The sequence below is a fragment of the Cyphomyrmex costatus genome, unplaced genomic scaffold (genome assembly GCF_001594065.2).
Source record: "Cyphomyrmex costatus isolate MS0001 unplaced genomic scaffold, Ccosl1.0 scaffold565, whole genome shotgun sequence".
In the NCBI taxonomy this organism is placed as follows: domain Eukaryota; kingdom Metazoa; phylum Arthropoda; class Insecta; order Hymenoptera; family Formicidae; genus Cyphomyrmex; species Cyphomyrmex costatus.
Window position 1 is genome coordinate 1,011,441 of NW_017279836.1, and position 52,386 is coordinate 1,063,826.

At 34.1% G+C, this 52,386-nt stretch overlaps 1 protein-coding gene across 1 annotated transcript; it reads left to right on the forward strand.

Moving 5' to 3' along the window:
- Positions 1-45,732: 45,732 nt before the first annotated feature.
- Positions 45,733-50,895, forward strand: LOC108779200 (uncharacterized). Its single transcript, XM_018546565.1, has 3 exons — positions 45,733-46,417; positions 46,468-46,527; positions 46,634-50,895. The coding sequence occupies exons 1-3, from the start codon at positions 45,733-45,735 to the stop codon at positions 50,893-50,895; spliced, it is 5,007 nt and encodes a 1,668-aa protein (XP_018402067.1).
- The last annotated feature ends 1,491 nt before the right edge of the window (positions 50,896-52,386 follow it).

A 52,386-nucleotide genomic window follows, 5' to 3' on the forward strand; every position in this document is an offset into this window, starting at 1 on the left:
GAGAGAGAGAGAGAGAGAGAGAGAGAGAGAGAGAGAGAGAGACTTATGTTTATAATATCGAGATTAAAGATATTTTTAAGTAAATGTTTATAAGCAATATAATAAAATAAATACGTAATAAAATGATTTGTAATAATAATAGTACGCAAAACTGTTTGGCAAAACGTCGGATAGCAAAAGTTTCTTCATGAACCGTGGAATATCGCGATAAAACAAAACGGGGATATATCGATTATGATTATGGTATTCATCTCGAACAGTTCCGGCCTAATTCGCCGGAGTTGCCATATGACGACGTGTCGATAACTAACGGATATATTGACGCGTTACCTTCGGCTTACGATAGCGACCTGTCGAAACTGAACACGCTACTCAGTTCTGTGGGCCTTGCTGATTTCCGTACAGGAATTCGCTCTGTTGATTGGATCGACCGAAATAGGTACTAATGATTTTAAAGAACAGCATTGAGAGGATATTACTCTCCTATAAAATCAAAAATACGAAGAAACTCAATGATTTTGCGACAAGATAACAAAATTTTTAGAAAATTAAATGAAGAAACGAAATAAAACAATAGATTTCGCATATGTGATTGTTATCCACGTGACATTAAAAATGCGTTTCACAAATGCCGCACGATGCTCGAGCGACATTTGATCTGCGCGCGGGGCGGTGAGGTGAGGGGGACATCGGAAGGCGAAGGCGATTCGAAAATCGGCCGAAAGTTGCATATACATTTATACATACGTAATATAGTATTATCATTTAAAATTGACTCTTACAATGCCCTTTTTTTAACGTTGATTATTTTTATACATATAATAAATCTCGATACGATTACGTTTATTTTATATTCGATGCAACGAATATCGTTGTAACATGAATATACAGACGCATACATCTATTAACTAGCAAAATGACAAGACGCATAAGCAATCACGAACGCAAATACTTCGGTTGTACATATTAGAAATTAAATTATTAATTATATAAAAAATTTTTGGAATATAATTTGCATCTATTATCAACCCCGTACAAATTTATTTTACAATTAATCCTACTAACATGATTAAAATACATAGTTCTGTCTAAAGAGATATAAGAAATTCGATATTAAATATTCCATACTAATATTCTTTGAAAGTCGCGTTTTTATATTTGAGAAAACAATGCTAAAGAGGAATAAACATCTTGTTTCTTAAGACTTAACCATAAACCAAACAATTGTGTTCACGACGATGGATTAATGAAATCGGAGAGCTCCTTTAACCGTGGGCGTACTGATTTCGAACGCGGCAATCTTAATGAGCCCTTTGTCTTTAAGATCGCTGTGTAGGCAACGACGACAGCACGTTTCTCCAGAGACAACGACGTTGCCAGATGAAGTCAGAGAGGGTACCAATTCGCCGGGGATCCTCATAGTACGGAGACTCTCGGTAACGCAACGCTTAAACGGAGATTCTCGTGAATATTTAACGCAGCACTAAGAAGATGAGCTTTTCCGAAGGCTCAGTCAGCCGGTACAGAAGCGAAGTTGCTTGCGCACGCTTTCTTTTATCCCCAGTAACAACTTGCTCTGCAAAGCAAGTTGTAGTTTACTTATAAAAAGAGCGCAATTCTAGTTCTTTTTCTTTTGTGTCGAGTATAAACTATTCGTACTGTCGAGTGACGGTAGTAATTTTTATCTTTATAGCTTATTACGCTCGCGGAGATTAATAAATATTTTTATCATGTTATGCAAAATAATTTCGATAATTGATATTGCAATTATAATTTGAGCAAAAGTTATATATATTTAGTAGAAACATCTACCCCCCCTTCATGTTTCATTATTATACGTATTCATTATTTTATCGTTTTCATCATTACAACGTTCCAAGCGACAACAATAACTTTAGCGGTTCACACAAAGACTGCATAAAATTGTACTGTATACCTACGATAAAAGAGAAATTTCATGCAAAAATAACGTGCAATGGCACACCTTTGACTAGTTCCAAATTGCACTTTCTTGTCATGAAATACAAATTTATAGTGCACCCTACGGCTACGATCACACGAATAAAAAATCAAGGACGAAAGGAAAAATAAATAAACGATACAGCAAAGTACACGCCGATAAAGTGCGCGATTCTATGTTTTGTTCATGGAAGTGTAGATGGAAACATTGTGGAGGAAGGGAATACCTTGAATATTCATATAGAAGATTGCACTGATTAAATGCAAATTAAATTAATCTCCTCCTTTTCGGCTGACAGGATGGTTCGCGGGGTATTCGTTAATTTGGGCGCGGTTCGAGAGTACCTCCGTAAGTTTAAGTACACTCTTCCTCCAGAGATTTATGAGATTATCACCAATTTACTTCACTGCGAGTAAAGTAAGGTCTTCATCATTCCCGCTTTATTTATTCGTTATTAATTATTGAAAACACAAGAAAAATGTAGATTAATTTAATATTCTATGCGAGTTCGAGAAAGCTGCGATTTCTAGATTAAAAATTAGCGAAGATTTAAGTTTCATTTTCTACGGCTATTTTGTTTTCTATTAGTCAAGTAAATGAGTTTTCATTTCATACGATAATAATGTGATAAAATCCATTTGCTAAATGGACCATTAATTTTGAAAAAAGACACCAACTTTATAGTGAAGTAAATGAGTTTTCATTTCATACGATAATAATGCGATAAGATCTGTTTGCTTTTAATGGACCATTAATTTTGGAAAAAGATATTAGCTTTATGTTAAGAATGTATTATAATTCAAAGTATTAAAAATATAAAAATTCATAGATTATTCTTTACGTATTATGTACGATGTGTGCAAGATTTAAGCACAATTTTATTATTAATTTCAAGTTATTTAACTTTTTCATTCTTCTTGATTCTTACATATTGTAAAATTACGTACTTATTTACAAATTTAATGAGGAAATAGCATAATAAATTAAATCAAATTCTTTTATATATGTTATTATATATATATTATATATATGCGCAAAGTCCGCATGGACAATGTTGACACTGCCCACTTGCAAACTTTGCCCGTAACATACCTATAGACTAATAAAATATTCATGTCTAAAACGTGGCAGGACCAATTGAAGAAAAAAAGATAAAAAAGAAATAAATAGGATCAAATTTCTACTAATTTGTACCACCAAAAGAAATTCTATATTATGTGTCATTTCTAAAAAAAAAAAAAACAGTGGCGCTAGTTTAATATTTAAGCTAGCAGAATTATAAAAAAAACAACACAAGGGCAAAAATGAAAAGAACGAAATGAATTTGTACTAATTTGTACCATTAAAAATGAGTTAATATTTTACACAAAATCTATGTAAATCTGCGGCACTCGACTTGAAGAAAAAAAATTTTTTAATGAGCATTAAATTAAGGCAAGCATTTTTGTAAGTCAAATATCGGGCTTTACATATGTGACCTAATGATGGCTAGGGGATTAAAAATATTAGGTGTACAAATTAGTTCGGTCCGTTTTTTGTGTTCAAAAATGCATTTATTTCAAAACAAAATAAATGAACAGATTAATTAAAGTATTGTCCATCGCTGGCTATTACTTGTTCCCATCTCTCAGGCAATTTTTGAATTCCATCTCGAAAAAATGACTCGTCTTTGGAGGCGATCTTTTGGAAAACGAACCGAACTAATTTGTACACTTCCAATAATTATACAGTTTACATATCCGATACAAATTATATTATAAATGTTATAAAATAAAATAATTACAAGTCATATAAAGTATGACAAAATCATAAACATTCATTGTTTTTTATAATAAATTAATAACGCTGGAGTTACTTCTGTATTTTCTTTAATAATTTTTTCTTTTTTCTCCAAATTATTATACACAGTGTGACAAATAATTTTTAAAACAAAGCCTATAAAACACGATAGAAACAAAATATTCTCATGATTATTGTTTTAAAATATGTTTGTAATAAGGCTCAATAAATTTAAAAAAAAATAAATAAATAAGAAAAAGGGCTATGAGCCAAAAAATTCGTTAAAATATAAAATTGTAAATAAAAATTGTCATTTGGTTAAAATTACGTTTAATTAAAAAAACAGAAACAGACGTTTCGACCTCTATTAGGTCATTTTCAACGTTACAAAGATCGCAGTTCAAAAATTATAGAATCATAAAATTACATAAAAAAATATGAAAAAATATAAAAAATACATATAACAATGTGTGTGTAATCTCACTCGTATAGTTTGAAGTCGTATACAATTCGGCAAACCAGTAAGAATCCAAAAATAATGTAATTCGTTTAGTTTTTTAAATGTGGTTTGCGAAGGCGTGTAATAATAGTTCCTTATAAAAATGTATCAATGTACGAATTATAAAATTGTTCGTTGTTAGAACAATGCGATGAGAGCAAAGTTTAAGATGTTACACGTTTAAAAAAAGTATAAAATTGGAATAATATAACTGATTGTTTTATTTATTCAAAATAATCTCCTGTTGCTTCAATACACTTGTTACAGCGATTCAAAAGTGATTCAAATGCATGATCCAGCTCATTTTGTGGCCTCTAGTGCCCGTGTTGAAGCTGTTTGGATAGTCGAAATGTCATCGAAAAAGCATTCTTTCAATTTTAATTTCAATTTTAGGAATAAAGAGAAGTTACACAGAGCCAAATCAGGTAAATATGGCGGATGATTGAGCACACAGACTTGATTTCGGGCCAAAAATTGATGAACAATGAGTGAGATAGTGCTTCAAAATGTGTGGAACAAATTTAGCACAGACCTTTGTTTTACTCAAATCCTCGTGAAGAATGGTCCGAATCGTCTCTCGGTTGATGTTCAGTATCTCTTCCATCATTTTCAGTAAAGCATTGCGGTCATTTGCAACAAAATCACGTACTTTTTCGATCATTTCTGGTTTTCGAATTGAAATTGGCCTTCCCGTATATATGTTCGTCATCTTTTAGCGATTTTCTACCATCCAAAAATCGTTTATGCCGTACGAAAACATTTGATCAACTTAAACAAGCATCGCCATACACTTGCTGCATCAACCAGAATGTTTCTGATGCACTTTTACCAAGTTTTGCGTTCAATTTAATGACTGCTTTTTGTTCCATGTGATAAAATTTCAACATCGACTTAAAACTTGTTTAGGAAGAACTGTCATCACTTTGTCATTTGTCATTCGATTTGCATGAACTTGGGTGCGTTAGAAAGAAGAAAAATGTATCTTTCTAGTGATGCTAATGTTCAATAGATGATGCCACTAATTGCTGAGATATGACGCCAGTCTTAAAAATTATTTGTCGCACTGTGTATTCCACCTACCCATGTACCTTCTCTCCAACAAATAGCTGTGTAATGCATTGATTGTACGCTTTCTGTCACTATAGAATTTTTATACCCAACAATCCCTAGAAACTTATATATTTTTTTATTAAATGGATTTTTACAGGATTTTTTAATATAAATAAATTAGAAAAACAAAGGTCTCTTTATGTAATCATAATTAAGTATACAGAAAAAGGACGATAAGAGTCAAGTAATAAAATGAAAATAATAAAGCGGTTAAACGTTAAGTATGTAATGAATTTTAAAAAAAATACATCGAACTAAAACTTACAAATAAACGTTTATAACATAGATTTAAAATTACGCAACAGTTTCGACACTTGGTTTGAGTCATCTTCAGGCGTCTTCAAAATTCCAATATGTAGTTTAATTAAATCAAATATTGACTTCTCCATTTCTCCATTTTATAAGTACTATTGGTAATAAACGATAGGAAAATCGTATACTGACCAATATATCTGTAATTATAACGTAAAACAGACAAGCATACATCGAATGAACTTTGTCAAATTTATAAAATATTTTAACTTACCAACGAGGTAAGATCAAAAAAACTTAATTCAGAAAAATCGATTCGTCAGCAAATAACATAAAAAGAGTTTAAGTCAAGAAAAAATTACTTTCGGACGCTGTATTTCACACAAAAAATTTAATACTTATTATCAATATTTTATTAGATAATGACTATCCACTTCCTTTTAGTTTCGATACAATCAACCAACGAATAAAACATTTACAAAATAAAAAATATACAGTCAATGTAGAACAAGAAGAAAATGATACAGATAACAAAAGAACAGTATATATCTTGGCTTACGGTTCCATTCATACCTTTCCATACAGAGAAATTTAAACGCTTCAATAAGAACGACGTTAGAGTTTCTTTTCACAGTCCCAATAAGATGGGAAAATATATTAAGGTACAAAAAAGATGTTCGTACTCACACATCAAAAAATAACGTAGTATATAAAATCCAGTGCAATGACTGTGAAGCATTTTATGTCGGACAGACTGGAAGACAGTTGAAAACCAGAATTAATAAACATCGCAGTCACATTAGACACAATACGTCTACTCGATCAGTTATTACGGACCTTAGATTACAAAATGATCATGATTTTCAATAGGAAAATGTAAGAATCTTAGATGAAGAATCAAATTATAGAAAACGCTTAGTTTCTGAAATGTTAAATATTAATAAGCAAAAACATAGTCTAAACTTACAGACTGATACAGATGGTCTTCACAAAGCTTATATCCCCATTGTAAATATAGTATGATCTTTTGATACCGACAATTTCTTCTTGCTCAGTCTAGTGTGATCCGTCAGACTATTCACACAATAGTTACCTAATTTTTGAAATTTATATTATAATAAGTTTCCGTCGAATATGTACTTTAATTTCATTTTTATTTTAATTTTTGACTATTTTTTCTTGACTTAAACTCTTTTTATGTTATTTGCTGACAAATCGATTTTTCTGAATTAAGTTTTTTTGATCTTACCTCGTTGGTAAGTTAAAATATTTTATAAATTTGACAAAGTTCATTCGATGTATGCTTGTCTGTTTTACGTTATAATTACAGATATATTGGTCAGTATACGATTTTCCTATATCGTTTATTACCAATAGTACTTATAAAATGGAGAAATCGAGAAGTCAATATTTGATTTAATTAAACTACATATTGGAATTTTGAAGACGCCTGAAGATGACTCAAACCAAGAGTCGAAACTGTTGCGTAATTTTAAATCTATGTTATAAACGTTTATTTGTAAGTTTTAGTTCGATGTATTTTTTTCTAAATTTATTACATACTTAACATTTAACCGCTTTATTATTTTCATTTTATTACTTGACTCTTATCGTCCTTTTTTTATACTTAATTATTTTTTAATATTATTTAATGTAATTCAAGACTTAATTGTCATTATAAATAATACATTCCTTTATTTTACAGATTTTATTGTTTTAGAGTTATTTGGAAATGACACATAATATAGAATTTCTTTTGGTAAAACAAAGTAGTACAAATTCGATCCTATTTATTATTTTTTTTTTTTAAACTAGTCTTGTCAGTTTAACATTAAGCTGACAGCGTCACTTTTTGTTTTCAAAACGGAGTACAAAATTATTTTGACGGTACAAATTAGTACAAAATGAGTACTAAAAATTCCAATAGGTTCGATTTGATTCTGTTCATTTGGTCTTGCCAGCTCAATCGTGTGTTCAAACCCATAATCTCCTTGCAGCTCGTACGTATTGATAGGTTATGTTTATAAATTAGGTATCTATTAGCATCGAATGCGAATAATTATTAAAGGACTTATAATTCTAGAAGAATATAAGGACTCCGAAGAACAAGATTTTTTTAATATACTGATTTTTACTGGCTTTTAACAGTATTACACGCATGAATATACGCAATTTCCTAGCATTTTTCACACTTAATTCCAAGTTATAGATTATAGAACACAATGAATAATGGAATGCAGACTGTGTATGCAAAGTCTAATGACAAATTGACGTTATTTACTGTCATTTTGGCTATTCTTAATGATCACGTAAATTTCGAAATATTCAAAATATTAAACATTTTGATTTTTATTGTTTATAACTTCATTAACAATCATCGTTTTATAATTCAAAAAACAGATTCTTAAAAGTAAAAATTTACTCTATCGCAAATAATTATCAAATTTTTGTAAAAACATGTAAACATAAATGAAGTAAGAAGTAACGCTACAAACTTTTATTTTCTGTATCATCCTATATCATTACATATAGTATGATACTCTCAGTAGTCTCTTTAACGTATGTCAATGTGTAGCAAACACGTTTTATTCTACTTGCTAATGTGACATCTCGCATTCCTCAGGCTGACAGTTCTGACTTAATTTCCCGTCGACGCGAAAATAACAAAGACGAATTTCGGTCGACATTTCAGCGGACGTGCGCCCACCATAAGAGACTGTGCAAAATTTAATTCCTACCGTGAGATTTAATGCTGTTCCTCAACTACGCGAGCAAGCCCGTAATACTTGCTGATACATTTACGCCGCGCGAGCGTGACGAGATGGATTTCAATTAAGTCAACGTAGACGATGAATTATATTCCTCAGTTCCTTCAAAAACGCTGGTTATTGCACGAAGACGTCGCGTCGCCGAAGTTGATGTCCATAATTAAAATTTGGCATTCGACAAAATATTTGTATATAGGGTAACTCCGGCAAATACGCCGCGCGAGGATATATGCCGCAGAAGTCGGAAAAAATAGAAGAAGTGGGAATAATTTTCCGGCAACTACTCTGTTATGTTATATTATAGTATTATGTTATGATTTCCGATTTTTATTGTTAGTATTAATGAAATTATGAGATGTATCGATTTGTCACAGTAATAAGTATAGCGTCATCATAAATTATAAGGCTGGGTCCACAATCTCGCTTTAAGAGGCCCTAAGCCGTAAAGCCGTAAAAAATTGATCAATGACAGTCGATTATTTTTCTCGCATTCAACTATGATTGGTCAATTTCTTACGGCTGTACGGTTTAAGGCCTTTTAAAGCGAGGTTGTGAACCCAGTCTAATTTACATGAAATGATTATTGTAGAATATGTAAAAGATTTAATGGTTATTTCATGATATATAAGTGTAGAGGAATAGTAAAGCATGTTGTATAGCAAAATCAGGAGACACGGTAGTGTCTCCGGCCATGTTAAAAAAACTACTAGTTAATTTAAATTTTACAAGTATGCTTTGCTCTTGCATTCTTTGTTTAGTTTATTGTCTTGTATATCCCATCTATTTAGGATATACGACATTTTTAGCGGGCGAGATTTATGCCCAAAGCATATAAAGTGCGCAGATTGGATTCAGTGCACTAAATTTAATAAACGTATTACATGAAATACGTTAGGAAAATTGTAATAATTATTATTTATTACTTTATATATATTTTATCATTCTTATTCCTTAATAAAACATTGTAAACACATTTTATAAATTATTGTGCCATTTTACGTCTTATTTATAAGAATTCTCGTAGTAGTAGACAAAGTTTTTACTGATATAGTTCATTTATCTTAAACATAATAAACAATACTTAATAAATTAAGTTTTTGTTAGGTGCGGCGTATATACTAGAGTTACCTTAGAAAAAATTAAAAAGTAAATTTAAGATATTATAGATCAATTAAGATTCATTACGTTGAAAATATATTATTTTAAAGATTAAAAATTGTATATTAAATTATTTGTATATATTTTTAACTCATAGTATATAGAATAGCACGCGAAGACGGCTATATAGATATTTTGTGTGAGTTTATAAAAATTCGTAAAAATTTACACTAAAATATTATTTGACACTAAGACCCCTATCGTAAATATGGCAATTTTTACTCATTTATATGTTGAAAGTTTCTTGGTCCATTTTCACTTGATATTGTTTAATTATTCTTATTTTTAATCTTTGGTAATCAACTATACTGTATGACAATTTTGTTAAAAGTAGATGTATAATTATATTTAAGAAATCAAATGATATAACATTTCGTAAGCTACTCTATATCTGTACTTTAAAAGATTTCCTCAGAATTCAAAATTATAAAATTAAAATATTCCGAAATATAAATTTTAAATAATGGAAAAATTATTAACTAAATACAGTGACAAACACAAAACGAATAAATCAAAATAAAACTTGTGGTTGCCTTTTTTCGAGCCAACACAAAAATTATCTTAAAAAGGTCAATGAAAATAATTTGCGTGTGAAAAAATAAATATGCGGAAGAGGTTTTAAGCTGAATCATGATGTTTACTAGTAGAACTACTCATTACTACATCCTCGTTTTATTAGCGAGCTTGTTTCTGTGATCGCGTTCTTAAATGGAATGACTCTCGTTTCTTTGTCGAGTTGAAGGAAGAATCGCCTACAATACGTGAACATGATAAACGCGTACTCCCGTTACCCTTCGATCCCTCCCAACCAAAGATAGTTCCGTAGTGCAGTCGCCAGTAGAATAGAGGAAGATTTATGGCAAAAAAAAGAAAGTAAGTTCATTCGTACGGCTTCTTGCATCTCTGCATTCCCCATGTTCGTCATGAATGTCTGCAAATCTCTCAACCTTTGTGCAGTTTTTTAGTTGGCAAATCAGAATGGTCAACGTGAGCCAAAGTGGTCTCTTTCGGACCTTGTGATTTGTCAGTCGAAACTTTGCCGGCAAGAATACGGTGAAGTGTAATAATGGCTCTTGGCGATATTCTGACCATGTTTAACCGATTCTACTCGTCAGATTTCTTTCATTTTCATGTGCATCTAACAATACGTTATAATAAACCGACAACCAAGAGATAATAAAAAAAGCAGCAGAATGAAAATGGATGTCTTTGCATTCCAGAAAATGTACATTTTCTATCTTAAAGTTGTTTCAACAATAAAAAGAAACAAGACGAAACAAAAAGCATAATAACGCTGCAGCTACTAGACGCAATCATTTCATTTAATTCTGGTGGTTAGTTTTTTATTTAACCAAAATTTAATTAATTTTCTTACTGATATTTTATTTGAAAACTTTTTTCTGTAGTATTTAATTACTTCGTTTGTTAACGTAATATCTTTTTCTATGAAAATTTTGTATTTTATATTTTTTAGCTTTTTAACCTTCCACTGGCAATATTAGACTTTAAACACTGTCGATTTTTTTTAAATTGTAAATTTTAGTAGAGAATATTAAATCTTTAATAGAGAAGTTTTTAAATCTGTAAAAACTAAGTAAAATACAATCCAACTTCTATAAAAGTAAAAATTCGTTGTTAAACCTTTCATAAGTACGTGAGAATTTTTTTGAGATTTTCATACAGTCCAGAACAATATAAAAACGCGCATTGTTCGAAAATTCAGGTTGCGAACAAAAAGGGTAAAAATAAAAAATTTCATATTATTATACTTATAACGACTTATATTGTTGACAGAGAGTTAATCATATTGACCTAAACGAAATCATACTCGTAAGTAAATACTTACGTATAGTAAATTTGAACAGACCAGCAGAGTTAAGAGGTATAATATATATTTTTGCGTAAAAATTTTGTAGCACACACGATGTGCATCGACATGACTTCTCGCTCTTCCGCACTGCAATTTGTCAATAAAGAGATTGACATTCCATCGAGAACAATGGAACGCGATCCCATTCGCCGTCAAGATCAAGACTCGAAGCAGGTGAAATGGCATGGAAAACAAAATGCAAATTGCTTTTCTTTTCGGTTTGACCGGGTGTGCAATGTGGCGCACGATTTATCGAGGATTCGGTATGCAACTACGCTCTACGATGGCATCTGCAACTTTTCTCATACGTACTTTCCGCTCTTCGCAAAGGACACGAAAATACGTCGCCGTTTCCCGAGAAATTCATCCTGTCGGTTGAGTGACGATTTGGGAACATCGTGCGAGGAAGTCGCTGAGAAATTTGATGTATACTTTGCGTTACAAACTCTTTTTTCAACTTTTTCGTGATTTTTTAATAATTTTTATTTTTAATATTTTACGTTACATTTCGATATTATATTTTGTATTTTGTTATGGTATGTTATACGTTTAATTGGAAATATTTGAAAGTATCAAGTGAATCGACTTTCTACAAATATCACTGCCTTGCTTTAAGTGAACCAACTTAAAAAAGTGATTTTCATGTTATTAATTTATTATTATTCAATTTTGTAAACATTAGTATTGCGAAATTATAAAAACATATATTTATTAGCAATTCAAAAATTATATTACATTACTAAACGTTTCGGCTTACATCCGAGCCATCCTCAGTAGTAAATTCGCGAAAAAGTCATGGAGAAGTAGGAAAGTGGTCACTCTCATCGTCAACAATCAATACCACATGATTGGTAGGTCATGTGCAATCGACTAGAACTAGACGAAAATCCATCATTTAAATCCAATCATTTAAATCCTGACCACCACAATGTCATTTTCGGATTTTTATCTTTTGACCATATTTTATATTATTTTGTTGTTTATTTGATTCTTGTCAATTATTCTTTCTTTTTATAATTCGATCTTTTTAACCATGGATTTGTGGATTTTCGTCTAGTCGATTGCACATGACCTACCAATCATGTGGTATTGATTGTTGACGATGAGAGTGACCACTTTCCTACTTCTCCATGACTTTTTCGCGAATTTACTACTGAGGATGGCTCGGATGTAAGCCGAAACGTTTAGTAATGTAATATAATTTTTGAATTGCTAATAAATATATGTTTTTATAATTTCGCAATACTAACAGCGATTATACTCTCATTAGCCTTTGTTATCCTATTTATTTGAAATTTTCGAGAGTCTATTTTTATATATAATTTTTGTAAACATTATCTCCTATTAGTCATCAAAAGTAAACTCAGTTAAAGGTTTTGTTTCTCATTGATTGTAAACTAATTTAACTTCATAAACAAATTGTCAAAATCACCAGGACTCAAAAAGAATGATTTAAAAAAATAATCAAAATAATCTCAATTAAATATATTTTTGTTTTGTAAAATAATAGATAATGTAACATTTCATTAGGTTAAGAATTTAATCTTTGAACTACGCGTTATTTCTAAAGTACCTAAAGAGAGAATGATATATATACGCATATATGTAAAATGTACCATATTTTAATCAATTACACAATACTGCTAATAAGTCTAATATGTGTTGCAAGAACAATACCGAAGCGTTCAAATTTCTGTATAATGTAGAAATAGCGATTCCAAAGAAGAAATTATTTTCAAAGTTGTGAATGCGTATAAACATATCAATATTTTTAAATGTTCAAAATACTCATAAATTATAAATTCATAATTTTTACATTTTCCAATATACTGACTAATTAATTATTTTATCGTTCTTAATCGATATATGTTAATAAATCAGCATAATTAATACGTGACGAATGATTCTAATATTAGTTAATTCCACTTCACAAAATAACGAAATTCGATTATTCATTAAAATCCTTTATGCGACATCCGTAACATAAAGTGTTATATATGACGTGATCGATTTACTTGTTATCTCTCCCATATACAATATAATAATAATTATAGACATTTACAATTTCATGCACACAATTATCTCTGAATTATTATTCATGAGCACCGTATTTTTAATTATAAATTGTTGCTTCATTAATTTATAATTTTAATATTATATTAATATCAATTATACGCCACATAGCCAAAGCTAGTATCATTCCCGATAAAATTATTACATGAACGACGATGGCAATTTCGCGTCCGGCGAAAAGCATGGATAGTGTACTGTATGCGGATCGATCCCCTTATTATATCGTTATACAGTATAAATGGCGCGCGCATCCGTTCTACACCCGCTACATATAAAAATATATAGGCCCTATAAATGTAGGTATGACGTACGTACGATTTACTTGCGCAAGAGAATAGTTTTTTAAACGATATAAATTTTCGCTCGTTGACGCAGCGAGTCGACGAAGCGCAACGATCGCAAGCACGATTATAACTATCGATTTCACTGCTATTTATATCAGTATTCATCCGACGTCTCGTATTAAAAGATCATCTTATTTTTTTAAATCAAGTAAAGTTTACTTAACTTTCAACACACGATATAAGATGTCTATCGATCCAATAATGGAAGAAATAAGTTTGATATTTGTGACTATAATTTCATGGTAAAATAATTATTAAGAACTCCATTTTTATAGTATAAAGCTATTACTGTAATGCTTTAATTATACTTGTGTTGGCAACAATTATATTTATAGTTCTATATACTAAAAAAGATATTAGGTGAATCACCGAAGATTACCAAAGGTTATAATATCGTGATCAAATAATTATGGTTAAAAGTTTTATTTTTACAATGATTACTACTATAATGTACATTTGTGAGCAAAGTATAAGTCTGTGTATGTCAATTTGTTACGATTCCTCCTTAAACAGAATATTAACGTACAATTATTAGGCAGCATACGTATATATTGAGAGAAAAAAATAGTTGCAATTATCACAATTTAACTATAATTTATAGTCATTTTCAGTGCTAACTATATTTTTTTATATACATAACTATAAATACAATATAATTATAATATATAAAATATAAAAATAATCGTAAAAATGGAGTCCTTAATAATTATTTTACTATGCAATTATATTACACACAATACACTTTTTCTCAATATATACGATGATGCGCGTGAAAATGTCTTTATACTTGTATCTTATTTCGTCACTTAAATCTTCGCGCATCAGATCCAGTTATCTTTGCACTCACCCTGCGAGTAGATCGGGAACTCTCCATCGCTATGACTGTGGGTGAGCATGCCCGTGGAATAAAACTGCCACAAGGCGCGTTTTCTGCTCTCCTCCGACGTGCCCGCAAGGACCTCGTCGTCGTCGGCGAGGCCCAGCAAACTTACCACCTCCGAGAGTGACAGGTTGATGCAGGTGACCGCTCACCGAAGTGAGACACACACACAAGAGAAAAATGAATTAAAGAGAGTAGACGACCCACCTAACGCTTATCTCGGCTCGACCTTTCCACCCGTTAAGAAACCGAGTGAGAACACGTCGCGCGGCACACACACACACAGACTCGTAATACACACACCAAATAACGCCGCGAAGAAAAACAACTTATTTAAATTCCGCAGCCTAAACACGCAAGATTTTCAAATGACACTGACTTATCGGACCTGCAATCAATGACACTGTTCGCCACTTTCATCCTTCGAATCTTCTCAAACGTCAGAATCGTTTGTTTGTGCACTTCTCGTAAGATTTTTTCATTGCTCGAGTCTCGTTTGATCAAGCTACACTGAACTTTGACGCAAATACCGTTCTTTTCAATGTCGTCGTTTCAATGTGAAACGACCGACAATGACGATGGGACGACGATGGATCGGTATAGCACCTCGAAAAATTGAAAAGAAAAGGTCGCTTTTCATATACCGAAAGAATGTCGAAGCGTCAATAAATTTCTCTGCTTTAAACAGAAATAAAACTATAATTTACTTTAACAAGATCTCGGCAACTTCTCGACTTTCCGGGCTTCTATCTATCTTCTCTTCTCTGTTTTTCTCCGCCTTCATATTTTCTTTTCTCTACACAGATACTTGGCTGGAAATTTGCAAACTAAATAGCCTACCTTTAAAAAAATGTGACAATATGAATTGAATACAGTTCCCGTAACAAGCGGTACTCGATATGGTGATGTTTGACCTCGATACAATTATCTAACTGAACGGACATGTATTATATGGCGATTGAAAGCGTGACGGTTTTGATTTTGATGGCTGTCACTGGTCATTATTGCTAAATAGCAAATCAATTCCAATGCATATAATTAGCGCGAAATTTCGATTTCAAATTATTATTTGAAATGATATCGTTGATGAATATTCATGAAATAAAGTGTAGCTACAAATTCGGTCGCGTGTGTGTGCAAATGACATTGAAACAGAAAACAATGAGATGAAAATTATTATTTAATGACTTATTTATTATGATATCGAAGTATAAAATTCTTTTGTACGTCTAAGCAAACACACACACACACACACAATATTAATAATAGATAATTTCTTTACTCAAATCGCGGAGTAAAATCTAAATTACTTTTTACTACTTTAGATAATATTAATTACCGTTTTATTCAATAAAAATCTTATTTAATAAAAATTAGAAATAATCCAGAATAATTAATAATTTTTTATTTTTATACACTTATTATTATTAAAACAAAAATTGAACTTTATACCTTTGTCTTCACAAATTTTAAAAGCAATTTTATTATTTTGTCTTAAGTATGACAGTCTGATGTCAATATAAAATAAAATTATCTCTCTATAGAAACCGTTAATCTTTCGTAAACATGTTTGCTTTCTGCCTTTCGTATAGCGACGAAACTTTTAACAAATCGATGTGAAAAGTTCTAAGACACGACGAAAGCTGAAGAAGGAAGATGCGTTGCCGTCAAAATATCGCATTTGTTATTCCGATTTATCAAATAAAAACCAACTCCGTCGACAACGCGGTCGACGGTCGCTCGTTTCTGTATGTGTAAAATTAACACGACGCTATTTATACGTCAAAGCGCGCCAAGTTGATCGATAGTCCGCGAGCTGGAAGGGTCCAACGAGAAATTGAACCGCACCTTTGTTGGCGGAGGGAGGCTAACCTCCTTCAGACAAATCGAAAATCCAATGCTAATAGCAATGTCCAATTGTTCCCTACGTTTAATTTCAATTCGCGTTCCATCCTTTCTTGATATCTATCACTGACTATTTCAATTTATCGGCCGCTGCACCGATTGTTTCCCATTTATTTTTCAGCGATTTTGTTCGTACCAAAAGAAATTCACAGTTATGATATACTGAATTTTAATTACCACTCAATATTTTTAATTTTTTAATTTTGAAGAGAAAGAAAACCAGAAAACCAATAGATAAATTGATGGATAGCACGCGCGAAAATGAGATAAACGATGAAAAAGATCATTATCTGACATAACGATACACGTCATAAACATATAAAATATAATTTATAGAAAATCTCCAAAAAGCACCTCCAAATGTCCAAAAAGTGAACGTATATTGAGAATATATAGTTGATTTGAAACTTTGATTTTAATACGATTTTAATGAACCTTTTCACGTCTACAATAATTATAGGATCAAACATGATTATAATTTCATCTATTCCTTTTAAAGTTCATCAATCAAAGTCTGCTCCAGATACTTCATCGGTGCATTGAAATTCATAATGCTCAATCCTACCGCGCGCGGTGATGAAGTGAAAAGAATTTTTATATAATATAACTTCCTATACGAGTATTATCGACGCTTCGATTTTCGGGATTCACGACCTACGCAATCGATCACAGATTCGTGGCGGTTTGGTTAAGATGCAATCGCATATTTACCAACCACTTTCACATCCTTAGATAATAGCCAAGCACGATTGTCCTCGATCTATCATCGTTACCATCGCGCTCTCCGCCGCAGCATCCACGAAAATCATCCTGTTCCCTCGTTTCCTCCAATCGACCTTATCGATCACGAACGTTTTCCTTCCTTCGCAAACACCACCATTAAATATGCACCAAACTAATCTCCCTAAATCCACCCACGTCGTGCGATCGCTCGCGTGATCGTGATCGACGTTTTACTGCGCGACGTTCGCAAGAACCGGAAACGCGACGACCGATCGCGAGAATGATCACGAATCCGATGGAGCAAACGTCCGGAACGTCGAGCGTCGGGATGAGGAAACGTGCGTCCTATGTGCGACGGAGCGGGAAGGACTTTCGTCCAGGACGGGTTCGATGCGCGCACTGGGGATGAGAGAGAACCTACGGAGCAACCCGGCGGGAGAAAGAGGGAGGCTTTAGCGTTGAGCAAGAGCGAGAGAGAAGATCGGAAAGAGATAGCACATCGACCCACCAAGTGGAGAAAAGGAGAGCGAGGGCGGCCAAACGGCGCAAGCTTAAGCTCGGCTACCGGGGCTTCGAAATACGCATATCTGCTGTCTGCCCGCCAGCTCATGTACATTGTGTACGCAATCGTTAACCGTTAATCACGAACGCATTCTAAACAGCGTATTAAAACTGCAATTTTATCGAGAACAGATATTCTATCGTGCGCGCGTACAATTGCGCTTGGAATTCACGCGATTTGCGCTCTGATACGAGCTGAACTTAACCCCCCGGAACTAACGCTAAAATCCGTAATATAGTTACTGATGCTGGGTATATAAGACCCATTTGTGTTAATTAAAAGGCACTAATTGATTTCGAGGAATCAAACTGATATAAACAGTATATAATAAATCAGCTGCAGTATTGCTAATACTTCACCTTTTTTTGGAATCATGTGATTACACCTTTGTTCTCTTGATCATAATTTGTATTTTTCTTTTCTCTATAATTCAAAATAAAGCTATTATTATAATTCATATATAAAACAGAATGAATACTAAATATATTATTAATATGAATACTAATTGTAAGTATATTTTAATAATAATGATTTAAATTTGTTCAGATATAACATAAAAAAATTGGACACAGAAATAACGGTTTTGCTGAAGTATCTAAACATTTAAGATATATAGATCTACATATGTATATACAGATCTGAAAATAAATTTTGTTGGACTATTAAAATAATTATGTACGACGTTACTACAAACTGATTGCTACAATGTCAAATTTGTTTGCAGTATTGCTTATAATGCTTGAGTTATCTACATAATTCTCTGATCAACAAAATTATTTTTAAATCTATATCTAATTTATTCTTTCTGTAAATTGACATCTCTGACAAAGAGACCTCGTACTGTATAAGAAAATGTCTTTCTGCAGATTTGATTAATTTTTAAATATTATGTAGTTCTCTTCATTCTGAACAAATATCTCCATGGACACAACTTGATCCTATGAATTGTCCGCGCTACAAACTTTGAAAGGTTCAGATTCGGTCGAATGTACGTGCGAGTGTGTCAGTAGAAATAAGGACTATTCTTTACTTCCGTATTTAATGACTCCAAAAACCCTTTCTGATGTGTGTGTGTATGCGTGTGCGCTCGCGTGTGTATGTGTTGGTGCTGACTATATACTTGGATACTACTGTACTTGAACAAGTTAAATCTTTCAAGGCTTGTAGCGTTCAGAATAAAGAGAACTATAACATATCCAAAAATTTTAGCCAAATTCGCAGAAAGTCATTTTCCTATAAGAATGGTGCGGAGGCCTTTATGATTGAGTGAATCTATAATAATACATCCGGATTGTCAGCTTCGGAGATAAATTCAACAATGAAATTTTATCTAACAAGAATTCTCGGTAAAAGGATGTGATAAAAAAAAAAATCGTGTATCAAAAAGAAGAGCACATTCCCGAAACATGACTTGTTTCTAACTCTACGTCGACTATTTAATTTACAGTAGAGTAAGATAATAGTAATAGATACAAGCGGACTAACATGGATTATTACAAGATTAAGACATTAGGTAATATTACATTCGCGGCGCAGGACTTGGAGTGTCGAGGGATTCAATCGGCTATGCAGATTCATCTCTTCGCCACGATAGTGTCCTCTCATATGGAATATCGCACAAGCCTCCTATCGGTGTCGTATAACGAGCCCGATACTTCCTACTCAGTCGTGCAGGATCGCGTGCGACACGCGAATCTACTCTACCGCGATGCGTCGATTACAGATTGAAACGCGCCATCTCCTACACGCTAAGCTTCAGCGTGAACTTTTCGGATACCTGCGAGAGACGGATCAAGGTCAAGGTTGTCCTTTCAGAAACGGTGCAGTAATCGGTGGGCGGCGATGTAATTTACGATCGTTTCGACACCCCCGCGTTTCACCCTCGACATTACTTATCGACTGCCACCGCTCCGAAGTTACTAAAATCAGAATCACATCGTTCGCCCATCCTATTTGAAATGAGAGATAGAAAACGTGGAAGCATCTTAAATTTATGATAAAATCTGCAAACACACAGAGAGAGAGAGGGAAGGAAGTCGGCGACAGCTGGATCTTTGCCAGAATATAATTATTTATAATACATATGGATTTAAAACCCCTGATGTTTATATAATTAATATAATTATATATATATAAGGCTCTGTAAGTATAAAACAATATAGATAAAATAAGGGCAAAGAGCCAACAATATAACAACGACTTTAATTAAAAAATAATACATTCTTACAAAAACAACATTCGTTTCGACTTCGATCGGGTGTCATTTTCAACGTTACAAAAATTAAAAATTACAAAACCGTTATAATATAATATAATAATATTACAAATTCATCTTAATATATCTGATAAATTCACATCTGTTAAGCTCGACCTCCCACCATCGAAAATCAAGTTCGCAATAGGTCAAAAATTTAGTGCTTTTTAGGTGCTAATTTAGTACTCTATTTTAGTGCTCGAGCCGGGAATAAAAAAAAAGGGAAGGGTCCAGCTTAACGGCAAGCTGGACCCCCCCATAATAGAAAATTAAAGGAAATAAAAAATAATCACACAGGGATTTTAGTGCTAATTTAGTACTCCAAAATGAACAAAAAATATATCCAAATATATTAAAATATACTAAAAAAAAAACGTTATTTTAAATGCATCAACGTGTACAGAAAACTTCATCACCGATACCTACATTACAATCGTCAAGGAATTTAAAGTTCATAAATTGATGGTCCCAAAATAATCCTTAGACATTGTAGTACCAGAGAAAATACATATCCGATTTTAGTGCTCACTCTAAGTCATTAAAAACAATTAATTAATAGAAGAAAAGCGCGCGCGGTGCAATAAAACGCCTCGTCAGATCGTCAAAGAATTTGGTGCTCGCAAGTTATCGGTCCCAAAATAATCCTTAGACATTGTAGTACTAGAGAAAATACATATCCGATTTTAGTGCTTACTCTAAATCAATTAATTAATAGCGGAAAAGCGCGCGCGACGCACTCGACAAGCTGAACCCCTCCCCCCTTTTTTTTAAATTCCCGCTAAATGGCTGAGCACTAAAATAGAGTATTAAATTAGCACCTAAAAAGCACTAAATTTTTGATCTATTGCGAACTTGATTTTTGATGGTGGGAGGTCCAACTTAACAGACGTGATGAATTCGTTAGGTTTCTTCATTATGTACATGCTGTGAATCAATTAAGTCAAAGTAAGTGTTGAGCGCCAGTTAATAAAAAGTGTATCATATTACGTTATCTAATCACTTAAATCAGATGTCCGCTAATCCTTCAAATTGACTTTAATTTTCAATTTTAATGAAACTTATGTGCACTATTGCGATGGAGGATACCGTTGTTCTTCGTATTTCTCTCTTTTTATGAACTGACGCTCAACACTTAAGAATGTTTTACTTTGACTTAATTGATTCGCAGCATGTACATAATGAAGAATACTAACGAATTTATCAGATATATGTATTAAGATAAATTTGTAATATTATTACCTCATATTATAACGATTTTGTAATTTTTAATTTTTGTAACATCGAAAATGACCCGATCGGAGTCGAAACGTATGTTGTTTTTGTAAGACTGTACTATTTGAATAAAAGTCGTTGTTATATTATTGGCTCTTTGCCCTTATTTTATCTATATTGTTTTATATATAATTATATCAACATCATAATAATGTGAATTTAAAATCCATGTGATTTTTCCACATCATGTTAACACCAACACAGTGAGAATTATAGACATATATATTATGTCATCCACATCAATGTTTGTTATAGACTATAATTTCTATAATTTTCACACATTATAACAAAAGCTAAATTACAAATAATCTCTGTGCATATAGGAAGAACAATTTTATTAAAATATCTAAAATTTGACTGGATACAGATCAAAAAATAATTTATAGTCCATTAAAATAATTTTATTAAAAACTCAAACTGGTTGTTGGAAAATCGAAATTTGCAGTCTTACTCATTATTTTTAAGTTCCCAACATAGTTATTTTGATGGTCCAACAAAAAATTATTTTCAAATCTGTATTAAGTAAAATTTTAGATCTTTCAACAAAATCGTTCTTTCCGCTAGTAAAATTCATTAAAATAGCTATTTTGTCATCAGCACAGTGAACTTGTTCTCTTTTAAATTTAAAAATTTCTGACAAATTTGAAGATATTTGAAGAAATCTTCGATAAAATCATAGATTTTACTCTTTTTACTGAACTCAGTCTACCGTGAAAAGACTATTCGAATATGTGTCTCTCAGATATTTCTTTTATACTCACCTATTGAACTGTTAAGTAAAAAGCGCAGGATAAAAAATTTCATTAGAGATTTCGTTAAAAAAATCTCTTCTAGTGAGCGCGGAGTAAAAAATCTGGATTAAAACGTTTAAAATAACTCGCTTTTAAATATTCTTCTTGCAGTCTCATAAGCTGTTTCTTACGAATGCAAAATCGAGATTTAATTATACATACTTAAAGAGCTATACTATTCTACAAATATAATTCTATTGATTCGTTCAGTAAGTTAATAGAGACACGAATAAAAATAGACACAAAATTAAGAATTTAACTAAAAATATTTTCAATTTGATTTCACACATTTTTCGTATTATATATTTTTATACGGATATTTTTGTCGCAAACTGTCTGGTAATTTAACAAAAAAATTGCGAAAATACGCTTAATCGAAAATATTTTTATGTATTATTAAAAAAAAGGAAAATATATACTATAAAAAAAATATATTATTTTAATATAAAATCATCACTTACTAATATCGCCGTTAATTTGCATCTTGGCTTGTTCCGTGTTTGTAACTTCACTCGTCGCAATAGTCTTTGTACTCTCCTCCACTACAAATATATACAGATTCTGTATTAACATTATTATAATAACTAAAGACAAAAAAATCGTACAATGATGTATCATATACTAAAATTAATATTTCTTGAGCTTTAGCCATATAAAGATATACATATGGTATGTATACATTAAATATTCAAAGTAAGCAAGAATTTATACTTTTGTAATTATGGTAAAAATGTAATTTCTGATATTTTCTTTTCTGTTAAAATATATCTAAATTATAATAATACAGTCATCAAAGATAGAAAATATGTAAATTGATCTTGTAATTCTTATCGGTATAATTAAGATTATATGTAAATGTTTAGGTAACATATTTCTAACATAATATAAAAATTAATAGATAAGAAATAAGAATTCTTTATATAAAAATAAACAACAAGAAGACAAGAGCGATATAAGAGTCAAAACTTTCAAATATAAAACGTATAATTAATAAATTACCTAAAAAATACCTAATGTACTTAAAGAATATAAAATCAAGCCAGCTCTGTGAAGTTGATATACCCCTAAATGAGAATTTTGACAAAATGAACATTGCATTCGTTTGTCCACTATTTGTCTACAATTGTCTATAAAAAAAAATCGTTTGTCCACCTTCCAAAAAAAATTTATAAATTAAAAAAGGTTGTAGCACCCATATGTGAATATTTTTCCTAATTATATACGGGAATCGTTTGTCCACAATGCGTATGCGTTTGTCCACCTGTTATTTTCATTTGTCCACCCGCCAAAAAAAGTTATAAACAATTTAAAGTTACAAAATTCGTCTTCGGCCAAGTAAGTGAGTATACTTTATAATTATGCACAGGAATCGTTTGTCCACCATGCCTACGCGTTTTTCCATCCGTTATTTTCATTTGCCTACCCGCCAAAAAAAAGTTATAAACAAATTGAAAAAATAAAATTTTCTCTTTTCTTTTTCCTTGATAAAATTTTCTTTTTATTTTATAATTTCTCTACGCAAGATAGACAATAAAGAATAATTTATGAACAACGCGTATAAATGCTGAACAATCGAATGCCATACGTAATTAAAAGATAAACGCACTTAAAATTACACTACCGAATTTTTTAACTTTAATTTGTTTACAACACGATTTTGCGAGGTGGACAAACGGCATTTCTGCATGAACATATGCGTATTCATGGTGGACAATCAAATCTAGTACGTGATTTAGAGATAAACGCACTTACGATTTCACTGTTGAATTTTTTAATTTTTACTTGTTTATAATTTTTTTTTGGCGGGTGGACAAATGAAAATAATAGGTGAACAAACGCGTAGGCATGGCGGATAAACGATTCCTGTGCATAATTAGGAAAAATATTTACATGGGGGTGCTACAACTTTTTTTAGTTTATAATTTTTTTTTGGCGGGGGGACAAATGAAAATAATAGGTGAACAAACGCGTAGGCATGGTGGATAAACGATTCCTGTGCATAATTAGGAAAAATATTTACATGGGGGTGCTACAACTTTTTTTAGTTTATAATTTTTTTTTGGCGGGGGGACAAATGAAAATAATAGGTGAACAAACGCGTAGGCATGGTGGATAAACGATTCCTGTGCATAATTAGGAAAAATATTTACATGGGGGTGCTACAACTTTTTTTAGTTTATAATTTTTTTTTGGAGGGTGGATAAACGATTTTTTTAATGGACAATTGTGGACAAATAATGGACAAACGAATGCAATGTTCATTTTGTCAAAATTCTCATTTAGGGATGCCAACTTCACAGAGCTAACTAATCAAGCCATGTTTAAAAAAGGATATTCAAAAATTTAAACCTTTTTATCTAATAATAGTGTATTACCATGAAAAGTAACTGATATATTATTAATAAAGGTGCCAGTACAAAGCGAACATACATAAAGTGTATGCGACTTTCGGCCATCAAATGAAATAAATTAATATTACAATTAATATTAGTTTGGTGCGTCCACATGACTGTAGTAATATTCGTCAGACAATAAAATAAAATGTCACAAATTAAGATATACTATCAAAAGAAATGCACATTCAACATCATACAGACGTGAAATTAGGAACATTGTGTAATTATTAATATAAACTATGTGCAACGACTGACACAGTGAACAATCAAACGCAGACTGAGCAAGACAACGAATCATCGTTATCAAAAAGTCGAACTTTATTTACAATGAGTATATAAGTCTTATGAAGACCTTCAGTATCTGTTTGTAAGTTAAGACTATTTTTTTATTTTTTTATATTAAGTATTTCCGATATTAAACGCTTTCTGTAACAAGGCTCTTCATCTAAAATTTTTATGTTATCCCATTGAAAATCATGGTCATAAACGCAGGACACAGTCATATTACATTCCTTCGGTATAGTTCGTGACGCATGCGCAGGATCATTATAAGTTTTAGGGTCCACTTTATACAAGCTTGTATTAAGAGAGTTAGCAGTCTAGTAGTATATATAGAAGTCTGTGGACGCATCACAGTCGTTACACAGGATCTTATACTACATTATTCTTAGGTGTATGAGAACGAGAGTCTTTGTGAACTTTGATAAATTTCCCCATCTTATTAGGACTGTGAAAAGATACTCTGATGTCGTTGTTGTTAAAACGTTTAAATTTCTCTGTATGGAAGGGAATGAAAGGTACTGTAAGTCAAGATGTAGATTTATTGTCATTGTGATTATCTTTAAAATCTTCCTGTACTATATATTTATTTTTTGTAGATATTTTATACGTTGATTAACTGTGTCAAAGATAAAAGGTAATGGATAATTTTCTTCGTTATCTAATAATATGTTAGATAATAATAAGAGTGAAATTTTTTGTGTGAAACTGTAAATCAGATAATATAAAAACTCTGTCCACCAACGAAAAAATTGTGGCTTTTTTTTGTGAAGTTGGATGATTTGAGTGGAAATTTAAGAATTTACCAGAAAAAAGATAGGAGGTAGGTTTACGGTACCAATCAAAAACAAATCTATCATTACGTTTCAAAATCGTGGTATCTAAAAATTCTAATTTGTCTCCACCAATTTCTAATATGAATTGAATTCGTGGATGAAACGAATTGAAAGCTAGGAGCAATAAATCAATTTTTGAAGGAATGACTGCAGTACAAATGTCATCCACATATCTATAGTAAAAAAGAATGTCCATATTAAACGACATCAAGGACATCTTTTCCAATCTACTCATTACTAGATCAGCAATAATAGGTGACAAAGGGAAACCCGGGAAACCCATGGGTATACCAAAACATTGCTTATAAATTTTGTTACCGAATACACAGAAGGTAGAATCTAAAACAAACCATATAAATAATACAAATAATATAAAAATTATGTTGGTTTGTTATTATTTAAATTTATAGAATGGTAATAATCAGTGCAGTTTCTCTGAGGAATTAACTTCATATAGCGTCCTCTATGGAGAGTTGTATGTATTACAAAAGCGAAAGTTTGTTAATAACTTTATAGTAATGTATACATCTTTTTATTTTATTCATATCTGCAAATTTTTTGCTCTTTAAATATAGTCGAGATTAAAAAAAAACAACAAGAATTACGTCATAAAATATTTAATACAACATGTGTTACCATCAAATCAGAAGGTAACTGCAATCGCAATAATACCAACTGTCACATATACATATCTTTATATATAAATATAAACATAGACTTCATAGAACGATACAATTAAAATTTTAATTAGATTTCGCTCGTTCTTTGCAATGCAAAGTATAAAGAAAAACGGTCTAAATCAAACGGTAATAAGATTTTTAATTAATTTCTAGTTTACAATATTACTATAAAATAAAAATATAAAATATATAGAAATATAAAAATATCGGCTGAAAAATCCAATCTTATGGAAAGTGAAATAATTTGATAAAAAGGATAGGTATCTACCACAGAAAGTTTTTTATGGAACTAATCAATAATAATTTTGTTGTTATCACCTTCAATCAAAAATCTAAAAAATTCAAGGATATATCATTTTCAAATTCTAATATGAATTGTAATCTGTTGTAGAAACTGTTGAAAACGGTGAGAATGTTGTCTATGTGATCCCTTGGTGCAGTCATAATGATGTCATCGACGCATCGCTGATAAATTGTGGAATTTAAATTCAACGTATCTAATGCTTTTTTTTTTCTAAATCTCGCTGAACAATTTCAGCTAATATAGGGGACAAAGCGGACCCCACAGATGTCCAAAATATCTGTTTATAAACAATATTCAATACTAAAGACCGTGAATGTAAGAACACAACCAATACAAATACATCTGTTTATAAATTTTGTTGTTGAAAGAAAAGAAAGTTGAAGTAAAGATAAATTTGAAAATTTCAACAAAATCAAATAAAAAATTAAATACAGTATAAAGGCTACGAGCCAACATATATATCAAACTAAATAACAGAGAATGTAATAAATAAATACATATAAACATTATAAAAGAATATTATTATTAAAGAATTTAAAAAACAAAAATTGATAAACAAAACAAACGACGTTTCGACCTCGTTTAGGTCATCTTCAAAGTTCAAATATATAAAAATTAATTTAAAGATACGCAAATCTTATAAAATGATAACGTTATTTGTTGCACCAATTCTAATTGCATTGTGAGATGTTAATGATGTTGCTGGTTATTAACATTGCCATTAACATCTTTGACCGTAAGATTATACGATTATCTCGTTAATATCGAAACATCTTTATGAATCGCTGAAGAAGAACCTGTGAGTTCCGAAATGTTCGATATTTTTATACTTCTATATATTATATATTTTTATTAGGAGTGTGCATTAATTTTAAAGGATTTTCAAGAGATGACATAACTTATAGTCTATATCGCATCGGGCTATATTGTTATTAACTTCATATCAAAGCACCATCACGTGGCTTTAGTTTTCAGTATGTGTCATTTTGCCAAAGTGTAAACATTTTTTTTTAAGCATTAAATATGTCAAATTTTGTGCTAACAAAACGCAATTTGCAGGAAGCTTTGCTTTTTTGCTTCCATTTGAAGAAAAGTGTTGCTAAAAGTCAACGAATACTGTCAGAAGCTTATAGTGATTATACTTCATCGATTTCAATATGAGTCCTACTGGTTTCGACGCTATAAAAAAGATGATACGGAAGACAAGGAACGTCCAGGCCAGCCGAAAAAGTTTGAAGATGGGGAAGCATTATTCAATCAAGACCCGAGTTAAACGCAAGAAGAACTTGTAGAATCATTAAATGTTGATCGATCAACGATTTCCAGACGTTTGAAGGCCATTAGCCGTATTTTTACTAAAAAATCTTTTAAAATTAATGTACACTCTTAATATTTTATAATATCAAATCTTATTGAACTGTAAAAGTTTTAAACTGATTAATACCGATGAGAACATGCCGTAACGGTCAAGCTGGATCTTGGATGCTTCTAATATGTAATTTCGTGTGAATTTATATACTACGTATGTATAATAGATTCTTAAATGCGCGCCGAAATATTTTTTCAGACTTACAACGAAAATTTTTTTAGAAAAAATATTTCGGCGCGCATTTAAGAATCTACATACGTAGTACATAAATTTACACGAAATTATTTATTAGAAGCATCCAAGATCTAGCTTAACCGTTACGGCTGTTCTCATCGGTATTTTATTTTATAGTAATATTGTAAACTACAAATCTATTGATTAAAAAATTGTAACGCTTGATTTAGACCGTTTTTTTTATATTATTACTTTAACTTAAATTTTATTACATACAATACATTTACATGTGTCCAGATAAAATATTTAAAATGAGTTTTTCAAATTGTATTCAACTACTGTTTGAAATTCACATATGGAAACAAATTTTTATTTTAATTGTCCACAAAAAATTGATTTGCAATACACATGGTGAACAGTAAAAATTTTTTTAAATATAAAAATTTACAGTAAGGATATATAACATATATACGGATTATACCATGCATGAACAACTTGCAGTTTAAAAAAAAACGGGAATATATCAATGGCAAATAAAGGAAAATAATACTGCAACATGTACAATAAAATGCTGAGAAAAACTCGTTGCATTTTATCTTTCTCTAAAACTATTAGAGTGAATCTTACTTAAAGAGTGAAATCTGACTATTCAAGATTGAAAATTGAGCCATTCTTTTCAATACTGACTCAATTCTTACTCTTTAGAAAAAAAAAATCGCTCGAAAGAATTTAGAATTTTATAACATACCTATGTATCTATATTTAGCTGTAATTTGTTTGTAACAGACCAAAATATTTAGATTGTTTCGCAAACTACACAAGAAATATTTCGGTAAAGAAAGAAATATGACAAAAATCAATATTATTGAATAAACAATTTTAAAATACATATATAAATTATATAAAATATAGAATAAGCATGAAAAAAGTAAAAATTAATTTTTTTTAGTACAAAATACAAAACATTAACCGTGCTACAAAAATTAAGAATTATGGATAAAAATGAAAAATTTGATTATATACAAGTATTTCACAAACTTTTTGAGAAAAAATGCATTGATAACTTTTGATGACTTTTAAAGTATTTTATTTATTATTATGTTTAAATGCATTACACTCACTGATAATTCATAGTCTGATTGGGACAGAGGTTCTCAATCTGCTATCCATATGTTTACAAATAATATATTTCTTTCTACCAAAGAGATGTCATTAGATATTAATTATTAGCTTTTTTAAAATCGAAACTGATATAAAATTAAACGTTCTTCAATAATATATGTACAAATATATGTTACAAATAAACATTGCGCAGCAAAAATGTTGTTAATTATAATATGTCTCGATTAATACATGTTAAGTAAAAATTGAGAAAAATTGAAAGTTCAGACGAAAGTTGTTCATGCCTTCTAAATACGCTGTTCATTTACACTTATTTGAGAGACACAGTGCCAACATCAGCTTTTCATTTCATAAGAAATACAAAGTTAAAAAGTTATATATTAAATTAAAATTATATAAATATATATATATATAATATTTTAAAATATGCAAAATAACGAATATTAAATCACTGTTTCATTATACGTTTACATTTCCCGTTTACAAAATACGTAACGTGACTCAATTTTTATCATTCTTAAACATAAACAATTGTAAAATATTACCAAAAAAATTGATATGTTACCGCATAAAATATTATTTCTGTTTTTATGTGCAGTTAATGTCAATACTTAATAAATTCAGATTTATTTTATAATTAACTTCATACAGTTATTTACATTTAAAGTTATGTTACACAAAAAGTTTTTTTTTAATTTATTAAATTCAGTGTATTAGAAATAAAAATCAGTCACATCAAATTTATTTACATAATGCAATATCTACATGTACTTGTGCATAACAATTTATATAAGCGACATGTTGATAAGCGAGCTATTCGTGGCTGCTGATTATAACTAGGCAAAGCTATATATTATCATAATTCTGTCAAACCTCCTGAATCCAACTTTATGAAAAGATTGCTTCAGCATTTATTACTTCGACCGAACCTTTTCGAATCTCAAGAGAAAATGCATTGGGGAGTCGCGGCATCTCGCTACACACCTGTCCAGCATACAAGAGCGCTCCGTGCCACTTGTTGCATGGCCACGCTCGACGCACTCGCATTTAAATAAAACAGCTCGCGAAAACTGGAGCACGCCATGGAACGCCGTTTCGAAAGATTCTACATACCAGCATGACCGGATAGGTCTTCGTTCTTCTGGGTCTCCAATTCCGATAAGGTCGGTTGTTGCCCGGGCCCGGACGCGGCGCCGGCTATCGCGTCTGACACCACTGCCGAGTCGCGCATTTCGGCCATTTTCAGGTTAACTTCTGCACGCGTTGTCAAATCCGCACAGCGTGGCGCGACGCGACGACGAGGCGGCCACTTACTTGACTTACCTCATCGGCTCGCCGTGCGTTCGAATCCCGGGCCCCTTTTTCGAAACTTCCACGCATGCCAGATCCGCGATACTAGCAGCGCGCTCGCCACTTCACGCCAGATGGCGGCATCGGCCGGATATGCAGTAATTCGACATCTCGCAGGTATATTCAAACAACGAATTCGGCTTGACACATGTGGAGACAGAAACGAAGATAAGAAATTATTTGAAAAAAGAATATCGATAATAATCGTAAAAATTGTGAACATAACTGATTATACAATAAATTCCATTATTCGCGTGAAAATTTCGATCAAATGTTTCTCTATGGCCGGTATTCATAGTCGGTTCTTATATTTAAGACTGTCTTAAGTAACGTCTTAAGATGCCCTCTAGATTCATAGTTGAAAAATAAGGCGACACTTGAGTAAAATCTCAAGACATAACTTGTCGAAGACGATCTTGTTTCAAAACGACTTGATACGATTCATAAACACATCTTATTCAAAATAAGCAATGACTTAAGACTATCTCATTAGTTACGAATTCATAGTCAATTAAGACTGCCTTATTTGACGTATATGTTATCAAATGAGACGATCTTGGCCAAGTCATGTCCGAAGTCGACTTAAGATATTAAACCTAACCTAATTGTACAGTGCGATAATGTTTTTTGTAATATGGAGTTTGAAGAACCACGAAATATTAACCCTACTATACTTATTGAATAGATCGGGATTAAAGCGCAACATTTTAATATATTAATAAAATAAACAGAGCACAAACATTTTATTGCAGTAAACTATTAAGACTTAATAAAACAAATAGAATTAATAAAATAAACAGAACACAAACATTTTATTGCAGTAAACTATTAATACTTCTCCCGTCAGAAGATGTGAAAGTATCAAGGAACGCAGGAAGAAGGTAATGATGTTGTAACGGAATATAAGGTCATCAATAAAAATAAGCGAAGAAATAAACTGTAATTCGTCAATATATTAAAAATGAAATTATAAGCGCTTGAAACAGGAAATGTACTAAATTCTAATCGCTCGGTTACAATTACGTTATAATACGGTCGCGATATCACTTAGTCGACTTTTCACGGAAAGAATTATATTCTCCGAATTCGCCAGACAAGTCTCCGAAAAACGACTGTGTGTCTACGCGTCAGCTGATCGACTGTGTCAATACCCGTCAACTGAGCGACTGTGTTTCTTTTCGTACCGTTTCGCATTCGCATCTCGTCCGTTTGTCTTTCTCGCAATTTCTATTTCTCGTAAATATTATTCCGCATGTATTTAACTCGGTTATTGTCGTTGAAATTCAAATAATAAATTACATTGCATTTTTCTTGCTACAATCTTTTCTCGTAAAACAATGACATACAATATTAATAAAGCTATACATAATTTACATAAACCTAATTTATGCATCTCAAGTCTATATTTATAGTTTACCTATTCTATTCACTTGCGACGCGTATTCCCAAACAGATGGAAAAACGGTCGCAAGAAATTCATTGCTTTACCTGATTCTTTCTGTATTTACTCTCACGTCTATAACTACTTCTCGTTGTATGTATGCTAGTCCTGTGTTCGTATATTCGTGTATCTAACCGATAATGCTTTTCTAAAATCTTTATCTTTTGTGGCTATGCAATCGCCACAATGTTATTTAGAATAACATACAAAAGTAATTATTATATAAAATCATCAATACAGATTTGTTTTTGTTGTTTCTCATTTCATATCGAGATTATTTATAATATAATCAGTTTTTGAACATGGCCGGAGACGCTACCCCGTCTCCTGATATGTAACATTTGACATTAAATTATAAAATAAGTTACACATGTAAAATTATATTTACGAGATAACGGTTGAATGAAAGATAGAGATGTTATTTAAATTTTTAGCTTATTATATGTGTTTCCCATTAAAATAATTATATATTTTTCAAAATTTTCTTCATAAAAATAATTTTCTATAATATTTAGAATTCTTTAAAACTCTCGAATGAGAAAGAAGTTTAAATCATAAAATCAAAGTAATGTTGGTGTAATCAAGTTTTACTGAATATGGAATTTATAATTATACGTAAACTAAAATGCCTGGTCCACAACCTTGCTTTAATCATAGGCTTTAAGTTATATATAAGCACTAAGAAGTAAGCTATAAAACTTAACATGTTACATCAAACAGTCCACAATATGAACATTAATCTTTAAAAGGCATCAGTATTTATCAGGCAACGGAAGGTTATATGCAACATAGCAGCTAGCATTTTAAACATAAATATGAGATCAATAAATAACGCGAATGTTGTTGTTCTTATAGTGTGCGAGACTTGTCATATAAAATTGAATTTGCTTTGACATATTTGACAAGATCTTCGTCATAGACTAGTATAGATAGACCGAGCATGCGGCGGGAGACATGGCAGTCACGTGCGAGAAAGAGGGAACACAATTAGATTTTTCGTTCTCTCTCTAACAGAAGAAAGTAGGAGTACGATGCAGCCCCCACTTTCTTCTGTTAGAGAGAGAACGAAAAATCTAATTGTGTTTTCTCCTTCTCGCACGCGCCAGCCATCGATATCCTTGTCTGGCATATGGCAATGTTCGGTCTATTTATACTATGTCTATGATCTTCGTCATCAATTCTGTCAATTTTTATTTTCATGTTGTCAAATACTACAGATCTCATCACTAATGAGATCTGCAGTATCTGATAACATGGAAAGTAAAATGAGTCATCACTCGCGATACACATACATAATAGTACATTACGATACAAGTGCGCAAAGTAGGTGATTCCCGCACGAGCCGAGTTTGTCGTCTGAGCGAAGCGAGGGCGACAAAAGAGCGAGTGTGGGTACATCTACGCAGCGCACGAGTATCGTATACTATTTTTCCTATTAAGTTGCGCAAAGTTCGAACTTTGCGCACGGTAATAGGAAAAATTTCATTACGTGTTGCAACTGTCATTTCTTGTCTCTCTCATTGACTGATGCACATATCCAAGACTTAATTAATCATTAAGAAATGGGAATTGTCCATTTCTTTACAGTTTATGTTTTATGGATTAAAGTAAGTTTAAGGACGAATATGATGTCACCTAGCACTTAAAGTTTAACGCTTATATCGCTTATATCCACTTAAAGCAAGGTTGTGGACCGAGCTATACATGATAATATAAGTTTCAATTATCACCTGTATGGAAAGGAACTATTGAGAACTATTAAGAACTATTCAGATTTTTGTAGTTACTATTCAGTTTTCATAGTTACTCGAATAGTAATTATTCGTGACTGCGTTCGTGAATAGTAATTTAATAGTAACTACAACTATTGGCGAATAGAGTTGAAAACTAACTATTCACGACTACGTGCATGAATAGTAATTCAGTGGTGTTCAAAAAATCAAAAGTAACCGCTCGTCGACGCCTCGTAACGACGAGGCGGTTGCTAGGAGACGGCGTAACTCGCTTTTTTTGTTGTTCCTTCTTGTAAGTAAGAAAGAGTTTGGTGTGTGTTTCGGATTCTTCATAATTACGAGTATTAAACTCTACAAAGGATTAAAATAAAAAGAAGAATCTCGACCATAAATTATTGATTCTAGTTATCTGTTGATAACCATTCAAAAAAGGGATTTATCCAAAAGATTAATTCAATATATAGAAATTCTCGAAATTTGACTGATACGTACATATGAAAGTCAAAATACTCAATTTAAAGGAAAACTACATCTGATTCTCTTACAGAAGGTTAGCATGCATCTTATTTGTTTATTTTTCTTTTTCTTTCTCTCTTAGATTTGTAAGGTCTCAATATGTAAGAATGTGCTCAAGCTTACAAAAGATTTACCTCAAAATTCAAGTTATCTCTCTATCTCTCTCTCTCTCTCTCTCTCTCTTGTAAGGTCTCATTAATTAAGTTATCGTTCGAGCCTACAAGAGTTCTCTATAAAAGTTAATTCTCTCTTTTGTAAGGTTACATTTTTAAAAATTGTGTTCGAACCTACAAGATAATTGTTTACATTTCTCTCAGTTATAGTTTAAAACGATTTAAAATATTAAACTCACAAAATAATGATTGTTCTTTGTTTCTTCAGCTGTTGCCGTATATGTATTTACAGTTAGAAAATAAAATAACCTTTTAAAACCATAATTTTTATTATTTTATCTAAATCTATAATGTTTTGCAGACAAGTGGTAACTATGACTATTGGCAAATAGTTCTGAAAAATAGCTATTCGCGATTACGTGCGTGAATAGTAATAATTTAGTGGTAACTACGACTATTGGCGAATAGTTCTGAAAAGTAACTATTCGCGATTACGTGCATGAATTAATTTTTTTTCGTATTAAGTTAATTACTTTTTAGTTACTTTTAAGACAGTTCTAAGTTCAGATTTTGTCGACAATGAACGATCGTAGAATATCGTATAGTTCGGTAGCTATTGGACCAGCATGCGACGGCGTTTGGTGCATACGTGCGTGCGTGCGCTACTGTAGAGAATAGCCTTATGTACAGAGTCGCCCCGCTTTCCTCTATATATGTTCTGATTATTGTAGTATATTTTGATATAATATTATAGTATATATTATATATTAATATTAAATTTTGTATTTTATAGAAACGAAGAAAGCATAAATGATGTTTCAAAGGAAATGTTATTGAAACGGTTGCGAAGCTTTAAAGAAAAGCAGCAACAATTTCTTGAAGAAAAACAAAATCTGGAACAGAAAAATGAACTGTTGAACATGAAAATAACAGAGTTGCAAGCTGAAATTACAATAATATGGAACGACAATCAGAAGGAAGTCGAATTAACTAATAATGCTTTGCGTAAGGTATTTTATACATCAGGTCAAATTTCAGCATTATTTTCATTTACAATGTTACGTCCGGCGCTCATTTTCGACTCGATTTTTCTCCCCTGAGGCTTCTATCTCTTTCCCACTCATTATTATTGCGCCGTACGTTTCGCCTGTGTACCTGATTAACTCCTAGTAGCGCCGCACTTACGCGAGGGCACCACCTCCCGGGCGCCTCACGCCGATTAATTAATTGGTAGGATTCGATTTAATTGATGCCACGATATAGTTGAGAGCATGACTATGCTGACTTGCGCACCTTGCGCGAAACTACGCCGCACTATCTCGATTAAATCGGCCTTTCTTACCAAAATCATTAATACGATAGACAGGCGTAACGAAAATGTGAATTTACTGCGCATTGCGCGATACTCGCTGATCCGAGTTGACAGATAGGGCGAAAACCTATTCTAAAAAACTAAAATTCGGTATGCGGCCTTATCGTAGCGCCTCCACACTTGTTGACGAAAATCCGACTCGATACAACGTTTTCAATAAATACGAAGTAAAATTATACAAAGTATCAAAGCGATGCGCCCACCGATAATCAAGATATTAAATATTCGCAAAAGTGATTTATTGCCCTTTTTTCGTGGAAATTCGGCATTTCCACACGCCGCGGCCACCAAGCTGGCCCTATATAATTGAGCGAAACAGAGCGCTCTCGTTCATTATTGTTCTATTTCTAATAGTACTATAAGGTCCTTCACGAGCGAAATTATCGAGTCTTTCTTAAAATTGTAAATCACTTACGGTAGATCAGTATTTGAGTATATATCTTAACGGCGTAAATCGATCGCGAGATACTCTCAAGATACATTGTTAAGAGCCGGGTGTCGTAAGAATTAACGCAAGCGTAAGTGTATAAATTAACTAATTAATTGTATAATCAAAGTAGTGCGCGTTCCGCCGTATTCCACAATTTTACATTCTTGCGATTTTACGGTTGTATCGTGCGTAGTGCAAAATCGATTAACTATTCGAACTCATATCAAGCAATTATTTAATTTCTTATTTTTAAGTTTTTGTTCTTTCTTTTTCTTTTTGCCCGGATAATTAATTCGCGTATTGGCGGTCTCTTTCTCTCGTTTATTTTCAATTATTCGTGTGTTGCATTAATAAAATTATACACATATTTAAGTGAACAATGATGGACCATCGTCTTTGTTAATTCGTTCCTTTTATTTTATTTTATTTTATTTTATTTTGTGTGTATGTGCGAATGTGGGTGCGTGATCAAGTGAGTACGAATTCGTTCCCCAGTGAGTAGCACCTTCCCCTCAACGATTTGGAAGCAAGGAAATTGTGCACCTCCCTACGTGGCAGCCTTTTCCTCGCCCCCTTTTTTTTTATCGTTGCTACTCACTGGCAGTCGCGATCAGAACTCGGTCGCTATACTCGCGCGTTCACTCGCCGGAATTCTGTTCGACAAATAGTTTCGCGATTATCTCGCGTAATATTCGTGCACGTTTCACGCAACAAAGAGAACGTTCACCGCGGTACCTCTCCCCCAGTGAGTAGTATTCCCCTCAACGATTTGCAAACAAGGGAATTGTGCGCCTCCCTACGTGGCAGCCTTTTCCTCGCCCCCCTTTTTTTTTATCGTTGCTACTCACTGGCAGTCGCGATCAGAACTCGGTCGCTATATTCGGGCGTTCATTCCCGAAACATTATTTAATCTAGCACTTTTCTTTATTGACTCCCTCCTAAGTCCACGCGCCTTCCCCTTAGCCATATAAATCGTAGATATAAGCGCATTTATATTTCCACTCGTTTTCTTCCTTAACTGCAATGGCGAATGATTATCCGACAGGTTATGGGTCGCACCCGAAGAGGGTGTAGAGCGGGGTGGCAGGCCCAGAAGAGGAGACTGTGGAGCCGGTTCGCCGGGTCCGGCGAGTTCGACGGGTCCGTGTTCCCGCTGGAGCCGGATCCTCCGGGGCCTTCGCGTCCGACCGTCGCACAGTAGGGAAAATCAAGAATTTACTGTTCAAAAATCGCTACGGACCGTAATTCTTAACCGATCGAAATCATTTTTTTTTTAAATTAATCGTAAATAAATGTTAAAGAAAACTGTGGAGTTAGATTTTTAAAAAGGGTCCCTTGAAATGTGCAATATTAACAATTATCTGGAAATTACTGTTAACCAAGAGTTGAATTATTTGAATTAAAGTTATTATTGCACTAAATTACATTACATGAGGATTTTCGGACTCAGTTACTCACAGTTACTCCTATTTTAATAAATTTTTGGCTTTAGGATCAATATTTTTAATTTTTTTAATCCATAGCCTCCTATGAAAATTTATGACTGAATCGGAAGAAATTAGGAGCTTGTGCATAATATCTTCGTTTGCTAATAAAGAAGAACATTTTCTTATTGTAAAGACGGAAACGTTTGAAATCTTTATTCCGAGCATCTGCAGCTTCCTCTGATAACTGTCCAATCACAAGATGAAAATGTTGAATAACATCACTCTCATGTAAAAGTATTTTATGAACTGTAATGGGCATGTAATACCATGGATAAAAAAAAGACTCACATTTTATTATATATTATAATATATTTATTTATTTTATAAATTTATATTATAAAACTTATTCATATTATGCTCCTAACTTCTTCAGATCCAGTCATAAATTTTCATAGGAGACTATGGATAAAAAAAATTAAAAATATTGATCCTGAAACCGAAAATTTATTGAAATAGGAGTTACTGTGAGTAACTGAGTTCGAAAATCCTCATGTAATGTAATTTAGTGCAATAATAACTTTAATTCAAATAATTCAACTCCTGATTAACAGTAATTTCCAGATAATTATTAATATTGCACATTTCAAGGGACCATTTTTAAAAATCTAACTCCACAGTTTTCTATAGCATTTATTTACAATTAATTTAAAAAAAAAATGATTTTGATCGGTTAAGAATTACGGTCCGTAGCGATTTTTGAACAGTAAATTCTTGATTTTCCCCAATGTGCGTCGAGGCGGTCGTCAGGGCTCTTCCTCCTCCGCCTCCGCGTCCCCGGGTCTCGGACCCCTCCGCCGTGGCGAGGCGCCCAAAGCCTCCCGACGCGGATTCGGCCGCCCCGGTCAGGGTTCCCACGCGTCCGTTGCCGGTGGCCCGCCAAGCCCCGACCGCGGTACGTAGGCTGGCGCTTCCACCTGCGCCATCGATCCGAGCGAGCCCGCGAATTGTTTCGGTCGAGGTAATACTGCGAATCTCGCGGTATATTAAGTTGCAAGTCGTCATCGGCGATCGAGTTATTCCGGCCCTCGCTCGGGTCACCACCCTGACACGGGCCGCGTGAGCCCCTTCAGGGCGAAAGAAAGGAATTGCTCCCTCTAAGCAACGTCTTCCTTTTCTCTCTCCCTCTCTTATTCTCTTTCTTTTTCCTTTTTATTCCTTTGCTATCCTTCAACTTGAAATGATGAATCTCGATGACATCTGAGGGCATTGATAGCCCCTTCAGGGCGGTTGTTGAACATATACTAGTATACATATATCAGTAATTGCCGCCTCTATCATCACCACGATTAATGTGCTCGATTTTCTCTAGATTCAACGTCATCGCGAGGACTGACTTCCCTTTTCGCTCTTCTAGCTACTTGTTTTTCCTCTCTGGTTATAAATAGATGTAAATAATTATTTTTATATATTTTGATTAGTAGATATATATATATTTTTTTTTTCGTTCTATATACGGCTAAATTGCTGGACTATGCCCAATGAAGGCTACTCATCGAGGCGAGAGATGATCGGTGCTTCCGCTCGGCCCACTATCGCTCTTCGCGCTCTGATCGTTCCTCTCCTTTCCCCATAATCCCCTTAACTCTTGTACTTTTGGATATCTTCCCGCTTGTTATCCAACTCCGATCCCTCGCACCGCGTTCGGGACGTCGCGAATAGTTAAGCGCACGAAAACCCGGACGTAACAACTGGCGACAGCGGTGGGATAAACTTTGCATGCATGATAGGCGCAAATGGTCTCGAGATTCGAGATCAATTGATGTCACAGGTGGGATGTTGTTATCGTGGGACACTGTCACTATTATAATATTCGTTCCCCTTCCCCTTTATATTGATAACCTCCGCGTTAATCGTGCACCATTGACATACAGCAAACAATTGGCTGCACAAAGTAGGATGTTTCATTCTCTTTTTCTTTCCTTTATCGTCTAGTTGCTTTATTCAGAATCCGTCGTATTAATGCCTCTTGATTAATTTTGTGAATCTTTTATCTATGACTCTAATGGTACCGCTAATGTGTTTTTTTCTTATATATATATACTCTAAGGGAAAATTGTTAGATATAAGGTTAGCAACTGGTGACAAGTATAGGGTAAGGCTGAATAGCGATTTGTAATATATCGCTATGCGATAGAATGCTGGTTCTGGGATGTCCGCCTCGTAATCTTCTACGTAATCTAAATCGCCATCACCAACTCCATCGCGATATATATATATTGCGCTCTGTTATTACTCTGCTGCTATAGCAACTGGGTTATTATATCATCTTTTAATACTATACGCGCTCCATTATAATATATTTTTATTCTTGGGTAAAATTTCAAGCGAAAGCATTATCAATAATACAGTCAATAATTGACTGCCTTCTTTATTATTAAGTTAGCGGGTTAACGTAATAATTACTAATTAAAAATGGATAACGACGGTGATAGCTTTGACGACGCCTCTCCCCCGCTGGGCGAGGACGCGCCCCCATTCAGCTTCGCAAAAGAAATTGCGGAGGCAAAGAAAAGAGAAGGAGAACTGCGTCAGCGTACCGATACCCTCGAGGGTATGCTTCGGCTGCTTATCGGTTCCCTATCGGGAAATAACCAGGGACCATCGGCCTCCGCACCTTCCGCCGCCGATTCAGGGGACACCCCCGCTCTTTCAAATTTATTAGGCGCCCTGCAAACACCCAGTGTGCGTCTCAACTCCACCTCGGAGGCTCCGCTCTTCCCTTCTAATATGCCCTACCTTAAGTCACACATACGCGACGCCTTAGATCTAGTGCCAAAATATGACGAGTATAACATTCCCGTCTGGTAATTTTCTCGCGCCTGTAAGAGGGCCAAAGAATCTATCCCGTCTGTTGACGAAGCCCAATTAGTTCGAATGTTGCGCAACAAATTGTCGCACCACGCATATCTCGCAGTAGAGGATGAAACCCACCTCTCAGTTGATAAATTTCTAGAGGACCCTCAAAAGGACTTTCGGTCCGGGGAGAAATTCCAATTATTATCGAGGACAATTGAGCAATGCGTACAAAAAGCCCTCAGAGCAGCATATTCTCGACTACATTGGTCGTATCAAGGACCTACGTACCGCGATCATCGAAGGCGATCAGGTTATCTTCGATTGATCTTGTACCGAGGTCGAAATATCTTCAATTGATTCGTTTACTCTCGATTCCTTTTTCGAGGGACTCCCACGCGAATATCGCGTCGAACTACGAGCCGAAGGATACAGCAATTTTTCTGAAGCTTGTTCCAAGGTCATTGCAATTCACAAGAGACTTGAAAGGGAGGACTCGCGATATCGCGGACCCGCCAGCTCGCGCAATAATCAAGCGCAAGATGCGGCTCACGTGGCGGCCCCCGCTCGCTCCACCCCCTCCCAAGGCCCCTCACTGATAAATAATCAGCCCGCTCCGATCGTCGGCCCCAGCCTCGTCGGGCAGAAAATCAGCAACTATTGTAAAAAGATAGGCCACTTGATAAATTAATGTCAAAAGCGACTATATAATCAGAACCGGTTTAATGCAACCAAGTTCGATAGCCCTAATCAATCTGCTTCTGTACCACCGACGGGAAACCGTCCAGAGGCCTCGGCCGCCGAAACGCTCCGGGGTCCGGCGGGTTTTCGTCCCGCCCATCCAGTAGACACGATTCTCGATCCGTCCACATCCTCTGTGGAGACGACGGACACATACTCGTCGTCGAGCTCGTATCCTCTGATTTTAGAAGCCCCGTAGCTTTTATGCTCGACACAGGGGCACAGCCTAATACAATAAAAAGAGATTGCCTCGACGACACGGTAATTATTAACGATAAGGAGATTCTTCATCTGACAGGCATTACAGAGGATGCCGTCAGTATACTGTCAAGATCCACCTTTATCACACGATCGTGACCTTCCATGTCGTTCCTGATAACTTCCCTATCATTCCGCAAGGAATATTGGGATCCTCCTTCTTTACGGAGCACGACGCTAGTATCAATTATAAACATAAAATTATCACTTGGAATAATTGTTCGTTCCAATTTAAGGAAAGAGAATCGGTGATAATTCCGCCACGAATAAATTTTGGCATTATGATAAGGATCTCAAATCCGGAAATTAAGACCGGATATCTTCCTCGCTTACTTTCTTATGACGGCATTTACGCTGGCGACGCTCTCATCACATGCGTCAATGACAAGGCGTATATAAGAGTAGTTAATACTCTCGCAGACGGGGTAGAAGTCATGATACCCACCCTGCAACTGCATGAGGTTGCAGCAATCTCAAATTGCCATGACAATTCCATCGAATCTTCTCCAACTCCTAGCTCACTTAATTACGCTACTCCGCAGTCTCACATATTATCTAACTCTACTCAAGGTACATTATCAGAGGTTAATAATTCATTTAACACTTCTAAATCCAGTTCAATTAACAAAGACTTAACCCCTCAAAATCAGTTGAATCGTATCGCTGACTCTAAGAACTTCATGCAACGGCATAAGGCCACTAGCTCTAACAAAAATCTAACTAACATTTCTAGACCAATCGAATCTTCTCCCTGCGCTAACAGTGCACGAATCTCCAATTCTTCTAAATCTTCTAACTCTTCTAAATCTCTAAAATCTTCAAGCTCACTCAAATCTCAAAGCCCTGTCTCTTGTGCTGAAACTGAGAGCACACAACCTTGAAACGGATCTAATTCTTCACCAAGTACCATCAATCATTCTAACTCGGTATCGGTGAAAATCTCTCGTAAGGTCTCAAAGGGAATTTCCCTACCTCTCCCCCTTCCATAGAAGAGTATCCGAATTCAATGACGCATCTCTGTTTTTTAGGTCTCTAAGGGTGCCGTCACATACAGCCCGCAATCCGTAATCCGCACCGGATGTCCGAAAAAGTTACTGGGGATTGCGTCCGTAACGTTACGTGTATTTTATCTTCTTATGTCCCATGGAGCCGTAATTCCGTAAAAGTTACCAGTTTTTACTAGTAATGCTTTACATTATTTTTTTATTTAACAAGTTATATTGATTATTTTTAATTTATCTCATAAGAAAACTACAGAATATATCTTGATTATAACAAAAACTTTACTTAAACCGTCAAATTTAGTCAAATAGATAAAATTAGAAAAAGTATTACAAGTAAAAATGTGCTTCGTAATTATTTCCGTCCCCTTTCAATACACAAACATAACAGTTACATTTTAGACTCCTAACTTTTTAACTTTATTTAGTTTCATTTTATCAGTAACTAATAACTTTTTATTAATTTTTTTAAAGTTAAGTGTCAGACCCAATACGAGCCACAAGGAATCAAAGATACGAATTCCGGCCGGCTTGCAGCACGTGATCAGCGCCTTCGGTGGCACTGATCGCGTGTTGTAAGTATTATAGATATTCGCATCATTGGTTATGTTTTATTACGCCAGTCTGTTCCGTACTGATGAATGACGCTGTTGATGTCCTGCAAGTAGAGACTCTTTATTGTCCGCAAGCGGACGAGTTTGCATCACTGGTTCTAACTTGCAGGACTTGCAGCTTGCAATAGCTTGTAATCATTTGCAGTTTGCTGCTGTATTTATTCGGTTCTAATAATAAGAGTTTGAGGTTTTGTGCAAAAACGCAATGAGTGTTGACATTAATAATAAAATATATATATGTACGAGGGTGGTCCGATAAGTACTTAGCCTCAACGCCCGATGGCTTTTCTATCGCAAGAGAAATTTACTAACGTGTAGTACATTCTCGTAGACGGCTACTGTCAAAATTTCAGCCGAATCGGACTCGTAGTTTTGTTTTGACCGCGTGTGGAAGCGGGCGTGTCCGCGGATTTTAGAAAAATGGAAAAAGAGCAATATCGGTCGGTGCCACGGCCAAATTGGTCGAATTGGGCTACGAGCTGCTGCCCCATCCACCGTACGGATCCATCGTCCTTCGCGCTTAGAGGACCCAGGATCTCCGCGTAAATTCCGTCAAAAGTGACTGACAAAAAGTGTCACGTCACAACTCATATAAATATATGTACTCAAATCGTAGCCTTTCTTATTTCTAAAAACATGTATAATCATATTAGAAACGTGTTATTAATTTTTTATCATCTACATTTATTATACTTTTATTTAATCTGATCTTATATTTGACTTGTTATCGTGTAGAATATATAACAGTAAAGTATGACACCGAAGCTTTCACCATCTACAAAAAATGATATTATTAGAGTATATATGTATATACATTGTATATAATATATTTACTTATATGTATAATAAATGTTACTTCAAATATATTCTTACATACGTAATATATTATTTTCTTACCGTTGCACAACATTCCAATGATCCAATAAACAACCCACCGACACTCAAAGTAAAAGTTTTAACACCTCTTTGTAACAAAATGAGTATAATCCTTTGTATATGTAAAGGAGCTATATACCATTGAACGTTATATCTATGACACATAAAAACAATAATTTGAAAACGAAAGAAATATTAATAAACAATGTTCAGTATGTTTTGATTTGATACTTTAATTATTTTATTTTTTATGGATAACATGCTAATATTTACTTTTAAGATATAAATTTATATATTATGTGTACGGTACATATACTCCAGTAAGAAATGACAATGGAATCGACATCAAATTGACGTTAATTTGATGTCGATGCCATTGATATTCCTCACTAGGACTGGGTGAGGCGTCTAAAATAGACAACACGCTTATTTTTCATGATACAAGGAAAATGTTTCAGATGAAAGTGGAACAATTTCAAGGGGGATATGTTTTAACCATGTTGTTTTTTGTCAAAGTGGAGGCATTAAAGTTACCTCCAATTTTAAAAGGGAATTTTAATACTTGACCTTTTTCATATAATAGAACTTTCAGTAGTGTAATCGAGTCCTGGCGGGCTCTGACGGCGCCAAGGTACTTTTTTGGGGGGTCTAGCGGCGCCAGGGTATTTTTTTCGGAAGCCAAGCTTGGTGCTGTGACGCCAAGGTTCTTTCTATTACAATTATTTAAAACGAATTTTTTTGTTCGTGTAATAAAACGGTAAGAAGAAAAAGAAGCATTTTGTTCAATTACATAAGGAAGGTTCGGATTCGGCGAGCGCCAGCGTCGACCAAAATAGACTAAACATCAGTCGCAGTGACAAATAATTATATTTCAACAGAAGTATACAATAAACAGTTAAATTCTTCAAGAGAAGTAATCATTATTCAAGTAGGAATGTATACAAGACAATTAGGCTTTATGCGTGTAATCGATAAAGAAATCTGTGTTGCATATAAAATCATTGACAGTAGAAAATTCATTAATTGAAATTATTAACAGGATCTGTTTAGATTTCGCGCCTTGTTTTAATTTTCTTGGCGCCAGCATGCATTGTATTACGTTTAGAGTCGATGGCGCTAGATGTATGGCGCTTAGAGCGGGCGGCGCTGATGTACACAGATTGTCGGTGGCGCTAGATTATCGTTTAGTCAGTTAAGTTAAGTTTAAGTTTTCGTTCGTTAAAAAGGGAGACATGTGGTCTCAGTTTTTCTTTTGGATAAAGGACGTATTCTTGTAGTCATCAATAAAGGTTATATCATTTTCAACAAGATCAAAAGTTATTAATTTAACGGGGATCGCACGTACGCAAACATTTGATACGAAGAGTGGCATACGTGGCAAGACTTACAGTTTGGTTAAGTCGGAACATTTTTTGGTCCTTCGAGTCAGGATATAACGGACACAGGATACAACGAATAACGAACAACGGATACATCGGATATAGAGCTACGGATACACGTTCTAGCAAGCATAACCTTTAACGTGATTACCACATTAAGGTGAAACGTTTAGATACTTTGAGAAATACAGTAAGGCAAATAAGATACACCATTAAGGTTAGTATAGAAGTCAGCGTCATTACGAGGCATTTTCAGAAATAATACACAATGGCTGAAAACGAGTTGAGCAGGTTAAAGAAGCGTCGCGGTCTAGTTAAAGCATCTCTCACGAGATTTAAAACTTTCTTAGACGATTATGTACACGATCGCGATTATTATGTCTTAAAGGTTCGTCTTGAAAGGGCAAATCTTCTGCTCGCAGAATTTGAAGAAGTGCATATGGCAATCGAATTAGCTGAAAATGCCAATGATGACGCATCTAGACAACTATTTGAGGACAGTTATTACGAGGCCATAGCAAGGGCGCAAAAGCAATTAGATTCTGGAAGAAACAGTGTAGCTTCGACCATTGATGCTCAGCCTAATACAGATATGCAAGCAATGCTGACTCAATTATCAAACTTAACGTCAAATAACAGTGGTATTAAGCTTCCCACTATAAACTTGTCGAAATTTGATGGCAAATACGAGGAGTGGTTAAGTTTTGAAGACACATTCAATGTTTTAGTTCACAGTAACGTAAAAATTCAGACAGTACAACAGTTCAATTATTTGAAATCATGCTTGGTGGGCAACGCAGCTCACATTATTCAGTCATTAACTTCAACTGCAGAGAATTATGAAATCGCATGGAACTTATTAAAAGAGAGATATAGCAATAAACGCATTATCATTCAAAATCACGTTAGAGCATTATTCGATTTGCAAGTTGTAACTAAAGAGTCTTCACTGGGTTTGAGTACTTTGATCGACACTGCACTTAAACACATACATTCTTTGCAGGCTTTAGAGCAGCCAGTGATTGGCTGGGATGCATTACTCTTACATTTGATAAGTTCAAAGGTAGACAAGAAAACACAGATGGAATGGGAGAAATCTCTAGATGGCTCAGAGATACCCACATTAGAATAATACTTAAAATTCTTGCGTAATAGATGTCATGTTTTAGAAGCGATACCCAAGGATGCTGCGAATGCAGCGAATCAAAAGCAATTAAATGCGAATAAGGTAACATCAAGTAAACCAAAGCAGGCGTTACTTGAAACACAGAGTAAGGTTAAGTGTCATGTTTGTGGAAAGAATCACAACATACAAAACTGCGAAGAGTTCCAGGCTATGAGTCAAGGTGAGAAATCAGATGCTATAAAGAAGGCAGGTTTGTGCTTTAATTGTTTCAGAGCAAATCACAAGGTTTCCGCATGTAAAGCAAGTAGTTGCAGGAAGTGTGATCGTAGGCATCATACTTTATTACACCCGCTTAATTCAAAGGATACTCATACAGCAAGCGGAGAGAATGCTTATCAGGAAGAGCAAAACAAGACTCAAGATTCTAAACCAGTTAACCAGATTTTAAGTTCACAATTGAGTGACACTTCACACATTTTATTATCTACAGCCGTAGTAGATATCGCTGATGTTACAGGAAAATTCCACTCATGTAGAGTAGTTTTAGATTCGGGATCTCAATCGAATTTTATTGCGGAACAATGTTGTGATAAGTTGAAATTATTCAAAACCAATGTAAATGTTCCCGTCAAGGGAATTGGAGAAACACTTTCACAAATTAAGTTGTCGACAAATGTTATCGTCAAATCCAGAATTGATGCATTCACACTTAAGCTGAATTGTTTAGTTATTCGTAAGTTAACAGATTTTTTACCGTCAAGGACAATTGATCGTGAATCACTTGGCATTCCTAAAAATGTAAGGTTAGCAGATCCTGGATTTGATCGACCGTCGCATATTGATATGCTTATTGGCGCTGAATACTTCTATCAGTTACTATGTATAGGACAGATTAAATTAAATTCTTGTTCAACTATATTACAAAAAACGAAGTTCGGTTGGATAGTTTCTGGCAAGATTAATTCTCTTGAACCTCTAACAACTAGTTTATGCCATATCTCTCGAGGTACACTGGACGATGCTGTGCAAAGATTCTGGGAAATAGAAGAGCTACCAGCTAAACGGATATTATCACCGGAAGATGAGAAATGTGAACAACATTATAAGGAAACTTTCAAGAGATTATCTTCTGGACGTTTTTCAGTAAGATTACCTTTCAATAATCAAAGGAAGAAATTAGGCGAGTCATATGAGATAGCGTTAAGACGATTGCTAAGTTTAGAAAGAAGATTAAACGCAAGGCCTGAATTATACGAGGATTACCGAAGTTTCCTTCGGGAATATGAAGCTCTTGGACACATGACTGAGGTCAAGGAAGTAAACAAGAAAGAAGGATATTTTCTTCCTCATCATTCTGTTATAAAGGAATCCAGTACTACAACCAGACTCAGAGTAGTTTTTGACGCGTCAGCTAAAACCACTAGTGGCATCTCATTGAATGACACATTATTTAGTGGTCCAACAGTTCAACAGGACCTTCTGTCTATTGTGCTAAGATTTCGTTTGCACTATATAGTTTTTACAGCAGACATTCAGAAGATGTACAGACAAGTACTCATACATCCAGAAGATCGTTTACATCAGAGGATCTTGTGGAGAAATAATTCTCAAGAAATCATTCGAAGTTATGAGCTCAACACGATAACGTATGGATTGTCCTCGGCACCATACCTGGCTACGCGTACATTGATTCAATTAGCGAAGGAGGAAAAACAAAATTATCCTGAGGCAGCAGATATCGTCATGAGAGATTTCTATGTCGACGATCTATTAACTGGAGCTGAAACACTTGAACAAGCGATAAAATTGAAAACTCAGATTACAGAATTATTAAATAGCGGAGGTTTTAAGCTACGCAAATGGGCTTCTAACCATTCTCAGCTCATTGAATCCCCAACAAATGAGCAGCAAGAAGAGCAGTGGTGCTTCGATTTTATGGAGGCACACAAAACATTAGGGATTCTCTGGAATCCACAACAAGATTGTTTTTTGTACCGACTGACAACGCATCAGGAAGTATCTAAGATAACCAAACGAGTTGTTTTATCACAAACAGCATCTTATTACGATCCTCTTGGATTGATAGGGCCAGTCATTGTTAAGGCCAAGATATTACTTCAGAATATATGGAAACTACAATTAACTTGGGATGAAACAGTTCCAATGGAAATTCATACAGCGTGGAGAACACTTAAGGATAGCATGTCTGACTTAAAAAACATTGCATTTCCTAGACACATCTGTTTAGCAGGAGCAGTGGAACTGCAACTTCATGGATTCGCTGATGCTAGCGAGGTTGCTTACGGAGCATGTATCTACATGAGATCTACAAACGCAGCACTGTCACATCGTGTAGTATTGGTCTGCTCTAAGTCCAGAGTAGCTCCACTTAAGAAAAAACTTTCATTGCCTAAATTAGAATTGTGCGCAGCACACCTCCTCTCACAGACTTGTCAAACAGTATTAAAGGCTTTTGAGACAACAATCAACAAGGTTACTTTATGGTCAGATTCAACCATAGCTCTACATTGGATTCACACACCTCCATATCGTTTGAAAACCTTTGTGGCTAATCGTGTAGCTGCTATCCAAGAGATTACAGCATCATTTAATTGGAGGCATGTAGCATCACACGATAATCCAGCTGATCTATTGTCGAGAGGTGCTTTTCCATCGCAGCTTATTAATCATACAATGTGGATTCATGGACCTTCATGGTTATCGGAAAACGAATCAAATTGGCCAACTTTTACTCCTACATTAGCTGAGATTCCTGAACAGCGAGCAGCCATCAACTTGAAGGTGGAAAGAAATTTCGAATTGTTGCAACGGTTCTCGTCCATTGTGGTGCTTCGCAGGGTTGTGGCATGGTGTTTTAGATTCATTAGTAATTGTCGCTCAAAATACAAGGTTCAAGGGAACTTAGTCAGCTCTGAATTAGATCATGCAATGTCTATTATAATCAAATTTGTTCAAGGTGAATCATTTTCACATGAAATACGTTTATTAGAAACAGGAAACAATCTTAAGGGCAATAGTAAACTCATATCATTGCGCCCATTTCTAGATTCTGCTGGAATATTACGAGTTGGAGGTAGACTCAAGTATTCAGACTTAAGTTACGATCAAAAACATCAAATCATTCTACCAGAAAAGCACCATGTAACAGACTTGATTATACAGCATACTCATAAACTGCAACTACATGCAGGACCGCAAGCAACTCTGTATTGTATTCGACAAAAATTTTGGCCCATTAATGGAAAAAATCAAGTTAAAAGGATTATCCGTAAATGTGTAGCTTGTTTTGAGGCAAGACCGCGTTTGCTGGAATATACCATGGGCGATCTTCCAAGGGACCGGTTTGTGTGTTCCCGACCGTTTGCAAATTCTGGTGTCGATTATTGCGGCCCTTTTTTGATAAAGGAAAAAATGCATCGCAACCGCGGTAAAATCAAAGTTTATGTTAGCGTTTTTATATGTTTATCATCTAAAGCAGTTCATTTAGAGTTAGTTAGCGATTTAACTACAGAGTCATTTCTAGCCACATTAAAACGATTTTTCAGTAGGAGAGGTAAATCAAACCTTATTTTATCTGATAATGCTACGAATTTTGTCGGCGCTAAAAATAAATTGCGTGAACTATATGATTTTATAAATACAAAGGAACATAAGGATACGATAACAAATTGGTTAAGCGAACAAGAAATTGTTTGGAGATTTATTCCACCACGGTCTCCTCATTTTGGAGGGATTTGGGAGGCTGCTGTGCGGTCTTTCAAACATCATTTACATCGCGTAACGAAAGATACTCTTTTTACCTTTGAGCAGTTTAACACACTTACTATTGAGATAGAGGCAGTCCTTAATTCTAGGCCATTAACGCCATTGTCATCGTGTCCAGATGATCTAAATGCATTGACTCCGAGTCATTTTTTGATTGGAGGACTACTCTCATCAATTCCAGAAGTTGATTTTACAGATACTCAAATAAACAGATTGTCTCAGTGGCAACACATTCAGAAGATCAAACGTGATTTCTGGAATCGTTGGAGTAAGGAGTACCTCAATGAATTAACACAGCGTACAAAATGGAGATCAAGTACAAATAACGTTAAGATAGGCGATTTAGTTATATTGCGAGAAGATAAGGTTCCTCCATTATATTGGCCTTTAGGTCGAATCACCGAACTTCATCCTGGTCAAGATGGTGTAGTTAGAGTCATTAGTGTTAAAACAACAACTGGAAATTACAAACGCACTGTAAAAAATGTTGCTCTGCTTCCTATTATCGAGGAATCATAATAATTGGTTGAACTAGATAGTTCAAGGAGGCAGAATGTTTAGATTTCGCGCCTTGTTTTAATTTTCTTGGCGCCAGCATGCATTGTATTACGTTTAGAGTCGATGGCGCTAGATGTATGGCGCTTAGAGCGGGCGGCGCTGATGTACACAGATTGTCGGTGGCGCTAGATTATCGTTTAGTCAGTTAAGTTAAGTTTAAGTTTTCGTTCGTTAAAAAGGGAGACATGTGGTCTCAGTTTTTCTTTTGGATAAAGGACGTATTCTTGTAGTCATCAATAAAGGTTATATCATTTTCAACAAGATCAAAAGTTATTAATTTAACGGGGATCGCACGTACGCAAACATTTGATACGAAGAGTGGCATACGTGACAAGACTTACAGTTTGATTAAGTCGGAATAGGATCGATACCAGAAAGATCGCATATGGCGTAAATCGTTCACAGCAAACTCTTTTAAACTCATTAATTTATTAGCAAGAAATTCTTTACGGACTTGTGAAAATATGGAATTTATCTCACTTAATAATAAAAATCAGTAAATAAGGTTAAGATTATGTGAACACAGCTATGTGCTGTCCTTAAGAATCATTAATAAACAGTTAATATTATGCATATGCATATATATATATATATATATACAAAGTCTATTTCGAGTGGGCGAACAGTTGTGACTCTCATTTTGCGACGCTCACGTGTTTGGTTCCTTCGGCGTGGCATCGGAAATCCGCTTCTGAAACAATGTATTCAAAACGGGGGGAGGGGGGTTATGTTAACCCACACTCCGGTGAACTTGTGAAGGAGAAACGGGCCTTCGCCTGAGCCGTCATCAGGCCCCGTAAGAAATATGCGCTAGGCGTCGTTCGAGACTTTCATCGAACGCTCTAAGTGGTGTTTGCTAGACACCGTCCGAGACCGTCGTCGGACACATTCATTATGAGAGAGTGAGAAAGAAGGAAGGAGAGAAACAATAACCGGCAGCGGCACTGCCTTGATAGCCACTCCGAAGGCATCGGAGTGAAGCTATGTCCGGGCCATATCACCGGACTCGAGGAGGTGGTAGCTGCCACCGCCGGAGACACTCGTCCGGCAATACGCTAAGCAAGTATCTCTGACGTGGAACCAGTATTGACACATTTAAAAATGGAATATCCCGAAATTTTATCCTTGCGCGTTCAAAAAATCCCTCAACCATAAATCTATAACGACCTTCTTTTTAGTATACATATCTTTTATTCTTTTGTTTCGCATACAATTGGTCTGTTTTCTGTTCCTGCACTAGACTGAACTAGAACTCTCTTTCTCGCTTTCTACAAATATCAAACATATACCTATCTCACTTTAAGTTCTAAAAGTGTATACTAGTTCAGCCACAGAAAACAGACCTATTATTGAATATAAAAAGTTATTATTTAATATAAATACATTATTGAATATAAAAAGTTATTATTTAATATAAATACAGTATTTAATATAAAAAGTTATTATTTCATA

Coding starts and splice junctions, on each gene's coding strand:
- LOC108779200 (XM_018546565.1), top strand. CDS start 45,733: ATGGCTGAAAACGAGTTGAGCAGGTTAAAGAAGCGTCGCGGTCTAGTT. Junction 46,418..46,467: donor AACTAAAGAGTCTTCACTGG/GTTTGAGTACTT, acceptor CATTCTTTGCAG/GCTTTAGAGCAGCCAGTGAT. Junction 46,528..46,633: donor TACATTTGATAAGTTCAAAG/GTAGACAAGAAA, acceptor GTCATGTTTTAG/AAGCGATACCCAAGGATGCT.